This window comes from Ictidomys tridecemlineatus, chromosome 14 (assembly GCF_052094955.1).
Source record: "Ictidomys tridecemlineatus isolate mIctTri1 chromosome 14, mIctTri1.hap1, whole genome shotgun sequence".
Taxonomy (NCBI): Eukaryota; Metazoa; Chordata; class Mammalia; order Rodentia; family Sciuridae; genus Ictidomys; species Ictidomys tridecemlineatus.
In genome coordinates, this window is record NC_135490.1 from 62223568 (window position 1) to 62295372 (window position 71805).

General features: G+C 44.6%; 1 protein-coding gene, 2 long non-coding RNA genes and 1 other non-coding gene across 6 annotated transcripts; 3 read left to right on the plus strand and 1 right to left on the minus strand.

Moving 5' to 3' along the window:
• The first annotated feature begins 16152 nt into the window (after positions 1–16152).
• Positions 16153–16258, plus strand: LOC120884372 (U6 spliceosomal RNA). Its single transcript, XR_005726791.1, has one exon. It is a non-coding gene; the product is annotated as a U6 spliceosomal RNA (small nuclear RNA).
• Positions 16259–20284: 4026 nt separating this feature from the next.
• On the plus strand, positions 20285–25302 carry LOC144370449 (uncharacterized). 3 transcript variants are annotated; one of them, XR_013430422.1, is made up of 3 exons: positions 20285–20499; positions 23747–23827; positions 24317–25302. It is a non-coding gene; the product is annotated as an uncharacterized LOC144370449 (long non-coding RNA). The 3 variants fall into 3 exon arrangements; XR_013430424.1 differs by lacking the exon at positions 23747–23827 and having other exon boundaries at positions 24317–24407; positions 25093–25302; XR_013430423.1 differs by lacking the exon at positions 23747–23827.
• A 5159-nt stretch (positions 25303–30461) lies between these two features.
• LOC120884106 (uncharacterized) lies at positions 30462–38977 on the minus strand. Its single transcript, XR_005726349.2, has 3 exons — positions 37627–38977; positions 35038–35134; positions 30462–34264 (listed from the first exon to the last, which is right to left on the minus strand). It is a non-coding gene; the product is annotated as an uncharacterized LOC120884106 (long non-coding RNA).
• On the plus strand, positions 38923–43225 carry Znf703 (zinc finger protein 703). The gene is made up of 2 exons (XM_005338405.4): positions 38923–39408; positions 40357–43225. Exons 1-2 carry the CDS (start codon positions 39166–39168, stop codon positions 41884–41886), a joined length of 1773 nt encoding a protein of 590 aa, XP_005338462.3. The 5' UTR covers positions 38923–39165; the 3' UTR covers positions 41887–43225.
• Positions 43226–71805: the final 28580 nt, after the last annotated feature.

Consider the following 71805-nt stretch of genomic DNA (forward strand, 5'->3'; position numbering starts at 1 on the left):
TTGACAAGGCATGTGTCCTGCTGTAGTCATTTTTTCCCCCTATCTGGGAAGAGGGAGAGGAGTTGGGTTTCTTCTCACCACAAGCACAGCCCTTCAAAGTCCTGTGTATGCCTCCCTGGCTCTTCCACCCACCTCCCAGCCCCACCAAAGGGCAGTAAATCACAGAGGCTAAGCACCGGTCTCCTGTCAGCCCCTGTTGGTTCCCTGGAGGCAGGCACCATTAAGAGCTAAGACCAGCTGTACTCCAGGGCCCCCGCACACAGAAGGATGGACCCTCCGCCTTCACCACATGGATACATCCTCTCCCAAGCCTCCTAGAGAAGCTAAAACCCTGACCTCTGGAAAGAAGCCAGAGGACTACAAATAGAAAGACCAGCAGAGGACTGAGGGCAGGCTGCGGGGAGAAACGAAGAATCCAGCACATAATGTCGTGTTTTAAACCACATGCCTTTTCCCAGACTGGGTTATTAAATTAATTCAGAACTTATGCTCACACTTAAAAGATTTCTGTCATATTTTATGAACACGATGATCTCAGAGTAATTTGCACTGGAAATGTGTCATATTAAATCAGGGGCACTAATAAACTTTATTACTTAAACTCCACATGGATCAGACATGGCAGATAAACCGTCTTACTTTTGCACTTATATTCATGCCATTGAAATACAGCTCCTCCTATGGGAAAATATAAATAAACTTGATAACATTCCCTCTGCCCCACCGTAAATGTACCCATCTGGGCTAGAGGCATCACCAGCCTGTCCGGCTCTCCCACGTAGAAGCTTGATGAGAGGGTGGCGGGCATTGACCCAGGCAGAGATAATTCTTTGGGACTTTAAAATGCTCTGACCTCCATGGCTTTATTTTTTTTTTTTTTTAAAGAGTGAGAGGAGAGAGAGAGAGAGAATTTTTAATCTTTATTTTTTAGTTCTCAGCGGACACAACATCTTTGTTGGTATGTGGTGCTGAGGATCGAACCCGGGCCGCACGCATGCCAGGCGAGCGCGCTACCGCTTGAGCCACATCCCCAGCCCCCTCCATGGCTTTATCACTTGCCAGTCACCCTAGCAAGGCCTTTCAGCTGGGACGGTGTGTAACGGCTAAGAACTGTTTTACAGGTACCAGTGTGGTATACAAAGCACTGGATGGTGAGTTACGAGACCCACGTTCTCCTGGTTCTGCTACCAGCTGGCTCTGTGATCTGAGCACAAATCAGACAAGACTGCGCCGTAACAGGAAAAGCATAGGCATTGGGATCAGAAAGCTTCATTTCCATCGAACAGATGTTTTTTTGAAAGCCTAGCATGATCCAGGCCCTTGGCAAGGCGCTAGAGATGCAAGAATGAATAAGAATTCAATTAGAATCCCAACAAGGTTATTTGGGAAACTAAGTTAAATTATTATAAAATATGTATAGATACATACCATTTTGCAGAGCGGAAATACTTCTGTGATATATTTTTTTTAAAAAAATTCATATTAAATTTTTCTGAGAATAGCCAAGAAAAATTAAGAAGAGTGTGGAAGGATTTGCCTCATCAGATATTAAGCACAAATCCTATGGCATTGGCAAGCTTATGGGCTCATAGGCAAACTTTCAGCCAGCAACCCTGTGGATGTGGGAACTGGGGTGGGAACAAAAGGGAAAGGATTGGAAATCTGCGTCTGGAGGCTGTGGACTTCCCCAGAGCTCTCACCAAAGTAAGTAGCCACTTATCTTCCTATTCCTGGACACTGGATGTCTCTACTTAGAAAAAAAAATTAGACCAAAAAGGTTATGTATTCAAGAAAATGGGTTCATCAGAGAACAGGAATGAGGCAAAGGATAAAGGTCAGGAATTGAGTGAAATCCCACACTTTCCTGAGTGGAAAGACTCCAGGTGCTTTTCAGCTATATTTTCAGAACAGAGCCGCTGATGACACCTTCATACCCATCACCAAAATTTTGAAGCAGGAGGTGGTAGACACATCTCAGGTCAGAAGAAAAGACTCCCATGTCCTGACCCTAGACAACTGCAATGACAACCTGATGTCCCCCAGTGAAGCCCCTTCCCCTCCCCCACACTCTCCATTTAAGCCGAGAACCCAGGCTCAGCAGAACCTTGAGGAAATCCTTCTCACAGAAGATACAATCCAAAAACAAACTCAAGGAAAAGGACCTGGAAGAAAAAAATAGACCAGGCAACCTATCCTCAGAGAGAAAAGACGATTTCTCACCCCTAAAGCCAAAGTTACATGTCATTAAAAAGACACAACTTGAAAATAAGAGACAGCACTTAGAAGTTAAAATTGATAGCCAAAATAATGTAATTAAAAGGAAATAAAATGGAAAGTTAGGGAAATCTTCCATAAATTAGAAATAAATGACAATGAAACAGAAAATAGATGTAGAAAATATCTAAACAAGAATTTCATAGGGATACAATAGAAGCAGTAAGAAGGAAATTGTTGATGGAAAAAATAAATAAAACTTCCCAGAATTAGCCAGGCGCAACGGTACATATCTGTAATCCCAGTGGCTCAGGAAGCCGAGGCAGGAGGATCACAAGTTCAAAGCCAGTCACAGAAACTTAGCGAGGCCCTAAGCAACTCAGCCAGACCCTGTCTCTAAATAAAATATAAAAAGGGGGGGTCCCCACTGGGGATGTGGCTCAGTGGTGAAACACCCGTTGGTTCAATCCCCAGTACAAAAAAAAATTCCAGAATTAAAAGATATGAGGTTACTCCAAGTGACTAGCATAGTATAAAGAAAGGTCCCTGCCTGCCATGGCAGCACACATCTATAATCCCCGCTATTCAGGAAGGAGGATCACAGATTCAAAGCCAGCATAAGAAATTTGGTAACACCCTCTCTCAAATTTTTACAAAGGGTTTAAGGGGTTGGGGGTATAGCTCGATAACAGAGCATTTGCCTAATATGTGCAAGACCCTGGGTTTAATCTCCAGTATCATCCCCCCAAAATTAAACATAGAATCACTATATGATCCAGCAATTCCAATTCTAGATACTTACCAAAAATAAGTGAAAGCAAAGAAACAAGTATCTATATTCTCATGCTCATAGCAACATTTTTCATTATAGGTGAAAGGTAGAAGCAGCCCAAGTGTCAAGTGATAGACAAAATGTGATATATCCATACAATGGAATACTATTTCACAATAAAAAGGTGCAAAGTATCATTGCATGTAACAATTGGATGAATCACAAAAAATTACACTAAATGAAAGAAGGCAGGAATAAAAGAGTAAACGCTATGTGATTCCATTTATATAATATTTCTAAAGAGGGCAAATCAATAGAGACAGAAAGCAGATCAGTGGTTGCCTGAGACTGGAGAGTGAGAATGGAGACTATTAATGTGCACTGGAAGCCTTTTGGGGTGATGGAAATGTTCGAAAACAATTGTAATGATCATTGCACAACTGTATACATTTACTAAATTCATCAAACTGCGCATTTAATGTGGGCGAATTTTATAGTACATAAACTATACCTCAGTAAAGTTGTCTTTATCTTTTTTAAGAAAAGAAGTTAAATTGATTGTTCTCTCCAATATTTACTGTATTATCCAAGAGCTTTGTTCTGAAATCCTGAAAGTGAACAGGAAGGCTTTGCAGACCAAATGAAAATTATCAGATTGTCCACTGAAGTGCTTTACGACACCAAGAAGAAAGGACCACATTCTTTGGGAGCTGATCAAGAAGAGGCAGAGCCAGCGTGGAAACAGGGTCCCTCCTCCTGCCATGGGAAAGTGATGCATCAACATTTGGCCCTGTGCATTTCACAGGTGCTGATTCTCAGCCTCTCCTTGGGATATCACAACACTAGTGCACAGTGGAGTCTGCCTGGGGAGAGGAACAGTGTTTCTCCTCATTGTCCCACTACCAATCTGCAACCTGCAGAAAGAAAGAAGGAGTCATTAGCATCAAGTAGCTAAGGGTGGGGGGGCGCGCGCGTGTGTGTGTGTGTGTGTGTGTGCGCGCGCACACACACACACACACACACACACACACACACAGTCAAATCATGTACAGGCCCAGGAGATACACAAAATATAAAGTCCCATCACAATTCTATTGCACATTTTTAATTATAGGGAAAAGATAAGAAAGCAATATACTCAGATGCTATTCTTGGTTGGTTGTTAGTTTTTAAACTAGGAAATGAATGTTACTTAGAAGACAAAAATCTTGCATGTTTTACATGGGTTAGCCCACATGCAAATTGGCAGACAGACTACGTACAAGTAAAGAGAAATGCTTAAGTCAAGCTTTTGTGTAATGCAATTGATTTTAATATAAGATTTTTAAAAGGATAAAGGCAATCTCAAATGATAGTCAAATTTTATAATTATTGAAAGAACCATTTGAAAACAGGGAAACAATTTTAAAACACTTTCATTGGGTTAAAAAAAAGAGGAAGAAGAAGAAGAAGTTTTGACTACCTTAGAAATCATTTGTGCTTGGACAACAACCAGAGAGGATGATGGTTCAGCATCACTGTTTAGGATGCAAGAAGATGAGGAAGCCTGGGACCAGGGAAGCAAACGCCTCTGGGCAAATGAAAATCCTAAATAACATAGGTCCCCGAAGATCATTCTTTTGTTCATATTTCCTGAGTGGCCAGTTCCATATCAGATTAGCCAAATGTTTACAAAATTTCCACTTTCCCATTATGCCTTACAGACAAAACAAAGAGTATAGTTAGTTTGTATGGAAAAAGTTCATTGAAGTAGAATGTAATGTGAAGTCAAATGCCATTTACAGGTTATTGATCTATGTGTGTGCCAGTTTATGTGTTTAAAACATGGAGAATTCCCACCTTGTAGGATTCTCTTGAGAATTAAATGGTAATAATTGCTGACAATATACTTGTCTTAAAGAGGACAACCAGTGAATGGTGTGTCTTTTCCCTTCCATTCTACATCTCACCTATTGTTCACCACCTTGCTCATTCTCTCTCTCTCTCTCTCTCTCTCTCTCTCACACACACACACACACACACACACACACACACACACACACGCATACACCACACTTCACAAATCTTACTTTGAGAAGTTGCACTGATATATCCCATGTAAAAATTAAAGGGGACAATTTTCAAAAAGATAAAGGCCCACTCCAGGCTCAGTGGCACACGTCTGTAATCTCATTGGCTCGGAAGGCTGAGACAGAAGGATCTCGGATTCTCAAAGCCAGCCTCAGCAATGAGGCACTGAGCAACTCAGTGAGACCCTGTCTCTAAATAAAATACAAAATAGGACTGAGGATGTGGCTCAGTGGTTAAGTGCCCCAGAGTTCAATACCTGGTACAAAAAAAAAAAAAAGATAAAGGCCCAATTTTGCTCAAGAAGACTATAAAGGGAGGGAGCCAGGCACAGTGGTGCATGCCTATAATCCCAGTGGCTTGGGAGGCTGAGGCCCGAGGATTGAGAGTTCTAAGCCAGCCTAAGCAAACAAAGGCAGTAAGAAATTCGGTGAGATCCTGTCTCTAAATAAAATATAAAATAGGGCTGGGGATGTGGCTCAGTTGTCAAATGGCCCTGAGCTCAATCCCCAGTACCAAAAAAAAAAAAAAAAAAAAAAAGACTATAAAAGCATTTCTACTCCCAGGAAGAAAGAGCTGGTTACAAAGCAGCAATAGGACACCTATTCCCCTGCTCCCCCCCCCCCCCCCCCGATGTTCTGGCAGGAATACAATCTGAGAAGGCCAGAGTGCTTAGATCTGGCTAGGAATCTCCTGAGTGAAAGGCAGAGCCTGGTGAACTTGGCCGATGATGAGGTCAAGGTTGCATATTCAAGCCCCATAAGGAGATTCATCCTGGCCACAACATTTCCCCTGGTGTTGGCCCATTCATGGATATTTCCCACTGGATGAGAGAACTTTTTTATAGTCTGGGGAGAGTAAAGACTAAATATAACCTGTCTTTATTATAAAAATAATACTAATAAAATTTAAAAGATTAGTCTTATTGAGAGTGGGACCAGATGTCCTTTTCAAATATCAATACTTGAGAGGGATTGCAAAGAAGTAGGACTCTGGAGTAACGAGGAAAACTACATGAGAGGAAAAACATTCAGTTGCTATAACAAAATTCAGAGTAATGGTGGCTTCAACATGAGAGTTTATTTCTCTCTCACATAAGACTTCCAGTATAAATAATCCAGAGCAATAGAGCAGCTCCACAATATCAAGAACCCAGGATCCAGACAGCCTGAGCATTGGTTTCCACACTGCAAGGTAGCTGCTGTATCTCCACCATTATATATACATTCCAGCAGAAGCAGGGAGGAGGGAGCCAAGGAAAGGCAGCACCCTTCCCTTCTGATCAAAGGCACAAGAAAGTTGCACACATACCACTATTAACATAGCCAAGATGTCAAATCAACACGGTGTCCATGAATGGATAAATTGACAAATTGTATGTAACATCAATATTACATATGATGGAATTTGTTCTGCCATTAAAAAAGAATGATATCCTGTCACTTGCAACAAAGTGGATGGAATTATAGAATATTATGTTAAGCGAAATAAGTCAGGCACAGAAAGACAAAATACTGCATGATCTCATATGTGAAAGCTAAAAAAGTTGATCTTATAGAAGCAAAGAGTAGAATAGTGACCACTAAGGGTGGGAAGTATGGGAGGGAGGATGAATACAAGGAAGCTGGATAATTCATACTAAAATGCAGTTAGGTAAGAAAAATAAGTTAGACGATATATAGCACCAAGGGATGACTATAAGTCAGAACAGTTTGTTGTATATTTTATGAAGAAAGGAGTATGGAGATTCCTAACACAAGGAAATAATAAACATTTGAGAGGGGAATGTTAATCACCCTTATTTGATCATTACATATTGTATATATGCAACAGATCATTACACTGTATCCCATAAATATGTACAAGTATGTGTCAATATTTTTAAGTATTATGTGAGAAGAGGAAGTTGCACACATTCCTTGGGCTCACACCCAGTGACTAGAACAAATAACAAGGAACTTTGACACATAGCTGCAAGGGAAGCTGGGAAATGTAGTCCTTACTTTGGGTGGCTTTGTGCCTAGCACAATTTAGATGATGTGTTGGTTTCCTCGGGCTGCCATGACAAAGTACCACAAACTGAGTAGCTTAAAACAACACAGGTTTATTCTCTCACAGTTCAAAATGCCAGAAGTCTGAAATTGGGTGTTGGCAGGGTCAGTCCCTTTTGAAGACTCTGAGGGAGAAACTCTTTCATGATGCTTTCCGAGTTTCTCGTGGCTGCTGGTAATCCTGGGCACTCCTTGGCTCATGGCTGCATAAATATCTGCCTCGGTTATCACCTGGCCTCTGTGTGTCCACATCCAAATCTTCTTTTCCTTTCTCTTTTAAAGGCAACAGCCATTGGATTTAGCCACCCCTTTCCAGCCCAGTACAGTATGATCTGCATACTCCAAATAGGGCCATATTCACAGGTACCAGGAGTTAGGACTTGACCCTATCTTGTGGGGAGACAATTCAACCCACCCAAAGGGGGTCATTTGCTAAAGAAAGAAGAGGAGGATGGATATTGAAGAACGCCCCACCACAGGACACCAAGAAACTGCATCTGAAAACATCTCATGCCAAAACTCACACCCCTGTTCCAGGTTCCTGTAAGTGAACTTGGCCCACACCCCTCCTCCTCAGAACCTTCATGACGAGTCCTCCAGATTCATCTCTTCTGCTCCTGTGGGTCCACATCTTGAAATGTCCTCCTATGATTGCCTCCTTAGCCAAGCCCTAATGGCTTCAGGGGATGGCTACTCCCAAGACTTCTCTCTCTGCTCCAGCCCACAGCCACTAACAGCTCCCACCTTGAGGAGCAGAGCCATATTCTGACTTTTTTGAAACTGAGGCACTTGCCTCCATGGGCCCTTTTCTCTAAACAAAAAAAAAAAAAGAAACAAACAAACAATTACAATTATTTAAAATCTTAGTTAAAAGCTTAATATTAAAAAGTACATTTTGTCATTTTGTACTTAAAACTCATACAAAATATTTTTAAAAGTACTTTTTGTGACTGCATTTGTTCAAAGATAAATTCACTCATTTTTATACGAAAATATCTTCTTCTACCTAAATGATTTTTTTCTTCAGCATTAAAAAAAAAAAATTAAAAGGTTCTATGGGTCCTTTAAAATGTTGTGGACACTAGGTGTGGTCCTACCTGTTTCCCAGGTACATTGAGAGGATGCAGAAAGCAACCCACAGAAAGAGTACCAGGCCACTAACACCCCAGACTTCGGAAGAGAGAACAGGGAGTGCGAAGTGTCACCTCTCCCCTCCCCCACAGCAGGTGCTCTCTTTATGTGCTCTCACCATTCAAGAATGTGCAACAAGGCACCAAACTACCATGGTTAAGTTGAAAGTGACAGCCTCCTCTCAGAGCTGCAAAATTAACATCCCTCGCCCCAACTGTGTCTGCACCATTCTTGGGACCCACAACACAGCTCATGTGACATGGCGGATGCAAAGCCTTTATCCAAGGGTGACAGAAACGTCCCATTCTTCAACACATCGACTATTCAATCCTTTCTCACAAGTCTTACAACTCTCAAAATACATCTCATCCCAAACTAGCCATCTTTATTTTATAACCCATATGGATGTCAAGCCCATGATTTCCTGATGCATTTCACTTCAACTCATAAACAGATTTGTCAGGCTTGTTTGCTAGGACAACCAAGTCATCCCAATTGACCCAGAACTTTTCTAATTTGGGCCCTGAAATTCTTGCACTTGTCAAGTCTCAGGCAGACCAGGCCCATTGATCAACCTATAATGATACCTAAACTTCATCATCCTATAATGAATTTTATGTATTTAGACCAACAAGATGAAAAATCACTGAGGACATTTTTTTTTCCAATAACATATCCCTCACCAGAGGAAAAAATTTTAAAGTAGCAATTATAGCTCTGGGAAGTTCAACTAGGGTTTAATACTACAAGTCAGCAATATGAATATGGCACTAAAAGTGGCCATACCAAGTCCTCTGGCTCCTATAGCAACTCCAGTATGAAAAGGAACAGCTGTGAGTCATTTGGATACATGTCCCTCAAAGGTTCATGTGGTGAAGGCTTAGTCCCCAGTTGGCATTACTGGGAGGTGGTAGAAATTTTAAGAGGTGAGGCCTAGTGGAGGTCTGTAGGTCACTGGAGGAATACCCTTGAAGGGGACTGTACAACCCAGTCTCTTTCTTTCTCTCTTTACTTCATGGCAAAGAGAGTGGATCTGTTTTACCATGTACCTCCCCCATGACGGGTTGCCTCTCCACAGACCCCAAGCAACAGGGTCAATCAATCATGGACTGAAACCTCTGAAACCATGAACCAAAATAAACCTTTTCTCTTTATAAGTGATTATGTCAGGTATTTGTTATGGTGACAGAAAGCTGACTAACACAGTCCATTGTGTTCTGGACTCACTGGAATGGTCTCTTTCATAAATATTTCAGATGAGTTATGAAAGGAGAAAAAGGAATCACACAATGATTCTCTAACCACAGTGCACTTAAGAATAACCTGAGGGACTTGTTCAAAAGGAGATGCACTTCTGGGCCTCGGGAAGTTTGGCTTGGAGAAGTCCAAGAAGCATTCCTATTCACAGGAGCTCGGGGTGGATCTTGATGCATGTAAAACATACTTTTCAAAACTCTGGATGGGGGTGGGGGGCTGTGAACTTTGCTTCATCTCTCATAGTAAGTAAAGCAGAACCAGACCAGACCAGGAAGGAAGAAGAAACAGAGTACAGTAAAGAGGAAGACACTGAGTGTTAGGGCTTGTTATCTAAAAAAGCACTCTTGTAAGTCTTGACATTGCTGGACTATCGAAAACAAAGCCTATCTGGGTTAACCAAGGCAGCTGTGCTTTGTCTACACACACATACATGCTGTGTGGTATGTAGATCTACGCAACTATTATATATACAGAGATGATGGCAAAAATGAGATAACGGCCATCAAAGTGATTCGTGTGTAATAGGCACTCATAAGTGTTTATTCATATATATGCCATTGGAGTGTGTCTAATATATGTATATAAACAAATCAGTAGCCTCATTTTGGCTATTCTAAATCTGAGATGGCCAGAAGATAGCCAAATAGAGATGACACATGGGAAGTTGGATATAGGAGTCCATATTCTTGAAGTCAAGTTAGGACTAAAGATATAGATTTAGGGAACTATCTGCATATGGCCTCCAGAGGATCAATAGAACATAAGCCACAGGGGTGAGGGGCTAACGCCAAATCAAGGTCGTATGCCCCATGGCCTTGCCGGCAAACTAGCTTCCCTACCTGCAACCAGAAATTGGAGAGTTAGCCGATCTATAAATAAAAATTAGAATGACTTTGTTCATCAGCTCAGAATACAGCTTCAAGGTCATGTGTGGAATTCCCTCACCTCTCAAGGTAAAATCTCTAATTCAAGTTCACGCCATACAGAAATCCAGAGGCCACAAGTATAGCAAGCATCGGATTGTCCCCAGAGACAGGCTTTCAAAACCCAAAACATAAACAGGAAAACAAAAAAATTCCCACATACAGCATCCCCAAGGGAAGACATACTCAGGAGGCCCAGACCACAAAATATGAGGAAGTCCAAAAGCAGCCAGGCAATTTACAAACCCACCACCACCTCTCCCAGAAAAAAAAAAAAAAATAAAGAAATCACATGTCACATGTGTGGAGGTAGAGATAACAACACTCTGAATGGGACTTTGAGATCAGTGCAATTGGCAACAGAAAATCATTCAGTGATTTTGAAAAAAGGCAGAACATACTGAAATGGGTGTTTTAGGATGATTTGAGTGGCAAATGACACATATAAAAACAGGAGAAGGCTGAGAGTAGGGGCAGCAAGACCAGCCCAGAGGCTTCACACTCTCCATATGGGTGGTGTCCCCCAGCTTCTGAACCCTCATAAAATTTAACTGGCACATCTCCTATGCCCTTATGATCTCAACACTTTATTCCTTGTTTTATAGTTACTTTCACACATCTAAACCATATAAAGGAACTTGTAGAACTCAAGGTCCCTTGTAGGGGTTTTGTGTGCACGCCCACATGCATGCACATATGTGGATATACATATATATGCATATACTCACACATATATATTTTTTTTAACTTATATTATGTAAGCTTTCTGTATCCTCCATGGCACCTAACACAGTACAATGGGCACATGGAAGGTGTTCCATAAATCTCTAACAAATTAAGTAATCAACCAATGAATAAGAACCATGTCAAGATGCTGATTGATTGGAACCTTGCCCTGTAAAGCTCTACTTCCCCTGGAAACAAAACCTAGTTGATGGTACATCATTAGTTCATCTCCCCAGGACCTGAGAAGCTCCCTAAACTGGTTCTCTTCTTACTCTATGTGCACATCATCTGTCAGTGCTTTTAAAAGTCAACCAAATTCAGTGACAGCTTCAAGCCCTATAGCACTAATGGAAATCCTCTGCTACATATGGATTTCCCTGGTGCATACTGCTGTATTACCTGTCTTCCTCTGCACATTGATTGTCAGTCTATGGGTGTTTGACTATATGTAACAGTAAGCCTTGCCCTAATCTGACCACCATACTTCTAATTAGGGAGAATCTTTTCCCCCTCCCTCTTTGAGGATAAGGCCCTAAACTAAGGCATTAGCCTTGGAAGACAGAAATACCTTAATAACTTGCATAGAAACAAAAATGTGCCATACTGAATAGCAGAACAGCAAAAATTCAGGCCCTCTTGAGAGACCCAAAGCCATATTTATCTCCAGAGTTCTCCTACATGATGATGTTAACAATTGCAATATTGGTGGCAATGAAACAAAAGTGTCTTTTATTGAATATCTAATATTACCAGGCTTCATCCAAGGCAGCTTTAGTACAATTTGGCATATAATCTTTTCAAGAATCCAGTAAGTAAGGTTCTAGCATGACCATTTTGCAGATGAGAAAACTGAAGATGAAAGATATTAAATAAGTTATCCACTGTAAACCTTTTAAATATCAAGGTCACAACTCAGACCCAGGTCAATTTGAATACTTTCTACCTCCCCATACCATTTCCATTGCGGATACCCATGCTCCAACAAAACAGCCAGTAGCACTCAGCCACTTTGAATAATTGTCTCAAGGATTTCAGATGATGTACATGAGTTTTGGAGCTGGAATTTTTTCCCAAGAGATCATAAGCACACACAGGCACCCGCTTCCTGTGTTTTGATTCCAATCTCATCTGTGGCTTCAAGGGAAAGACTAAATAAATCCAGTCTTATCATGTTGCTTCCATCTCACTCTACAAGGAATGAGCCAATCCTGCCCAGCTCCTGATTTTTGTGTCCTGAATGTAGAGTCAGCTACTTGCCCACATAGTCAAAGCAACTGCAAATAAATGGCACTGAAATATTAATGGGCTTCCTTGGGAATACAGAGTTAGATCATAATAGAGAAATAGTATTCATAGCACATTCTAGAACCAGTTGAAATGGTTCATCACCAGTGAGGTCAAACACATTGTACTAGCTTGCTTTGTGAGCTCAAAATAACTACAGAATTAATTATTTGAAATGCTTTCAAGAAGCTTAAGATGAATGGCTTTTTTAAAAAATGATTCTAACAAACAGAATGACCTAAACAAGACAATGAGAGATATATTGTGGTCTGTTCCCACTTTGGAATATTATAAAGTAGTAAAAATAGATAGATTATGACTACTTGTAACAATGTGAGCGAAGCTTGGAAACATAATGTTGGGTGAAAAAGCAAATCCCAGAAATCTACCAACTATATGTAGCTAATTCTAAAACATGCTCAAAAATTCGTGGAAACCCAACCCTTCCAAAGGTGGAGACTAATTTCCCTCTTCTTGAATAAGAGCCAGATTTAGTGATTCATTTCCAATGACTTTTGACAAAAAAATTTGGTATGTCAATTCAAGAATAAGTGGGAAAAAAAAAGAACAGAGCCACTTTTGCCTTATCCTTGTGACCTTTATTTTGGAAAGCCAATCACCATCTTAAGGACATTCAAGAGCCTATGGAGAGGCCCATGTGGAGAGGAACTTAACTTTCCTGCCCATATCCAGCAAGAACTTGCCAGCCATGTGCATGAGCCACCTTTGAAGAAGATCTTCAGTCCCCAGTCAATCCCTCAGATGACCTACTGATATCCCGACTTCAACCTCACAAAAGATCCCAAGCCAAAACCATACAGTTAAACCATTTGCAGATTCACGACTCACCAAAACTTGAGACATCATAAATATTTATTGTCTTAAGACATCAAGTTTGGTAATTTGTTGTACAGTTATACAAAAGTAATACAACAATATGATACCATTTTTTATAAATCTCAAAAGCAAAAAGTTGTTTATACAAACTTATACAGATGTACACTCTCAAGGGAAAGAGAGGGTCCTCTCAGAAAGGAGAGGGACACACATCCCTCATATTTTACAGTTCTATTGAGAGTTCCAGGGAAGTTTCCAGAGTCCTGCCCAAGTCCACCTTCTGACTTTCGACTGACAGAATAGGAACTACATGAACTGCCTCCAAGAGAGAATGGTATAAAACTAGTTTTTTTGTTTTTGTTTTTGTTCTTGTTGTTGTTGTTGTTGTTGTTGCTTTTATGGTAGTAGAGGTCAAATCCAGAGCCTGGTACACCCCCAGACAATAAAACTGCTTTTTAAGTAAAGGAATATCAGGCAAACTGTTAATATTGACACAGAGACATACTGATACCAAATACAAGGCTTAGATTAAATGCATAAAACAACTGTGTAAAAGTATCTGAAAGAAACCACATTTGGCAGGAATAGTGGGACCAAGAGCACATAGGAAAGGGAAGTGAGATGAGATAAGCCATACCTTTGGCTCTGGTTTTTCCTTTAAATCATGGTCATGACATGATGTGGGGCAATGGAGTCTGAAGGCAAGGCAGCAGAGGAATCTGTAGAGGTCTCATTAGATCGGGGAGTCAGAGATTGAAGTTCAAGTCCAAGTTCAAGTTCAAGGGATCTATTAAATACTCTGGAATTTCAGTTGAGATCCCAAAAGGGCTAAACCTATAAGAAGTGACTTATGCATTACAATTAGGAGGAATATATACCCTAGGAATCTGGCAATAGGGAGAATTTGGAATAGACCAACCATGACAAAGCCCTTAGACCAATCCTCAATGGCATCAGGAGGATTTATCCATACTCTATCACCCTCCCATAAGAAAATTAAATAATTTTTTGTAGGGCTGGAGATTCAAAAAAATCCTCTACACTAGACTATGCCCCTAGTCTCTAAATAATCTTTAAAGGAACATATATATAACATTACCCAGAGACTGTAATTTTTCATATATGATTTCTGGGTTTTACTTGAAAAATACCAAGCATGTCAATAAATAGGATCAAATGGCTAAACACTAAGAGAGGAAAAAAGAAAAACAGTGGGAAAAAGATAGGAAAAACAGTAATATACACATTAAAGTTTCAAACATGGACTTCAAGGAGATTATTATTATTAAGTTCAAGAACATAAAAGAAAGGATAGGTAATTTTACCATAGAATAGGAATCCGTTTTAAAATTGATAATCCAATGGAAATCCTAGAACTAAAACAATAAAATTATTAAAATTAAGAATTAAGGTTGGGCACTGTGGTGCACACCTGTAATTCCAGTGGCACAGGAGGATTTCAAGTTCAAAACCAGCCTCATCAACTTAGTGAGGCTCTGAGCAACTCAGCAAGACCCTGTCTCTAAATGAAATATAAAAAAGGGCTTGGGATGTGATTCAGTGATTAACTGCCTCTAGGTTGGATCCCCAGTACAGAATAAAAAATAAATAAAAAGAATCAAATAGATGGATCCAAAAGCAGATTAGACATGTCAAAAAGAGACAAAAAAAAAAGTTAAAAATGGAGTTGGGCCCAGTGGAATGCACCTGTAGTTCCAGCTACTCAGGAGACTAAGGCAGGAGGATCACTTGAGTCCAAGAGTTTAGGGCCAACCTGAGTAACATAGTAAGATCCCATCTCAAAAAAAAAAAAAAAAGAAGAAGAAGAAGAAGAAAAATGAAAGGGGGGGCAAGCATAGGAGACATAGGGACATGGTTAAAAACACCTAACATACTTGTAATTGGGTTCCAGCTGGAAAAGAAAGAGAAAATTACATAGAAGCAATTTTTAAGGAAATGCAAGCTGAGAATTTTCTAAATATGATGAAAGACATAAAGCCACGGAGCAAAGAATTTCTACAAATCCCATGCAAGATAAATATAAAAAAAAAGACCACACCTGGATATTTCACAGGAAAAATTGGTAAAAATAAAAAACCATGAGAAAAGTCTTAAAAGCAGACAAAAGAGGGAGGGAAGGGGGGAAACCACATTGTTTTTAAAAGAGCAATAATAAAACTGAGAGCAGAGCAATAGGAAAAATGGAAGCCAGAAGATAGTCAAAGGCAATTGTTAAAAAATGCTGAAAGAAAATAATTGTCAACTTAAAATTCTACACAAACACAACCTTCAAAAACAAAGGTACAGCAAAGACATTTTCAGGCAAAAAAAAAAAATGAATTTGTCACCAACATATATGCATTAAAAGAAACACTAGAAGAATTTTTTTCAGGCAAAAGATGATCCCATATGAAAACACAGTAATGCAAGAAGAAATAAACAGCACCAAAAATGTAAAATGTACAGATAAATCTAAGATAATACATACTGCATGTTAGCTAGGTGTGGTAATCCCTTGCGCCTGTAATCCCAGCGACTAGGCAGGCTGAGGCAGGAAGATCACAAGTTCAAGACCAGCCTCAGCAATTTAACAAGGCCCTAAGCAACTTAGCAAGACCCTGTCTCAAAAAAATAAAAAGAAAAAAAGGGGGGGTAGGGATATGGCTCAGTGGTAAAGCCCTCCCTGGGTTCAATCCTCAGTATAATAATAATAATAATAATGTTAATGTCTATGAGAATCAAAATATAAACAGAATAAATTTATGTTAACACATCACAAATAAACAGGAGGAGGGTGAACAGGGTTAAAGCATTGTACAGTTCTTGTATTATTCGGTGTGATATTAGTACTAATTTAAAGCAGGTTATAATAATCTCTAGAGTAATCATTATGCTTATTTTGGCAGCAAATATGCCAAAATTGGAACAATACAGAAAAGATCATCATGGCCCTGAGCAAGCATGACATGCAGATTCTAAAGAATAATAAAAAATGTACAAAGAGCAAGCAAGAAGAATAGGAAAATGGAGTAATGCATGATGAATCCAAAAGAAGGAAGACAGGAGAGCAAAATTAACAAAATCATATGGAACTTATAGAAAGGAAATTGTAAGATTGTAGATTTAAATCATAATATCTGTAATTACTTTAAAAATACATGAACCAGCTGGGCATGGTGGCACAATCCTGTAATCCCAGCAATTTAGGAGGCTGAGGGAGGAGGATCACAAATTTGAGGTCAGGTTCAGCAAATTAGTGAGACCCTGTCTCACTATTAAAAATAAAAAAGGGCTGGGTATGTAGCTCAGTGGTAAAGCACCCTGGGTTCAATTCCCAGTATTTTATAAAAAAAAAAAATGTGAATCAGCCAAGCACCATAGTGCAGGCAAGGGGATTGCAAGTTCAAGGCCATCCTGGGCAATTTAGCAAGACCCTGTCTCAAAATAAAATAAAGGATGGGAATGTAGCCTAACATGCACAAGGCTTTGGGTTTAATACCTGGTACTGAAAAAAATAAAGATTGTGAAGCTAGACTAAAAATAAATAGCAACATACCTTAAACATAAGGATATAGAAAGAAAGCTGTGTGACAGTTTTAAAACATAGCCATACTATAGCTTGAATACTCTCTCATTAAGAGGTTGGGTTTCTCTACTCCACAGTTTGGGCAGGCTTGTGGTTCCTTCAACCAATAGGATGTGACAGAAATAACTCTGTAGATTTTGACGCCAGGTCATAAAAGGCTGTGCAGTGTTTGGTGAAACAGTCAATCTTAAAGTCACTGTATAAAAAGTCTAACTACCAGAATCTGCCATGCTATAAGGAAGCCCAAGCTACAGGGAAAGGCCAAGTGTTGGCAAAGATATAGAGCAACTGTAACTCTCATACATCTCTGGTAGATATGTAAATTGGCCCAACTGCTCCAGAAAACTGCTGTGTATCTATTAACATGTACATACATATAACATAACAGTTATTACACTCAATAGAAATGAGTACATTATGCATAGATAGAAAAGTTCATAGTAGGTTCATTTATAATGGCTAGAAAAAGGACACAAACACAAACATCCATTAACAACAGAATGAATGAATAAATCATGAAGCTTATTCATAAAATGGAAAACCTGCCCAAGTATGATAAAGAATGTACTGATACATGATAAAGAACGATACTACTGATGATATATAATAACATGGATTAATCTTGCAAAGAGAATGCAAACTAAGTCAAGAATACATACTTACCAATTCCAGAGCTAATCTATGTTGACATAAATCAGAACAGCAATTATGCTGGGAAAAGGGGAAGGACCGATTGGGAAGAAGTGTGAGGGTGTTTCTGGAGTATCCAAAATACCCCATGCCTTAATCCAGGTATAGTTACATATATGTGTACTTTGTAATTAATCAAACTGCACATTTAAGATTTGTGCATTTGTTATTATATATGAATACTTCAATTTTTTTAAAAAAAGTTTTCTTTACAAGCAAAAGAATAACAAACACAAAATTCAGGTTAGTGGAAAAGAGACCAGGAAATGGGAGAGAAAAGGAACATACAAAGGCTTTAAATTTACATAGAAAATGCTTACCTCTGTCATATGTATCAAATATTACATTAAATGCTAATGAAAACATTATTTTAGTAAAAACAAAAATATTCAAATATTTACAACCCATGTACTGAACTCAGGATGAATTTTTAAAGTAAAGTTAATATAAACAACTCTCACCTATATATTTAAACACAGGAAGACAATTGCATGCATTTACTAAGTACCCTCCTTAGCATCACACTGATTGTTCCTTCATGAGACCACTTTTGTATGAGGTAGAGCAATAATCTTGACAGGCATTATTGAGTACATACTATCTGTTGGGCACTGTTGTGAATGCTTTACATGCATTTAATTGTCATATAACCCTATGAGGCCAGGACTGTTATCACCCCAATTTAACAGATGGGGAAACACACACAGGGAGTTCAAGTGATTTGCCCGTGGCCTCACAGCAGGCAAGCAGCAGAGCCAACATTCGAAGCCTGGTTTTGAATTGCAGTCTGGTTTCAGAGCCTACTCACTCTGCCTCCTGTAAGGAGTGCACTTTCCATTACCAGTTCTCAACTATACCCCACACCTCTGACAGTTCCAGAGTGCTACGGACACCTGCCTCATAGAGAGGGGTATAATGATGCAACCATAATTATGACAATGAATAACGTTGGCATTACTGCCAATAATAAAAGACATTAAGCTCACAGGATATTATATTTAAGAGAATATTAAAAAGTTGTCACGATTGAACAGTCACCATGTTATTTAATTCCAGACCTTTAGAAGAAGGAATCTAGATAAATTATCCTCTCTCTCCCATCTTTTCCAGGTACATGGCACCTACCACTCTATACAATACATTAGGGTCATTTAAGACCTGTGACTTTTCTCTCCTCTAGAATAGGATTTGTTTCTGATTCTTCTTTGCCTCCTTGTGTGTACATTACTTAGACAACGTACATGTTGTGTAAATATCTGTATAATGAGTGCCTACATGACAAATAAACAAAAATAAGAGAAATATCCAACATCTTTATAAAAGCTCCCACATATCCCTTGACCTCACTCATCGTATTCACTGCTGTATCCCAACAACTCAGAAAAGGGCCTGCAAGTTGTAAGTGCTCACTAGATACCAAATTTTGGTTGAATGAACCAAAGCAGGAGTGACAGACAATTCTTGCCCATTGTGAAGTATCTAGATACTTCACCTCTGTGAAGGGTCTTGCTGACCCTGAGATGGGTCAATATGTCTCTCAACTCAGACAGATACAGAAAATGCGGCTGCACTGCTGGGGCTTGACGACAGGATGAAGGAGTTTACAATGGAGTGAAAGGCAGCTGGCTTGAGAGAGACCCCTGAGAGAGAGTCTGTGCACGTGGTTGTGGTGGTGATGGCCTGTGGTATGGTTTAGATCTTAAATGTTCCCCAAAGGCCCAGATGCTAAAGCTTAGTCCCCAGCCTATGGTGCTGTTGGGAGGTGGTGGAACCTTTAGGGAGGTAGGGTCTGCAGTAAGGAAGTTAGGTCCCAGGGGGCATGCTCTGGAAGGAACCCCAGCCCATCTCTCTGCTTCCCACCCTCCACGATGCCAGCAGCTTTGTTCCACCACACTCTCCCCACCATGGTGCTCTACCTCACCACAGGCCCAAAAACCATGGAGCCAAGCAATATGGACTAAAGCATCTGAAACCGTGAGTCAGAATAAATCTTTCCTCCTTAGAAATTATCTAAGACATTTTATCAGAGCAATGGAAAGCTGACTAACAGCCTGTCTGAAGGATGTGCAGCGAGCAGCTCTTACCATGCATGGGAGAGGATGGGGATGAGTGTAAATGTCTCCAGGATCTTTGAGAATGTTCTCTTTTTGGCTAATAAGAGCTCACTAGTCTGTGAAGCTGAACAAGCTCCCTGGTGGGGTGAGCAGAAGAGGTTCCCTTCCTCAGTTTCTCATGTGCCACTCCCAGCTCTTGTTTGCTTTTGAGACTTATTCCTCTCGCCACGGGGAAGGCATGTGATGGCCATTTTAAAATATGGAATATCCCAAGTCAGAGTAAGCTGTGTCTTGAGGCACCTCTGGAACAGCCTTTAGGAAAAGACTGGGTTTTTTCCTTTCCCTTCTTAAGCATGCCTTGACCTCTTCCCTCAGCCTCCTCTTCCAAACCTCACCTCCAACCCCAGCCCCTCCTTCAGGCCTAAGCTTCAAACTATCTCCCCTCCTTTTCTCCCTACTCCCACGTTTCTTCCCAGTCCACAGTGGGGCAAGCCAAAAGCTTGATCTCAGGGGAAGAAAGAACCTACACACCAACCCCCAGAGCCTAGGAGAACTGCCCTGGGACACAGTGTTTCTTAGGGACTTGCTCAGCAGACAGAACCTGACACTCTGGTCTGGTGTGTCTATTCATCTCCTCTGAGGGCAGAAAATCCAGTTCTGGCTATCACCGCTTTGGATGCCTGGTGTAGGCACCGCTTAGCAAACCCCTGAGTCTGCCTCCTCCCTGCCACCATTGCCTTGGCTGTGTGGCACTTGGGGGACTTCCAGGAGGTGGGAGGAGAACTGAGGTAGCATCAGCCTGACCTTGATCACTCAGTGACTCTGAGACTCAGAACCTCGCGTCTCATCATTTCATCCAGAGACCTCCTCGTCCTCTAGAACCATTCATCCACTCATAATAATCCCAGTGAGTTTTTTATGGCACCTGCCTCAACACTTCTGTTCTCTTCCAAGTATTTCTATTCTGATCTCTCTCTCTCTCTCTCTCTCTCTCTCTCTCTCTCTCTCTCTCTCTCTCCTCCCTCCCTCCCTCCCTCCCTCCTCTCTCTCTCTCCTCCCTCCCTCCCTCCCTCTCTCCCTCCTCTCTCTCTCTCTCTCTCCCTCCCTCCTCTCTCTCTCTCTCTCTCTCTCTCTCTCTCTCTCTCTCTCTCTCTCTCTCTCCTCTCTCTCTCCCTCTCTCTCTCCACTTCTTTTCTCTCTGTCCTCATCTCCTGTCTATCTCAATGCCTCTCTTCCCGTGACCCTCCCGGTCTCCCAGCGGCTCCTGGGTCTCCGTCTCTCGGCCTCCTCCTCCTGCCTCCCTCCGGGGCACTCTGGGAAATGCCTGAGTGCGCCCGTAAGTTGCACCACGGCTTTCATCCCGATCCAGGTGGCTCCAATCCAGTACAGGATTTACGCTGCCCTGACCCTGAGCCGTCAAGAAGGAACAGCCAGATTAATGGGGTGGGCGGGCTGGGGTAATAATCGTTTGTTTGATGTGACAAGCCTGATAGGCGTTGATTTACTTACAGACTGATGGGCTTTTAATTGAGCACCTCCATCCCAGTCACTTCAAAGGCAGGGGAAGTTGACGAGGGGCCCCTTTCACGGAGGGTTCCCGGTGACTGACAGGCCCCCTCTGCAAACGCTCGCGCTCGGCCGAGGATTGGCCCGGGCAGCCCTTCCCCGGCCCTCTGGCAAAGTAACACGTTTTCTCTGTAACTCAGAAATGGCCTTTTGTCTGCTGCCAAGGAAGGCAGGCCCTGCTTGCAAGGCCCAGCGTCTCGCAGAAGGGCCAGCGATGAAGAGGAGTGGGCGATGCCGCAACTGGTCCGGGGAAAGGACTAGAAGAGATGGGGCAGATCCAAGGGCCTCCATGTGCAAATGGCTGCTTTGTTCTTCCCTCCTTGGCTGGTCCAACTCTCTTCCACTTCTTTCTACTTTTCCCCATTTCTTGCTCTTTTCAACCCCCTTCTTTTTGCTGTACCCTTCCCAAGGCTCAGGCCTCTTCTCCTCCTCTTCCCCTTCCTCCCACTTCCCTCCTCCCTGTCCTGGGAAGAAAGGCCAGACAAGGTGGAGTCAATTTCTGATGTCCCTGTTAACAGGAGTCCCCTCATCCTGGACATCTGCTTTTCCACTCTCAGGCTGCTGGCTGTGAGGCCTACAGACCAGTATACCCTTGGACTTGAAGTCCAGGACCTCCAAAGTGGAACCTCCCCTCCTGTAGGCAATACTGCAGTGGTCCCCTGATCTTCTATTTCATTTTTCTTTCCGTGGTGTCAATTACCTGTGGTCAAAGGTATAAAAACATTAAATGGTAAATTCTAAAAATAATTCACAAATTTTAAATCAGGTTTACAGTATATTGTTATAATTGTTCTATTTTATTATAGTTTTTGTTGTTCATCTTTTACCATGCCTAGTTTATAAATGAAACTTTTTGTAGATAGGTCGTATAGGAAAAAAACAGTACATATAGGAATCCACTGGGCATCTTGGAACTTGTCCCCTTTCATAAAGGAGCATCACTATACAATGAAGAGGGTCACACTGTCTTGCTTAAAGCCAGGGACTCAGGTCTGGTGGACTTGCTATACTATTCTCATTTGGTCAAAAAAAAATGCTTTAATAAATTAGGGTTTATTCTGTTTAAAATTTTAGAGATAGTTTTACTGGGGAAGTTCCATCAGAATGAATTTGCTTTGCTTCGTTTGCCTTGTGAAGCCCTGATTTATTGACTGCTAAACTTTCCTTATTCATCGCAAAAGATATGTGCTAACATCTCCTGCAATGTCAGCTTAAATTGAGTCCGGGACCTCACCCTTACAGCAGAGTCCCTGCAGTCTAGAGGTGGAATCCTCCAGAGCAGTCCTCAAACTTCCTCACTGGGTCAGAGGGGGAGGCCAGTGAGCCCCCCAGGAGGAGCGGTGAATTCTAAGTAAAGCTCCTTGAGTCACTGCCTAAGACTGTGGAGCAGTCCCTTCCCAGCGTTCTTCTCTGTTCCCCTGTTGGAACTTTTCCAAGCACACAAAGCCAACACGAGGCTAGAAAGATGATAACAAGTCCCATTTGCATAGCATTATTTCATTTGGGAAGTGCTTTCACATCTATTATCTTAATTGATCTAAGTAGGTAAGTTCCATGTTATGATGCCTATTAGCTAAATGATCAAAATTGAGACTCCAAAGGATAATGTGCTCATAAGAAGCAAAATCGAGTCTCAAACCCAAGTATTGTCCCTCTAAGTTCAAGTTGGCTCCTTCTTTTAATACCCTTTGTGGGCTCCAAAGACTATTATTTCATTCTTTTGGGGTGGGGGGCAGTACTGGGGATTGAACTCAGGGGCACTCCACCACTGAGCTACATCCCTAGCCCTTTTTCATATTTACTTAGAGTTTATTACAGAGTCTCATTGAGTTGCCTATTAGTGCCTCACTTTTGCTGAGTCTGGCTTTGAACTCACAATCCTCCTGTCTCAGCCTCCATAGCTGCTGGGACTACAGGCATGCACCACCACACGGCTTATTATCTCATTGTGTGTGTGTGTGTGTGTGTGTGTGTGTGTGTGTGTGTGCGCGTGCGCGCGCGCACGCATGCTGGGGATTGAACCCAGGCTTATGCATGCTCAGCACATGCTCTGCCACTGACCTATACACCCTATCTGTCTTGTTCCTTTTGGAGCTACATTTTCTTTTGTTAATTTCCCTTCCTCTTCTTTCCCTTTGCAGGTTTTTCCCTCCTGTCTTGAGTGTCCAGAACAGAGCCTCCAACCCTAATATGTGGAGGCAAACCTCTCCTTTAGTCTCTGCCTCAAAGGTCACTTCCAAACGATACCCAGGAGTACCAGCCTGATGCTTTCCTCTACCACCCATAAGACTATAGGAGAAACACCTATGCTCCGATTCTCTCTGCTATTGAGAACATGTCCACTAAGGGCATTCACTGGCTGCCACTTGAAGATCCACTTGCCAGACTCACCTCAGAGCCAAGAAAACATGTATCTCTCCTGACCTGCTAGAAGGGCATTTACTACTACAGAGCTAAGCCCCAGAGCTAAAGCTTGGGAGAAATTAATCACCTCTCCCTTTTCTGCCCCTGTGACTTGAATATATCTCCACTGATGCACTTAATGCCCTGAGATGTTACAACTTGTTTACATGTTGGTCCCCTCACAGGAAAGTCGGAGCCTTTGGAGCAAGTACTTATCTTTTCATCTAATGTCCCCAGTGCCCAGCAGTAAAAATTTTTGCTGAAAGGTTGGTTGCTGAAATATTTTTTGAAGGACAGTATGGTGTCATTGTGTGGCCAAAGAGCATATGATCACAGTCTTAGCTCCACTGCCTGTCAGCTACAACCTTTGGACAAGTCATTTAAGTTTTCTATGCCTCAATATCAGCTGTAAAATGGAACAAAATATATTACCTACATTATAAAGTTATTATGAGGCTCAAATGGGTTAATAACATATTTCATCTAATTCATATTGCACCATTATTTTAGGTTCAACAAAGAGAGAAAAAATGGTGCTAAATAATCAGTGACACAATGCTTTTTTTAAATCCATGTCAGAGATGTTAAAAATGTGAAAAAATGCATCTTAGAATTGATTAAAGATGTCTATGTAAAATACTTAGAACTGTAGCTGGCACACAGTGCCTGCCATGAAAGCGAGAGTGAGTGTCGCTACTGTTGGACCGAGTTCTCACAAGAACCCTGTGATGAGCAAGTTAATCCTTGTTTTACAGATGAGGAAACAGAAATTCAGAGGGATGAAGTGGCTTGACCAAGCTCACACAGCCAGCCAGTCCGCAGCAGGCATTTAAATCTGCCTTTGAGGTACAATAATCTATAGTTATTACAATAGCTGGCAGCCGCCCACCAAGCTACCCTGGAGTTCTGAGCTGGGTTTTGTTCTCAATTGCATTAGCTTTCTTTAATCTAAGTTTTTTCCCCTCTGGTATAATTACTCTCCTTCTTCCTCCCCCCTCCTCCTTTGTACTTGGCTCTGATCTTTTTACTTTTCTGTTAATGGCTTCAGGTTTTACTGTATCTGCGTTTTGAATTGCAAGCAACCTCAACTCTTTTATGGAGGTAGGAGGGATATAAATAAATATAAAGATTAAAATTGGCTTTTAAAAATGACATGCAGCACAGGGGAAAAAATGAAAGACTGCACCCACATCTTGCATGGCAATATGTAGGTTCCACAAGGACACCCCTGAGGAACTGCCCAGCAAGTGACCACAGTGACATCCTAATCTCTGAATCCTCCAACCACCCCTGAGAGCCCCGTTATGAGATGTTGTAATAAAATGCAGGACGTCTACTTGCCCCTCAAGTCTGCCCCTATAGACTCTCTTTTCCCAAGGCCCAGAGAGACAGTACAGAACAGAGGGAAATTGGGGGTGAGGGGTAGACTGTTAACTCTTCTAGGACCTTCTCTGGCTCATCTTGGTGCCCCCCCACCCCTAGAAGGAAACATATACTTGAAGAAGTGTATGTTTCTTGCTCCCAATTGCAGTGAATCTGAGGCCAAGGAGGGAATCTCATAGCTGCAAATGGAAAAGGTCTATTGCTGCTTTTTAACATCAAAAAGGAAGTCCCCAAAATACATCATATTTGGGATTTTTACAACCTTTGTGGCCACCCAGGACCCATTTCCCCCAGCTGAAGAACTTCCTCTTGTGCCAAGCTGGTCATGATTACATTAAAAGATAATGAATAAACTCAACATCGTATTTGTACTGGTTTCTTTCTTCCCAAGCAAGCTAGAGGGGTATATTCGTGAACTTGCTTGGGTTTGTCAGAATGGGATCCGGGATGATCCAACACTTCCCTCAGCCCTCCCACATGTGCTGAGACCTGTTGAAGGGTAGAGATGAAGGTAGGTGGGGGAAGGGATGTAAAAAGGACAGTTGCACCAGGGAGCTTTGCCATGACAAGGGAAAGCATGCCATCCAGCCATCCATTGCTCAGCACCCAGGGATGGAGCCCTACTGCTCCTCCAGGAGTGAATGAAGTGTACTCTAGGCTCAGATCCACCAGACAAAGCAAGTCACATCCGCAAAGGAAGGAAAGGTGAAAAGGCTCTTCATTCACAAACATGTAGTTCATTTCTGAGGCTCCACAGGAAAGCGGCCACGCACCAAATCCCTTCTGACGCTGTCTGTATCCGAGCCTCTTCTGAGATAATCCTCTTAATGGAATATTTAAGGAATCAGATGTAAATCACAAACCTTTTATCTCACCTGGTTCATATACCATAGGACTTATTGTGTAAGCATCTACCTACATGTAGATGGTTAAAGGTGCTTTTCTGAGTGGGTGTTCCTATGTTTTTCAATATCTAACTCTTTTTGTTTTCGGGGAGAAAGGGGTGCAAAAATATCAATTTTAGAGATTGGAGAAAATAGATATACCTAGAGACATTTCAAAATTAAAACACATCCTTCTGAAACCCTTTTTTTGTCATTTGCAACCAATAAAAATGCCTATTGTTATTACGTGCTCATAAATAACTTGATTTTGGCATCTGCTTTCATACCAAACAAAAAATGAATAAATTACATTTGATTTACAACCTTTTTCATTTTTATTAGCACTACTCTGAAGAGTTTATGTAAGGGACGTGCCAGAGCAGTTATGCCAAATGTTTTAAGGCGTTGGTATTGATATTATATAAATTAAGGTGTTTTAATTTGCATTCTTTAATTAACTAAACACTGGCAGAAAAATAAAACACAAGGGCAGCCCTGACTTATTGCCTCTATTAAATTGCTGACATCTCCAAAAAGATGCGTTAAGTAATCCAATTCATGTGGGGGAGAGGGAGGGGGAATATTAACATGCTTCTATTTGGCACAACATATTGGGGTTTAAGACACCAATATCCTGCTTAGCTTGCAGAGTGGTAAGGGGTAGTTGTGTTCTAAGAAAGTCTGAATTTGTGTCCCCAAGGAAGAAATAGACCAAATGCTTGACTTATCCATCCTGCCCAGGTCTAAGCATAGCTCCTGGGTACAGGACATGGCTCCTGCCTTTACACCCCACAGCAGAATCATGGCTCACCTGGGAAGAGTGGAGCTGGTAGAATTAGTCAAGTGTATCGCAGATCAACATGATCACATCAGAAACCAAGGAGAGGCACAAAGACCCTTTGCCTGAGTTGCCATTTTCAGTTCCTCCTCTCCATGGCACCTGGGCCACCAACATACCACCAAAAAAAAAATGGGTTTGGGTTGTTTTTCTTTTGTTTTGTGTGATGCTTAGGATGAAACCCTGGGGCATTCAACCACTAAGCTACATCCTTGTTCGTATGTATTTATGTATGTATGTATTTTTGAGACACACTAGTAATTTGCCTAGTCTGGTCTTGAATTTGCAATCCTCAGCCTTCTGAATTGCTGGGATTACAGGTGAGCACCACCAGGCCCAGAAAATAAAGACTTCTAAATAGAAGAGGCAGGAGTACTCAAATTGCTTTGTAGGATCCTGTCACCCACTTCCAGAGATTTCTTTCTTTTTTTTTCTATCTTCCTTTCTTTCTTTCTTTCTTTCTTTTTTTCATTCATTCTTTCTTTATCTTAATTCAGAATCACAGTGAAGAGCAACTTCTTTCAAATCTAAGGACATTTCTTTTTTTCTTTTCCCTACTTTCCTCATTTGTTGAGAAAATTTTTCCTCAGTTTTCCTCATTTGTTGAGAAAATTTTTCCTCAGTTTTCTTCATTTGTGCCTTAATTTTTTGCTCTCTGTTTCCCCTCTCCTACATGGTTAAACTCAGCTAATGCCTCATCTTCTGTAATGTCTCCTTTCCCCAGACTTTTAGGAAGGAGCAGCTCTAAGGACAAGATGACCATTTCCACCTGTTGGCCATAAGAGAGGGATTTCTCCTTAAACACAGGCTGAGAAAACCATATTTCTCTTCCCTAAGCCTACCGGGTCCTCAATGAGCTATTTGTTCCCTGTTCTTCGTCTGAGGACATGTCTTGCATTCTTGGCCGAGTCTGGGAAGAATTGTGTTGAAGGCAGAGATCTGGGGACTTCGTTGATCCCATTAAGCTGGCTGGTGCGATCATACAGAGATGTGGGGCTGGGGTTCACCTCTCTCCTGTCCCCCATACTACCCCTTCCCTCTCACCCAGCATTCTCCAGGGAGCTCAGTGAGAAGTAGTTCAAGGGAACTGGAAGCCCAATTGCCAGGGGTCTCTGAGTACTCACTTTCTAGCCTTCTCCCTGAGTACTACCCTAGCCTTCTCCCTGTATGAGTTCCTTTATTTGCTCAAGGAATAAAGAATGAATTCCAACTTGTAATAAGGAAAACACTGCTCTCCTTTGCCAGCTCCCCATCCCCCTCCCCCCCTGGAAAAAAAATCGCACTTTCTTGTCGTTTCCCATCTTGCAACTCTGTCAGTTGTTTTAAAACAACTGTTTTAAAACATGTCTCCTGTCATAAATAAAACCATCATTATGCGTTTTGACTGCAATAGTGAAAAATTCACCCAGCTTAGAGAGGGGACAGAGACCTGTGAGAGTCTCCTCCATCCTGATATAGAATGGGAGGAAGGAAACACGAGGAAAAGGACACATTCCACTCATGGTTTTTAACTAATGTGGCTTTTCTGGTTTGGGCTGTTACTATGATTTGGATATGAGTTAAGTGTGTCCCCAAAGGCTCAGATGTTCTAACTTTGGACCCAGTGTTAAGAAATGGTGGTCCTTTCAGAAGAGAGATCTACTGGGAGGTCTTTAGGTCATTGAGGCCATGCCTTTAGAAAGGATTAAAGTAGTACTAGTTTTTTTTTTTCTCTCTCTCTCTAGACTCTCTCTAGTTTCCTGTCTTGCCATGCTCATTCTCTCTCTCTCTCTCTCTCTCTCTCTCTCTCTCTCTCTCTCTCTCTCTCTCTCTCTCTCTCTCATCTCCATCATAATGCAATCTGCCATGATGTCATGCAGCAGGGGAGCCCTCGCCAGAATCAGTACCATGCTGATTAGACTTTTGGTCTCAAAAATGTGAGCTAAATTAAACCATTTTTCTTTATAATCTACCAACCTCAGGTATTGCACTAAATAGACAGAAAACAGACTAATATGGCTAGGCAGAGTGGCATATGCCTGTAATTCCAGCAACTTGAGAGGCTGAGGCAGGAAGATCACCAATTCAAGGCCAACATCAGCAATTTAGAGATACCCTGGCTCAAAACAAAAAAATAAAAAGTCATGGAGTTATAGCTCATTGGCAGAGAATTCAATCCCCAGTACTAAAAAAGAGGAAAGAAAGAAAATAGACTACTAGTATGTCTGTTGGCTGTGGGTGCTTTGTTTTTAATCACTTGTATACTGCTTTACTTAAGAAAATTAATGAGGGAAATAAAAAAAAAACAGCTTGACAGAGAGCGTTTGCATTGAACTTTTCAACGTCAGGCCTTTAGAGATGTAGAAGGGATCCATCAGGATGCCAGAAAAAAAAGCTCTCCAACACATGAAGCAGGAGAGTGAGAGAGATATACTAAGAAGGAATTGAAATTCTTGTTTTGAATTTTGAATTTGTTGACACCCCAGAATTTAAATCTGTCTTGATTCTACAAGCCCATCAAGACCCTGACTAGTCCAAAGCCTTTTTCCCAGCATCACAGGGTCAAGGTCGATAACAAAGTATAACCCAAGGAGGCCAAGCTCAGGGCCAAAGGTGAGGAGACAAAAGTTGGGCACAAGCTGTGAGTCTTTGCAGTGAGAAGCTGCATGAATTAAAATCCCTAGGAAATGGGACACTCTGCTTCACTCTTTTTCTCCTTTGGCAAATGGTTGATAAAGCAGAAAACTTTCATCATCTCAACCCTTGCTCAGAAATTGTAGAGATGTGCCCCTTTGGAATTCTGTAAGTTATACCTATTCAAAAAATAAATAAATAGAAGAGCAAAATAAAGATGACTTTTCTGCTTTGGTGGCTGCTCTACTAACAATAATTATTTATTTCACAACTTGACGTCATCCAGTGCTACAGGGTCTTCATTCTGGAAATTCATTATGATCAGAGCTGGGGATGAACCTCGAGTGACATGACCAAAATCACTTTACATTTTGTCTTGCCTTTTCCATCAGTTCTAAATAATGCAAAGTCCCCATTAGGGTTCACTTGTGTGAATTTTGCCTATATTATGTTTGTCAATATCCAGGATGCTTTTAGGGCAGACTGGATTATACTTCTACTTCTCTTGCTAAATGAGGGACAGGAAGGGGTAGAGGGGGAACATCAGAAACATGCATGTTTTCTTAATCCCAAAGATGGAAATGGAACCCCTTTTTATATTAATTCTCTGAATGGATGTGCCAGAATGTTCCAGAGGTCTTTCCTATGTATGCCTGCCTGAGTCTCCCAGCTGAACTTTAGACACGCTCCAAAGCTATCTTACTAAATTTCTTAAAGGGGACTTATTTTCAATACATATAGCTTCTGTTTTTTTTCTCAAGAGGCAGGGTATCACCGGGCACAGTAGCACATACCTGTAATCCCAGCTACTCATGAGGCTGAGATAGGAAGATTGCAAGTTTGAGGATGATCTGGGTAATTTAGGGATACTGTGTCTCAAAACAAAAAATAAAAACAGCTAGAATATACCTCAGTGGTAGAGCACCCCTGAGTTCAATCCCTAGTACTGCAATAATAATAATAAAAAAAAATCCCCAGTACTACAAAAAAAAAAAGGAAGAAAGAAAGAAAAAGAGGAGGGTATGAATCTTACTAAGTTGCCCAGGCTGGCCCTAAACAATCCTCTTGCCTCAGTCTCCTGAGTAGCTGAGACTATAGGCACATGCCATCATGCCCAATTATATACGACTTTTGACTCAGCAATTCTACTGCTAGGAATTTACAGTCATGCTAACACACATGGAAAATGAATGACAGATAAATATTTAATTTCATTACGAAAGCAAAACATTAGAGAGCATGTAAATGTCCATTAGTAGGGGACTGAGGCACATCATGAACAATGCTGTGAAACTAGAAAAAAAGTGAATAAATAAATAAGGCACAAAAGCCCATTATGCAATCTCTAAAATATATTATTTTTTAAAAGCAAATACAGCAGAGTTTGTATAGTATGTCCCATTTGTACATAAAAGAGGGAAATAATATATATGTATTTGCTAATATATAAACAAAATGTCTCTGGAAGGATAGACAATAAACTCATTGCCTTAGTGTACTGGGAAGGGAGACTAGATGGCTGGAAGGAGTTTCTTTCACTTTATATTTCTCATAGCTTTGGAATTTGGTGCCATGGGAATCTGCTTCATCATAAATAAATAAATGCATTTTGCAACTAGATAAAAAGCCATTTCAATCACTTTTAAAGGGAGTGTATTATGTAAATTCCCACTCTGAATGGCCCTTCTACTTCTGGCCATTGTCTGGTCTGGACCCTGCTCCTCGGGTACTACTCCATGTAGAGACTGGCAGAGGCCACCAGAATAAACACTTCTTGAATGTCTCTGACATCTTGGAATTTGCTTTTGTAAAATACAACTTGAAATAATCAAGCCACTACCAGAACAGCTCTCCCATTTTTTGGAATGTTGAAATGAGTTTGGAAGCCGCACAGCCGCGCACGCCATTAAACTCAGGGACTTCAGAGGCTGAGGCAGGAAGATTGCAAGTAGTTTGAGGCCAGCCGCAGCAACTTAGAAAGGTCCCAAGCAACTTAATAAGACTCTGTCTCAAAATAAAAAATAATAAAGGGGGCTGGGGCTGCAGCTCAGTGGTAGAGCGCCTGCCTAGCACGTGTGAGGCACTGGGTTCGATCCTCAGCACCACATAAAAATAAATGAAATAGGGGTATTGTGTCCAACTACAATTTAAAAAATTAATAAATACTATTTTAAAAAAATAATAAATAATAAAAATAAAAAGGGGCTGGAGATGTGACTCAGTGGAAAAGTGACACCACCCCCCCCCCCCCGTTCAACCCCCAGTAAAAAGAGAAAGGAAGGAGTTACTTTGGAGCTGTGCATCCCAGCTAGTTGGGAACCCAGCATAGGAAAGAGTACACTTTGGGCAAGTTTTGAGGCTTATCTGCCAGAAAAAGGGATCATACAAACCTCTTCACCTTCATAGCTGAAATTCATGGGAAGGTTCAGAAGCAGGTGTGACACTAGCCCTGTGCAACTGAGGTACCAAGGACCTCCACCCACCGAGATCTTCCCAGAGCCTGGGAAGCCATTGGTTCCAGCTGGTTGTAGCTCAGCACATGGGGGCGCAGTGGGGGACACAATTCCATAGGGGAGGCATGGTCTCTTCTCACTTCAGGGGTCTTTCGCTCTACCTCTGTATTTCCCTCATATCCAAATGAGAGGAGGTACGTAATCATACCTAGTGTGGGGCCTGCCCCAGAAGGGGCAGTAAATGTTAGTGATAATCTGAATTTAACTTCAAGAAATGTCCTTAAGAACAATCATTTTTACTTATGGATACTAAACAGGAGTTAAGGTAGGGCATCCTAATTTTTTAATTATTATTATTAATCTGCAAGAACACACAGATGCCAGAGGAAAGAACTGCCCTGACTTTTGGGAGACCCTGAACGTGCATAAGAGAGATGGGAGGCCTGAGATGGCTAGCTTGCTGTCTCTACCCACCAATCGTGGGGTCCCATCAGGTCTACACCTACCAAGTGACTGACTACCAAGTCAATAAACGGTAATTGAATAGATGATTAATTGAATTAATCAACCCAATCTAATTTAATTAATTCAATGAATGAATATTCCCCACTATGCTTTCTCTGCCTCAGTTTCCTTTCTACCATCTCTTCAGACAAAAAGGAAGATCCTGATGGAGACAACCAGTCCGCAGGGAAATGATTAATATGTCTCTGATGTCTCCCCACCTTAAAATCCCACAAGGTCCCAGGTTTTCAATTAATTATTTTAATGAAATCAATTAATTATTTCCAAGTTACCGTAAGCATTATATTTGTTGCTCAACTTAGGTTGTCAGAGGTATTCCACATCTGGGGGCAATGGGACAAAATGGGCTTAAGCTTCTCTCTCCTTCAGGTCTGTACTCTGTAGAGTAGTTCAGGAGCTAACTACCTGGGTTGGAATCCAAGCTCTACCATTTTTTTAGCTGTGTAATTTGGCAAGTTGTTCAAACTCTCTGGGCCTGAATGCCTCATCTATGAAATAGGCACATCAGTGGTACCCACTTGGTTGGTTTGCTGTGAGAACTCCATGAGTTATAACAGGCCCTGTGCTTACAAGGTGTCTAGCATACAGTAAGTGCTCAATAAGTATCATCATTATCATGGGTGGAACACTCACTGTTAACTACCACTGAAGTGTGGGCTGGCAACAAGGTTGAGATGCCCCCCAGCAATATTTGCAACTTATAAAAGGAATCTCTGGGAAACTTGAAGGCCCAAGAGAACAAGTAATCAAGGGTGAATGCCCAGGGCTAGGACTGTATCAGGGCAGGGCAGGCAAATCGAGGAGAACTTCAAAAGCCCACCTACTGCATTCCCCTCACCCAGGCCTGCCTGTCTCCCCAGGAACTGATAGGAGATAAATGAAACCACTCTTCAAAGCACACTGCTCAAGGACCCAAATCAAAAGGACAGGCTTGAAGATAAGCTTCAGTCTACTTTCCTTTTGTCCTTCCTTCCCACCACATCTTTAAAGGAAATTCTAGGGGGATGAAAAAGAGTGAATTCCCCCTCCTTCTACTTCCCCATCCACGTGGCATTGGGCAGTGACAGAAGTTAATAGAGCCACAACCAGGAAGGGAGTTCAGAAGCCCTGGTCCTTTCTTCACTTAGCTGGCTGTTTGTCCTGTGACAGTCCCCTAAGCTCTTAGTGCCTGTTTCTTCATCTGTCAAGCAGGAATAATAAAACCTGCCCAAAGTAACTCCAAACACTGTGAGATGAGGGACACAAAGTACATTTGGGAAAAGATACTTTTGTGTAGTTATACAGGCAACATTTTTAAAAGCAGTCACCCACCTTGCATTTTTTGGAATGAGACAAAATGAGATATAAGTAAATAGCCCTTTTGGGTAAATGTAATATTCATTCATTAACAAACATTCCTTGGACACTTATTGCACTGAAGCTGCCTGAATTCACACCCCAGCCCCATCTCGAAGCAAAACAGCTTGAACCTAGAGCAAGTTGCAAAACCCTTCTGTGCTTCTATTTCCACCTCCCTAAAATGGGGTGATGGTTAGACCTACCTCTTGGGGTTTCTGTAGGGATGGAATGAGAGAATGCCTACAAAGTGTTTAGAAGGGTGCTGTGGCTCCGTGCTGGCTTCTGCAGTGATGGTTAAACACTCGGGCAATAAGAACTCAGAGAGGATGAGGAAACAAGGAAGCATCCAGCAGGAGATCAGACAAGTAAACAAATACAGGCAGTTGCCCTGGGATAAGTGTAATAGCAGAACATGACAGGAGCCCTGAGAACGCAGAAGAGGGAGCCCCTTGAGTCATTTGCGGAGCAGGCTTCCTGCAAGGCTGGCTGGCCTGGCTTTCTTCTGTTTGCTCCCACAGGTCCTTGGTGAACCTCTCATGCCCCAGGCTGTATCTGAAGCCCAGGAACCAGGCAGCCTGAGGAAGTACCTCTGGGTGCTCTGAGTGGGGAATGCTAAATCAGGGCTCCTGGCCAAGGCGGTAATTGCTGGTCTGCTGAAAGATATTAAGCCTAGGGAGGAAAACCAAGTTCTCTGTGAGACAGACTTTTCAGAGTTCTTATAGTGTTTTTTTTTTAAAAAAAAAAAAAAAAAGTAAATAGTTACCCAGTGAGATATTATTTTGTGATGTTACCATTAGGGTCTGAGTGTTATGCAGAGAGGTGATCATTCAGGTAATTTCACCTCAGCCAGGAGTGAAAACTAAACATTAACCCCACACAACAAATCTATCACCTCTCCTCCCAACCTGACTCAGGCCTTTTTCTCCTGGGCGGTGAATTTTATGTAAATTGAAGTCATGAAAACAAATCTATAAATATTCCACAATTTCCTAAAAGATTTTCCTAATGGCTGCAGGGGTGGGAGGGCATTTTTATTTTTTTAAAGAAACATGGAACTGGAGGCTGAGAGGGAGGGGTTATTCTCACTTCCTTAGAATTCCCAGACAACCTGGGCTCTTCCAGTTGGTTCCCCAGGACTTAGTTTTTCTGGATTGGGCTGAAGACATGTCTGCTCCCCAGAGCAATTGTCCCATAGATGCAGATGATGCAACACATCACAGCCATTACCTGGGACTTTTTGTCCTTAGCACTCACTCAGCAGGTGATATGTATTGTCCGCTTGCGGCCTCTTAATGATGGGTTGGCCATTCCCACATGTTACAGTAGGAAACCGAAGCTTAGGAATTTTGTTTTTTTGAGAAGGTTAACCTGCCCAGGGTCATCACTGCAGTGTGGTTCAGAAGTCTGGCTCCCAGAGACCCAACTCCAGGTAACCACTCTACCTCTTAGTATCCTGTGACTTTAGGTGACTCTCCTTTCTATTCCTCATTTCTTCAGCTTGCTTGAGGATGAGAAGAGAACTTGCTGTTTATTAAGCACCTGAAATACAGAATTGTAATTCTTTTCAACAATGTCATGGGGACATTTTCAAGCAGCCCTTATTCCTGTCCTGTTTTAATAGTGGCTACTCATTACCAGGGCAATCTGGGAAAGGTTCGCATATAGGAAGTCCCCTTAATCATACATCTGCCACTTTTTTGCAAGGGAAGGACCTCTGCCATATGCCATGTACAGCAAGGACTTACATAAGCTTTTCAACAACACCCTAGCACAACGCTGTGCCCACAGCTGGCCATCAATAAACATGGCCCAACTGAATACTGAGTCATATTCTCTCCCAGGTGACAATCCTTTGAAAAGTGAACTTCCTTTCAGGCCACTAGGGCCCCATTTAGAGCTCTGTATAGGTTAGTGATCCAGCTAAGTGAATGTCAAATAGTGATTGTAATAATCATTCAGTAGTGTTTTAATTAGGCCTCTGGCCTGGCTAAATATGGTTTTTTATTTTTTCTCTCTTAAGGTGATGGGATGCATCTAGCCAGAGAGACTATGCTGCCCTCACCAGCACCCCCAAAGTATTTCTGTACTCCTGTGTGTTCCCAGAGTGTGTCCCACTCACTTTACAGGAGAGAGAAATAGGCCTGGCCTATACTGCATGCTGTTTGGCACCACTGTCCCTAATAGTGACTATTGCTGTGAGCTTAGGGAGTGAGATTTTTCTAAAAGGACAATGAATTGCCAGGTGCAGTGGCACACACCTATAATCCCAGAAGTAAGGAGGCTGAGACAGGACTGCAAGGTGCTGAGGCCAATCTCAGCAACTTAGAGACAACCTGTCTCAAAATTAAAAATTAAAATAAAATAAAAAGGATTGGGATATAGTTTAGTGGTAAAGCACCCTGGGCTCAATCTCTAGTACCAAAAGACAAAAATGATGAATTATTACCTACACAGATTCCCCATCCCTACCCCCCAGCCTGGCCAACCTCTGTTCACTTCTTTTCTTCTTTTCATTCACCACTTCTTTTTCCCTTCTCTTTTCCTCTCCAAATAAAAAAAAGCAAATATTTATTGTCCTCCTTTCTTATCTCCTTTTTTATCCCCCACCCCAGGGTAGGAATTGACCCCAGGGTCTTCCCACATGCTAGGCCCCACCTTCAGTCACTGAGCTACATCCCTACATCCCCAGCCCTTTTTTATATGTTTTTTGGTTGGTTGGTTGGTTAGTTGTTGTTGTTTTGTTGTTAAACCCAGGAGTGCATAACCACTGAGTCATATCCCCAGCCCTTTTTAAAATTTTTTCTTCTGAGACAGGTTCTCACTAAGTTCCTTAGAGCCTCACTAAATTGCTAAAGTTGGTCTCCAACTTGCAGTCCTCCTACCTCAGCCTCTGGAGTCATCGAAATCATAGGCATGCACCACTGCACCCAGCTTTTTTATACTTTATTTTTAGGTCTCACTAAATTGCCTGGGTGACTTCAAATTTGTGATCCTCCTGCCTCAGCCTCCTGAGTGGCTGGGATTACAGGTATGAATACAAACCCCAGCTTCTCCTCTTTTCTACTGCCTCCTGCCCCCATCCAGATTCCTAAATGCCTTTACTCTCTTCCCTCCCCTTTTCTTCCAATTTATATTCCATTAATCATTTCTAATACACATCTGCTAAGGTCCTAGAAGGATTTCTTGGCTTGTTCTCAGCTGGGCTGGCTACAACAATCAAGTAGTCTTTTATGACCTCCTAAGTCTTCCCTCTTTCCAGTTCTTTCTCCTTTCCAAGGTGTCTCTACAAAGGCCAGCCCGTCTACATTGGCTTTCTTCTGCTGTTTCTCTCTTTATCAGTGTCCCAATGGCCTTGGAGGTGAAAGCAGTCCTGCAGTGGAGCTTTAAAGGTAGTGTTGAGAGGTTGCTGTGAGCAGAGCTAAGGGTAAAAGAGGGATAGTCCACAGCAATAAGGGAATCACCTCCCTTCCCTTCCATGCCTGTCCCTCTTGCTGCAATATGGGAGATACCTCCTATCAGGGCATCCCTTGTGGTTTGTTTTAACTTGATATTACCAGGATTAAAATTGAGGAAGGAAAAGCTGTACAATTTTTTATTTTTTTTGCACCAGTACTGGGGATGGAAAAGCAGAGGGGTCTACCATTGAACTACATTCTGTATCACCAAGCTACATTCCCAGCCCTTTTTAACTTATTTTTTATTTTATTTATTTATTATTTATTTATTTATTTATTTATTTATTTTTTGCGACAAGGTCTCACTAAATTGCCCAGGCTGGCCTGGAAGTTACCATCCTCCTGCCTCAATCTCTAGATTAGCTGGGATTAAAGGTATGTGACACCGAACCCAGCTAAATTTGTGCAATTTCTAAAAGAAAAAAAAAGCAGTATTAAAATACGTTTAATATAGTAAATGATATGGCCTAGGAGCGGTGCCTGCTATCTCTTGTACTGAACAGGATAAAGGTCATGGTTTTTATTTCTATGATAGTTATTTCTTTCGGTTTGAAGAACCCTTTTGAAATCTCCTACCCCGTCTCGGGTTCTCCTGTTGTCCCAAGGCGTTGGTCAGCACGCAGAGTCAGGAATGGGTAATCCCAGAGCAATATGCCTGGAGTGACAGGCCTGACAATAGAGTGATGGACTGGAACTTGGGAAAGTGGTATCCAAATGAGATGGTGACACCAGCGCGCCTCCACTGGCCGCTTAGAGCACGGAGAAGTGGTCACTCCGGAAGACCAACTTCACCTTCTGATGAGCGGCAGACACGGAACTTTAACGTCAGGACGATGACTACGTAAAATCTCTACCAAGAGAAAAGCTGGCAATGCATATTTTATCCAAAAGGCGCGGGAAATCGAGGAGGGTATTGTTATTTTTAATAAAAAGTTTTTAAATTTTCCTGGGGAAAGCTAGTGCATTTTCCCCTGCTTGGGGGAAAAATAAGAGGTGTATCTCTGGAGTCAGTGTCGTTCTGCCATGCTTAGAGAAATCCTCACCTGCTCTGGGATACTGGCCTCTCCCATGACCCCAGGTTTCCCCCCAAACAACAGTAGGGTGCGGTACATTGAGGAAACTTTACACCTTCAAACAGGACTGAACAAGAAACCCGAAACACACCCAAACACCGAACCTATAAATCAGCGAAGACACTGCGCTCCCAGCGCGTCCGAGAGGTGCGCACAGCCCGGCGTACCGCACCTCACCAAGACTATCTCACCCCGGAAGGGAGTCCTCAAACTTGCAGTCTTTGAGCGACCCACATCGCGCCCCGAGAATAGTGGATGCCTCCGAAGCTCCAAGTGAACACACCCGGGAAAGGCCAAATCGAATTGGGAAGGAGAGCGGCCAGAGCTGCGCCTGAGAAGGACCCAGGGTCCGGAGGCTTGGCCAGCCCCCAGGCGACCTTTGGGAGAGACTCGGACTCCACTGTGCCGGAGCTGGCTCCAGGCGCTCCTGCCCTACCCCAATGCCGCCTTACGGGGTGACAGCCCCCAGCCAACACCACTCCCCAGCGGTGGAGAGGGAGAGAGGAGATGTAGACAGGAAAGCCCAAGGAGAGTGCGCACAGCCCAGGGTCCCGGAGAAGTCCGGTCCCCAGAGAGACCTCGAGGCGAGGACAGCGCAGTGGGGTCCGGGTGGGGGGAGAAGGGAGGAGTACCGAGAGCGGTGAAGGCCGAGGCGGCGGCCGCGCGCCGGCGAGGGCCCTTTAAGACTCTCCCCTCCCACTGCCGGCGCCGGCCTCCGCCCGCCGTTCTCCCCGCCCCAGGGTCCCGGCGAGAGCTGCGATTGGGTGGGCGCGGCGATCCCTTTGAAGTGTAGCTGCCGATCGCGGCTATTTGACGTGCGGCTCGCGGAAGACCAAGGTTTTTGTGTTGCTCGCCGGGGCTAGCGGCGGCGGCGGCGGCGGCGGCGGCTGCTGCGGCGTCGTGGAGGAGGGGAGGAGGCGAGGAGGCGCAGCGACTGCTGCACGGCGCTCGACGCTGCGGAGCGAGCCCACCCGCCCCCGGAGCTCGCCTCCCCGGTGCTCCCCCTCCCTCCCCGCCCCCCCAGTGGCGCTGCCTCCTCCAAATGAGCGATTCGCCCGCTGGATCTAACCCAAGGACACCCGAAAGCAGCGGCAGCGGCAGCGGCGGCGGCGGGAAGAGGCCGGCGGTGCCGGCGGCGGTGTCCCTCTTGCCCCCGGCGGACCCCCTGCGCCAGGCGAACCGGCTCCCTATCAGGGTCCTGAAGATGCTGAGCGCTCACACCGGTCACCTCCTACACCCGGAGTACCTACAGCCGCTGTCCTCCACTCCCGTCAGCCCCATTGAGGTCAGTCTCCCGGGCGCTGCCCGCCCCGCACCAGCCCGGTTCCGATCACCACTGCTGGGCTGGTAGCCTGCTCCCTGCCCCCCCCCCCGGGCTCGGTGTGACACCCAGGTCTGGCCACGCTGGCGGGCCGAGTGAAGAGGGACGGAACAACGAGGGCCACCAGGTTTCCCTGTAAAAGGTTCTCCTTCCCCACTTGTCCTTTGGAGATTCGCGTTTTCTCTTGGATTGAATTTGCTCTGGAGTTCCCACTGAGTCCTTTACTTTTTCTCTGGCATTCAGTTTGCTGCCCAGAGGTGATCCCTGCTGGACCCACCCACCCTCACCCTCACCCTTACCCTTACCCCACCCCCGCTCTGGCGTGTTCTTTTTGAAGCACTGGCCACCCGGATCTCATTCCGCTTCTTTCCCATCCGGTTGGGGCACACTACAACCAGGCCCTCTCGATCCCAGGTCTTTCTTCTTGCCACTTCCCTGGGTGCCCTCTCTGGAAAGGAGGGAGGGGCTACTAAGTATGCCAGCTGCAGCTCTGCCTTTAGAAATCACCTCTCTCAGTTCCTACCCCGCGGGCGCCATCGCCAGAAACCCGTCCCAAGCGAAGTTCCCTCAAACTAAAAGCATAAGTTTTTCCCTAGACCTAGAAGAGGGGGGAGATGACAGGAAAAAAGTCAAGTCACTCTCCCAATTCCAAAAAAGGCACCTTTTTTCCTCAGTACCCATTCCCCTGCCCCATTCCCCAGTCTGGGCCTGTGGCTCACTCCCGAACCAACCCGCAGTGTGAGCGCAGTTCCGCCCATCTGCCCCGCCCGAGCCCCAGCCTCGCGCCCAGACCCTCTTGCCTAGGCCCTTCTCACTCCGTCTTACCGCAGCCTGTGCACCAGGAGCCCCCCTAGCTTGGAGGTCCTCCTTGTCTCACCCCTTTCTCCCTCCCCTTGCCACTGTCTCCCACAGCTGGACGCCAAGAAGAGCCCATTGGCGCTTCTAGCCCAGACCTGCTCGCAAATCGGCAAGCCTGACCCTCCGCCCTCGTCCAAGCTCAACTCAGTAGCTGCGGCAGCCAACGGGCTGGGAGCAGAGAAGGACCCTGGCCGCTCCGCCCCAGGCGCCGCCTCCGCGTCCGCGGCCCTCAAGCAGCTGGGGGACTCCCCCACCGAGGACAAGTCCAGCTTCAAGCCCTACTCCAAGGGCTCTAGTGGCGGCGACTCCCGCAAAGACAGCGGCTCCTCCTCGGTGTCCTCCACTTCTTCCTCATCCTCCTCGTCCCCCGGAGACAAGGCAGGCTTCAGGGTCCCCAGCGCCGCCTGCCCACCCTTTCCCCCACATGGAGCGCCAGTCTCCGCCTCGTCGTCCTCATCCTCGCCTGGCGGTTCCCGCGGCGGCTCCCCGCACCACTCTGACTGCAAGAGCAGCGGCGGGGGTGGTGGTGGGGAGCTGGACAAGAAAGACCAGGAGCCTAAGCCCAGCCCAGAGCCAGCGGCCGTGAGCCGCGGCAGCGGTGGGGAACCCGGTGCACATGGCAGTAACGAAGCTGTGGCCTCTGGGCGCAAGTCAGAGCCTCCCTCCGCTCTTGTAGGAGCCGGCCACGTGGCGCCAGTGTCACCCTACAAACCAGGCCACTCCGTGTTCCCACTGCCGCCCTCCAGTATCGGCTACCATGGCTCCATCGTGGGCGCCTACGCCGGCTACCCATCTCAGTTTGTGCCTGGCCTGGATCCTAGCAAGTCTGGCCTCGTGGGAGGCCAGCTGTCTGGGGGCTTGGGCCTGCCACCCGGCAAGCCCCCCAGTTCAAGCCCACTCACTGGGGCCTCCCCGCCCTCCTTCCTGCAGGGATTATGCCGCGACCCCTACTGCCTGGGAGGTTACCACAGCGCCTCGCACCTCGGAGGCTCCAGCTGCTCCACTTGCAGCGCGCATGATCCTGCTGGGCCCAGCCTGAAGGCTGGGGGCTACCCACTGGTATACCCCGGGCACCCGCTGCAGCCTGCCGCGCTCTCGTCCAGCGCCGCTCAGGCAGCGCTTCCCGGCCACCCACTCTACACCTATGGCTTCATGCTACAGAACGAACCGCTGCCACACAGTTGCAACTGGGTGGCAGCCAGTGGGCCCTGCGACAAGCGCTTCGCCACCTCGGAGGAGCTGCTCAGCCACCTACGGACTCACACGGCCCTGCCTGGCGCCGAGAAACTTCTGGCCGCCTATCCTGGGGCCTCGGGCCTGGGCAGCGCCGCTGCTGCGGCTGCAGCCGCAGCCTCCTGCCATCTGCACCTCCCCCCGCCCGCCGCCCCTGGCAGTCCTGGATCGCTGTCATTGCGGAGTCCACACACTTTGGGGCTAAGCCGGTACCACCCCTATGGCAAGAGCCACTTGTCCACAGCTGGGGGCCTGGCCATGCCGTCCCTCCCTACAGCCGGACCCTACTACTCGCCATATGCGCTGTACGGACAGAGACTAGCCTCAGCCTCGGCTCTCGGATACCAGTAACTACAACTCTGACCCCTACCCAACCCTCCTCTCCTCCCCTCCTCCCTTGTCCCCCCACCGCCTCCGTCACCGCTGAAGCCTCCACTACTGCTTATCCCTGCCGGGATTCCCGCCCAGACCCTCCCCACTGGACTGTATTTATTTACTATAATGTTAGCTTACAAGCTGGGAATATAAGTGCATTAACGGCCCACACGAGTCAATGGTATGCAAAAAGTCTATGTTCCCCCAAATAATAATATTAACCACGCAGATAACTACATGACCCTGCCCCTTTTCCTTTTATTTTTTTCCTTAGATATAAGTTTTAAATTTTTAATCCTTTTTTTATTATTGGTTTGGTTTTAGGGAGAGGAGGGACAGTTGGGGTTCTTGGATTCTTCTATATGTTTCGTTTTCCCTTCCTGGAGAGTTTCTTGCATGAGTCTTAACCATTAAAACTACATATCCCTTCTCCTTTTCCCCTCTTTCTCCTTCATTCCCTCTTGTTTCTTCAATTCGAGGTTGGTTTTTTTCCCCCCTTTCTACAAGTAGCAAAGAGGAGTTGTTTTGTTTTTAGTAACAATTTTGGGGTGTGGAGGGGGCAAGCTTGGTGGCTGGAGGTCTTGAGCTCTATTGATCCCTCTGCAATATTCCTCCCTCTTCTTCGAGGGCCCTTGGTCTGGGCCCCAGCCCCCAAAATACAGCCTGGCCCCCTAACCTTGCTCTGAGCCCGGTGTGCCCCAACCCCACCAGCAGGCTTCCCCCATCCGTGAGCCCAATGGTCTGGACAGAGCCTGCCTGCTCTAGGCCCTAACACCCCGTATTCACACTGCCGGCTGGTGAGACACCTGTAGGGCTCATCCTATTCAATTAAAAGTCCTAGAAAGCCCTGCTGGTGTGAAACTTTGCTCTTTATATTTTGCGAAGTGCTTTATCGTCATTGTTTTTTCTCTCCCTAATTGGGGCTGTACCCCTCCACTGACGGCAGGGGCGGGGTCGGTGATCCTCTATGGATCCCTCCAAAGCAGACCAGTCGCGAAGTCAGCGGATGGTGCAACCTCACTAGGTCCATGGGGGGTTGGGGGGGAGTTGGGGACTCAGGGAGCACTCGGATGGTAGCAGCCCCCCCGAACTCTCCCAGGCCCGACCCAGCAATCCCCAAAGTTGGCTGTGGGTTTCCGTGGGTTCCGCAGTGACTGGGATGGAAGACTCTGGCCCCTGTGTCTTCTCCCCCCATTCTTTCCTCCCTCCGGGTCTCATGCAGCAGTGCCGGGGCTGCGGGGCCTGTTTGGGGTGAATAGAGCTCTCCCTTGGTAAGACTTATTTTGTTAATAAATGGAATACTTGGCTATATTCACACCGTGGTGTGTTTCTCTCTTGCCTCACCCACCGTCCCACTTCCAGACACCTAAGCAGATGCCCGTCTTTTATTTCTGTTTAAAATGCCTTAGGGTTTCCTTCTGAGATTGCTGTACAGGGAAGAGTTTAACGCCCTTCCTTAAATGAGAGAGTAGGGGCCTGCCAACACATTGCAAATTACAAACCCACCTTTATTCTTTTCTCACTTGGTTATTTAGCTCTCAGCCTCACTTGAAAGGCCTTGGCATTTTCTGGGGTCGGGGTGGAGGGCATGTATTAAAATGGATCTTCCTCTGGGCCCAAATTCGAGGTGCAAGGGGCTATAAGGGAACCATGATCCAGGGCCCAAACAGCAGCTGCAGCACTGTCCCAAGCCCGGCAGGAGCGCAGGTAGAGACGACGTGCCTCTGGCGCCACCTGGTGGTAGAAAGATGAGCGACAGGCGGAGAGAAACTGACTCCCGCCCCGACCACACACCTTCTGCGCTCCGAATTCCCTAAATTTGGAGGACTTCTGCTTGCCATTTTTGTTAGGGGTTTCCTCCCTTACCTGAGCAAAGGGTAAATACACATTCTGAGAGGTTGTTTCTCTAGGCTTGGAAGCTCTCCTCGGCCAGCGCTGGTTTATGGACCTGGGTCATCTGCGAGTGTGAAAACTCTGGAACTGGGTTTGGGTTTTGCTGAGAAGGCGCGGTGATTATTTGGGACTTTGAAGTCATTCTTGTCCCGAGTACCAGAATGGCAGCCTGGTTCCTCTTTCTTGAGCTCGATGACAGATGTTAGCTTCTACAACCTCTGGCAGTCGAGGGTGGAAGTTCTATTTGCTGGGGTATTGACCAGTGCACTTGCCCATTTCATGGGATAAAGGGCCCTCAGTGAGTGTCGAGCCCTGGCGCTGAGCCTGATCGTGCCTAGTACTGACTTGCTCCGCTCCCGCCCCAGGGGCGAAAGTGGAATGCTCCGGCAGAAACCTCTGGGCTCGGACCCCAGTTGCCTGTCACCCGAAGCCGGCTCCAGCAGACCGCGGGCGCTCGCCCTCGGTACGGAGGCCTCTTACCAGACCCGTTGCTCCCGCGCCCCCTCCTGGCTGAGCTTCTCTACACCCGCACCGCGCGGCTTGGGGATCTTTTGGTGATGTTGTGCTTTGCTTTTTCTGTGAGGGGTATGACTTATTAAGTAGTTTGTGCTAGGCAGACTGCGTAGTTCTGAAAACGTCTGTAACCAGAGGTCAAGTTCGGAAGGTGGCACTGCTCTTAGCCTTGCTGTTGCTGTTGCAGTTGCACACAAACTTCGACCACAGAATTCTAGGGTGGGTCTTGGCTGCACTAGCTTCGCTGGGGGCCGCGCCACTTCAGGCTGCTGGATACCACCTCGGGATTCCACAGGGCCTCAGCATAAGTCGTGTGTGTGTGTGTGTGTGTGTGTGTGTGTGTGTGTGTGTGTGTGTGTGTGTCCCAAATCTTCATATGTGCGCAAAATTCCTCCGTCATTCAAGAGAACATCAGGATTCCGTTGCAATGTCAGTGCTGGCATATCCTAGAGAAAGGAAGCTGGACTGCGGTGTCACCCGGCACCGGGAGGACCCCAGACCCAGAGAGGCTGAATGCGCTGAGAAAGTCATCCTGACCTCAATCCGGGACATTCTTGGGGAATCAGCATTGTCTCATTTCTCAGGGTCCAAGCTGGCCTGAATTTTTAAAAGACCAGGAATGTAGAGATTCCTTGCCCTATTTATTTTTTTTTCATTTTCACTTTTTTTGTTGTTGTTTATTTTTTATTTCCATCTTCCATTCAAATCCCCCCTTTTCCCCAATCACACTTTTTGTTTCATTTTCAATGCCTTCTAAAATTGGTGGAAATTGCTCCCCCTGCAGGATCTAAACTTTTGTCTTTCTTACACTTCATGGTCTTCAGACCTTTCTCCCAAAGAACAGAAAGGTCTTCTTGGCAAGGGAAGTAGGAAGACATAATATCGCCACAGTTAGAAAATTCTCCCTGTACCCAAAGAAACTTTTCTAATAACTGCTTGGTTTACACTTCAGGAGTGAAAATGCAGGTTAGAAAACTTAACTATTGAATTTCCCCTACAAAATGTATTGACAGCCTGGACAGGGAACAGTGCTGCTGAATCAATCTGATTGAGTTAAACTGTGCCCCCTGCCCAACTACTATAGTGTCACCAAAAGAACAGGTAATGTAGTCGGGAGTGTCCACCTCCTTACCCTGACACAACAGCGCCCCCCACTGGTAAATGGGTAACATTCCTAAGAAACATGGCTGTGGCCATTTTAATTAGCTGGTGGGAAGTTTGCTACTTACAATGGCTTATTCCCATTAACCAAAGTTGCCATTTTAAAAGAAAGGGTACTCCCCTACCAATTGCTTATTTGCATAATTAATTCACCCAGCAACCCTTTCTCTGAAATTCACCTCCACCTTCTGTCTCTTTGCCTCCTTCTCTTTGCAGCTTTCCTCCCACCCACCCCCCTCCTCCTAATCTCTCCCAGGTGCCAGAAACCAGTCCTGTGTTACCAAGGCACCAGGGTGGAAGCCACAAAGCTGGAACTTGAGATACTGGACGTTCCTGGCTCCAGGTCCTATTTTCACACCTCTAGCTGGATTATTTTTGTGGCCTTGTGGGTAGCAGAGAGAGAGAAGTAGAAAAGGAGGGGAAAGACTCCACCTCGGATATAGATTTGACTCAAAACAGAATTGTATGGCAGTGTTTTACCTTCCCAACCATCCACCCCCAAGCCCATCTCCTGAGAAATCTGCAGCCCAAGCACAGCACCATCTCTATACAGCCGTAATTGCCTTGCCCTACCCAGAATACTGTGATTGTGTCTCTCAATTGTATGAACAAACTCCCTCCTGGTGTACGTCTGGGTTACAGTGGAATTCGTCTTACAATAATCCTGTGGCTCTGAGCTTTATTAATCATTCTGTAGGGGAAGCTGCACTCCAGTTTTCTGTTTGATTTGATTTCATTCATCCTGTCTTTTTGCAAAATAGATGGTTGAGTGCATCCGATAATGTATGGTTTAATTTGGAGCACTATGGGTTTGAATTACCATTTTCATAATGTGCTGTGCATTAATGTGTTACATCATTTATAAAGAAGAATGTGCTGGGTTTCAAACTTTCTCCTGAAAGACAAAGTCACCTAAAGGAAACAAAGCCAAATCACACCAACCCATCTTCTTATCTCCCTGCCAGAGAAACTCCTACCTCCCCAACTCAGGTTAAATCTGCCAAAGTTCATAAAACGCGACCTAAGGTTTTTGTAGTCACATAATGCAGGTGGGTGTGGAGGTTTGGGGGGAACTTGCACAAGGCTGCCCGGGAGCCATCATTGGCAGTACAAAGCTCCCCCTCATTATTGCCTAACAACAGCTTTGCAGCCAACTGCGTTTGCGTTTGCAGAGACCTCCAGTGGATGGCTCTCGGTCGACCCTAATCCCAGCACTCCCTCCCCAATGGCTGTAATAACACCAGCTGTCTGTTACTCAAACTCTGACTGAGGAGGAAAAAGCACTGATTATCCAAATACAGTCATTAAAGGGGAAATGTGTTTTTAGGACTGTCAGAGTGATTAATGAGGGCTAGCCGTCTTTGCAAATGCACTTGTTTAGTCTAACTGGCAGCTTCTATTTTCCTATTGATTTATTGCAGCCGTTGCCGGGCCTTGGTGTGTGCGAAGTCAGGGCACTTCACAACTGTGCCCTGTTTAAACAGGAAAAGCATGCACCATTTTGTCCGGGAGGGAGGGAGCAGCCTAAAGTCTCTCCCTTCAGTTCAGTCTCCAGGGGCCCAGACCAACAAAGAAGACATTAAAAACCTGCAGCCCAGAGAGAGAAGGAAACTGCCTCCCCTCCTCAGTCTTCCCCAGTCACTCAGATCCACGGCTGGTGGAGTCTGGTCTACCATGGCCCTTGGACAAAGTCTGCCCTATTGTAACCCACGATTCTTTCCTCCAGTACCTCCAAACCAGCTGTCATCCCTGGGTCCAAGTACAGGAAAGCCCTCCCCCATTCTCAGCGGAGGGAGAGGCAGGGTAGGAAAAGAATGGAAAAAACAGAAGCCAAGCAGTCCCTGTAGGGGTTGGTGTTCGTGATACATTGATAGATACCAACGGTTGGTTTCAACTTTTAAAAAGAGGTTGGGGAGTGGGGGCACGTAAAAGTGATATATCTACTTCTGTCCATTTGTGTCTTTCATGTTTTGATAAATGAGGTATCTAATGACCAAAACAGAGAAATGGCAGCCTGAAAAGAGTATTTGGGGATTATACTTCCAGGTGGTCGATCGTCAAAGCAAACAGAGTTCACAGAATTCCTGTTAGTGCCCAGCACAATGCTGAATGCCACAAGATACAGAATAAACCCAGACAAACTTCTTGCCCAATTTAGTTGGAGGAGAGAAGATATGCCCATAAGACGAGGAGCAAGCTGGGCCCAGAGGTACACGCCTATAATCAATCCCAAGATGAGGCAGGAAGATTGCAAGTTCAAAACCAGCCTCAGCAATTTAACAAGGCTCTAAGTACCTGTCTCAAAAAAAAAAAAAATTAAAAGGCCAGGGAAGTAGCTCCATGGTTAAGTGCCCCCAGGTTCAATCTCCTGTGCCCAAAAAAAAAAAAAAAAAAAAAAAGACAGGGAGCAAGATAGCATCATACATAACTGCATTCATGTGGGTCCAATAAAGTGCTAAATCATACTGTGCAGACAGCGAAGAGCAGGACAGGATATAATAAGGTGCTAATTGTGCAGATCAGATGGTGGAGCCACAGGAGCTGGAGGAAGGAGAGCCATGGGGCCTGGTGGAGGGAACCTGAGCCTCCCTTTCTTGCTAGGCCTATGCTCTTTTGAGAGCTGCAAGATGGATGAGGACTTCATTCTATAGTGAAGAGAGGGCTGAATGGGAGGCCCTGAGCCAATAATTTCCGTTTCTAGAACAGATCAAAGAACAGGCTTCACCAATATTATAAACAACACATATAAATTTTCATCCATTGGATCTACCCCTCATCAGCTCACACCTTCCACACAACATCCCAAGCATGGAAATGGTTTGCATGCCTTCCCTAAATGAAGTACCTTTCCAAGCTTTCCGGGGTGGTGGCCTCTCTCATCAGCATTATTAACACTTCCTCTAAGAGGAAAAGCTATCAGTGGATTCTTGATCACAGATAAAATGGGAGACTTTTTCTTAAGAGAAAAGAAGCTTTTATAAACTTTTATAAACTTCAGAATGGAGACAAATGGTATTTATCCTGGAAAGTCCAGAATGTCTGGTTATTAGGCAATAGTAGAGCATTGAAATGGAAGTCAGAGAACCTAGATTTTGTTTGAGTTCTAAAATCTAATTGCTGTGTGATCCCGATCAAGTCATTTACTCTCTCTGAGCCTGTTTTCCCATTTCTGAAATGAAGTTGTTGGGCCCTATAGCCTTTCAGCCCTTTGCAACTGTAGTATTCTATTATTTTGATTTTTTTAAAAATATTTATTTTTTAGTTTTAGGTGGACACAATATCTTTATTTTACTTTTATGTGGTGCTGAGGATCGAACCCAATGCCCCATGCATGCCAGGCAAGCATGCTACCACTTGAGCCACATCCCCAGCCCTTTGATTTTGATTTTTAAGAGGCAAGATATCTATGTTGCCCAGCCTTAAACTCCTGGGCTCAAGCAATCCTCCTGCCTCAGACTCCTAAGTAATTGGGACTAAAGGTGTATGCCACTTTGCCCAGCTTCTATGAATTGATAAAATATTTTTAAAGTGAAGCATCACAATGGTTGGCCCTCATCAAGTACAATTCTGAAGTTCCTGTCAGAGCTGGGGGTAGAGTGTGTGGTGAGCATGCACAAGACTCTAGATTCCATCCCCAGCACCAAATAAATAAAAAGTTCCTATCAGAACAGCAGATGGGATAATCCGGTAAAAGAAGTACTATGACCTCACCTGAATATCAAGGAGTAGGAAGGGGGTACATAAGAAAAATATTATAGTGTAGAATTTTTTCACCCAAAAAGCTGACTCCAACAGAGTAAATTACTAACATACTTTTTTAATTTGGTGAAATGCTGAGCATAGATTGATGCAGGTATTTCAGAGACTGCATGGGGTGCTTAAGTGGGTTAGAAATTATTTTAAATAATTTTGAGAATCCTGCAAGGTTAAAGCAAGGTCTACAAACAGAATCCAATTTTTTATAGCCTACAGCCAATTGCTTTTGGAAAATGCGACTGGCAGGAAAAGAAATGAAAAGCAGATAAAAATCAAACCACATTGGGGGGACCTATGCTCTGAGTGGGCAGTGGGTATCTCCACAGCTCTTTAAACATAAAATCAAATGGTTCTTCTAGAGCTTAAATCAGAGCCAGACTTTAGAATGGAAACAGTAATTTGAAAAATGCCATGGCTCATCCCCCCACATCCTGTTTGCTCCCTGGGTATGTGGACATGTGAGTGTATGCATGTACATGGTGTGAGTTACACATGGGTTTATGCTCAGCCCATAAAGGAAATCGTTTGTGCTCTTCCTTCTGACTTTTGACAACTTCAAATATGGGCACCACCAAACATACCGAAATGACACATCAGGCATCATTTTGTGTGCACCATGATGGTTAAATAAAAAAGTATATAGCAGGCACTTAACACTTATAATAATCCTCCAATTCTCTCTCAGGATGAAATTCATAAAAGGTTTAAATTACTCACCATCTCACAATTAATCATCTATGGATCCAAAATTCTAACATGCTTCTTACTACAAATCTTTGCACAGTGGTACACATCTGTCAGCCCAATGGCTCAGGAGGCTGAGGCAGGAGGACTGCAAGTTAAAAGCCAATCTCAATAACTTAGCAAGGCCCTAACCAACTTAGTGAGACTCTGTCTCAAAATAAAACATAAAAAGGGCTGAGGATGTGGCTCAACAACCCTGAATTCAATCCCTGGGGTGAAAAAAAAAATCTTTACACTTAGCCAAGTAGCTTCAGACTTGTATCTTGAGGGGTGTAGAGGTTACAGATAGAACAAGGGACCTGTCCATCAAAGAGTATTAACTGTTGAGTGTGTTGGGACTATACTAGACTACACACAATTCAAGTGAAGTGGGTCCTGCCCTTCACATCCAAGAGCTAAGATGCTGGTCAGTTCATGAGTTTAACACATTCAGTGAATATTTTGAGTGCCCACTAAATAATAAGTACAATTGTCCCTCTGTGTCCTTCCTTGGGTTCCACATCCATGGATTCAACTAACCAGGACAAAAAAAAAATCCTCTTGAAAAAATTGCATATAGGACAGGGGATATAGCTCAGTGGTAGAGTGCTTGCATATCATGCACAAAGCCCTGGGTTTGATACCCAACACAACATACACAAAACAAAACCAATTGCATCTAAACTGAACACATTTTTTTTCTTCTCATTATTCCTTTAACAATACAGTATAACAAGTATTCACATAATGTTTACATTGTATTGAGAATTATAAGTGACCTAGGGATCATTTAAAGTTTAAGCAAAGATGCATCTGAGTTATATGCAAATACTAGACTGTTTTATATAAGAAACGTTGAATATCTGTGGATTTTGATATCAGAGGGAACATCGTGAAATTCACCTCGGATAACCAAGGGATGACTGCACTATAATCTGCTCTGGGAATTCAAAAGATGTGAGAGGTGCTGGCCTTGCCTCTAGTCAGCTGAGTGGGAGACAGATGCATAACTGATGCATAATGTGCTAAGGGCTCTATAAATGCTATTGCAGTTGTCAGTTTAGGCTAGATTGTGCAGTGACGACAAATTAACCCCCAATTCTCAGTGGCTTGACATAACACAGGTCTTTTTCTTTCTTACTTACACTACATATATACTGCAGATTGGCAAGGATTGCCATCAGTTATGGTTCAACCAGACAAGCAGAAACAGTGACGTGGTAAGGAATTTCTTAAATATTGGTTTATGCAATTCTGGTGGCTTATTAAGCAAATCAGAAGTCTGTAAGGCTGGCAGGCAGGAAGTGAAGTTCACAAATAGGTTACAACTCTCTTGGCAGGAGCCTTATGAAGTCTCTGAGTTAAGGGAAGGCCTAAACCCTCCCTTCGACCAGGCCCACCCCAAATCATCTTCCTTTTGACCAACTTCAACTCCACTGATTAGGGATTTGGATCACATCTGCAAAATCATTTCACTGAAGCACCTAGATTCGTGTGGGGACTGTAGTCCAGCCTTAACAATCTGACACATCAGAAAGCATCACACAGTGCTATCTAATTAATCAGCCCACCGACTGACAGAGGGGCGACCAAGGGACACCTGCATGAACTATTACATGTTTCAGGCCCAAAATGGCATTTGTCACTCCACTCATGACCTTCTGGCAAGCCCTGGTTCAGCCCTCCTCACTGCAAGGATGGGACGTTGACCCTCCCGGGTACCCAGAGGGAAGAACTGGAGGTGAATCCACCCGGGTGTTGTCTGAGACTTCCTGCTCCCCTTCACACACACACCCCATTTTACACCGGGGAAACTGCGTAAACCACAGGGTGAGATGAAGAACACCAGTGACCACCAAGGGCCCCAACAGGAAGCTCACTTTCTCCCTCCACACCCAGCTCACCCTCACCTGCTTCCTCAATCCTCCCAATAGAAGCTCCTCAAAAGTTTACATTTAAAATCCTGGGGAGCACAGGAACCCCCAGGGAGGGACCACTTCTCTGGCTTCACTGAGGTTAGGACGGAAGGCTCAGGACTATGAGGCCCTTGAAGTCCAATGAGATCTGTGACCTGCATACTTCATAGAGCTGAGCCCTCCACCTGGTGGCTTGCAAAGAACCACAGATTTGAGCATGGAGGTGACATATTGATGAGCCCTTCTAACAAGGAGGACAGGGACCTTTGATGTTTTGGACTCTAACGCTGCTGGCATATGTGAAACACAAAAGGCTAAGGATTGATACACAGTGATAATGATCAATGGTCACTGACAAACAAGAGCTGTCAATAGAATGTGCCCTAAGTTCAAATGAAAGTGCCTGGGCCATAGGACACAAACGTAAGCGTTTTCCTTTTCAAACATTTCTTGAGCACCTGCTATGTACCAGGCACCATGCTAAGCACTTTTAATTCATTTAATCCCAATAGCAATTCTCTGCCATGTTATGTGTCATGGAACACATTTTGCCTAAGGTCACAAAGCCAGTAAATGGTAGAGGCACGACCCCTACCAAATCTCTCTAACTACAAAGCCTATGTTCTTGCTACCAGAGCCACCACATACCATTCTGCAAGTGGTGCAGCGCATGAGCTCATCTAGCTATGGGAGCAAGTCCTCAGTGCCCAGGAGACCTAGCCTGGGGATGTTTCAGCCTTTTATTCTTTTTTCTTTTTAGCTGGGAATTGAACTTTTACCGTTAAGCTACAGTCCCAGCCTTTTTTTTTTTTTTTTTTCCCTCAAGACAGGATCTCACTAAGTAGCTTAGGGCCTCACTGAGTTGCTGAAGCTGGCCTCGAACCTGCAGCCTCCCAAGGCTCTTTGATTACAGGCGTGCACCACCATTCTCAACCTGCCTCAACCTATTTCTTAACCTCCAAAGGCTCCACGTGGGTGCTCACCTCCGGCCCTCTCCTCCTAACACCATGAATCAGACAGGAAAATTCTATCCGCTGATCCCCTGATCACAGGCTCACCTCCTGATAGTCACAGCTGAGCCTTAAGGTAAGCAGAGATTGTGGAATGCTAACCATGAATCAGAAATTTTTCTGGAGAAACTTCTATGTATGCTAAATGCTTTTGGAGCATAGAAGATGCATAGGACACAGCCGCTCACATCAAACTGCTTACAATCTAGTAGGGAAAAATAGTACAGGAACATACTAATAATGTAAAGTATGATAACAACAAATAAAGAGGACCCTGGGAGCTGGAAGGATTCATTCAGTCTCTCAGCTCCAAGAGGAGGAAGGAGAGAGCTTTGAGATTTGGTGGGGTGGGCAGCCTAAACAGGGCCCAAAGTAGAATTGTACAAGTTCACACCAACCAGCTTCCATTAACACAAGCAGAAAGGCAGGCACCTGAAGTCAGTGCGGCCACCCAGCAGCCAGCCAAAGAGGAAGCTACAGGTTCTGAGCAGGGAAGTCGTATTGAAGGGCGACAGCAGGAGGGAATGAAGGTGCTTGGCAAAACATAACTGTAGCTCAGGGCTTGGAATTGAACAGTGTACCATGCCTGCTGCCTGACTCTACCAGGCACAGCTGCCCACCCTGGGCGGGCCTCCTTGCAGAGCCTTCCTGGCTCTGATACAGTGTTGGGGCCTGAGCACAGTGAGGGAGGCTGAGGAGCTTCTTGAGGGTCTCACTGACAGGTGAAGATGTCATTCCCATCCCCCCTCCTTTTTGTTTGTTTGTATTTGGGAACTGGGGATTGAACCCAGAGTTGCTTTGCCACTGAGCTACACCCCCAGCCTTTTCAAATATATTCTTTTTTTAAATTTTGAGACAGAGTCTCATTCTGAGGCCATCCTCAAACTTGTGATTCGCCTGCCTCAGCCTTTCAAGTATCAAAGATCATAAGCGTTGGCCACCATGCCTGGCTCCATCTCCTTCTTGGTGATACTCACCTGTCCGCCCTCTTCTTTGGGAGTGTTGGAGAAGAGTTGTCAGAGACCTGGCTCCTTTGCACCTTGCTCCTAACCATAACCTCCCCCTTCTGTCCCTCCCCCAATGCCATCCCTCCCCCCAAAACACACTACACACACACACACATACACACACACACACACACACACACACACACACACACACGCTCCCTCTCACCCTCACCTCCCTTCTTCCCTCCCCCACCCCTTCCCCTCCATTTGTTTCAATGAACAGCCCCTTTTATCTATTCTGTAGGTACAAATGAAGCTGTCAAATTTGATCAGGCGCTTGATATGACAGGCTGTGGGAGTCAGGACCCCTTGAACAGAGTGGGCCTTGTCTGTCACAGCCTGCCTGACACTTCCCATAATGCCCAGACTGATGAGATTCTGAGTAGGGCCCAGCACATTTTCAACTCTATTTTGGGTGAAAACCCTTCTTGAAAGATCTTGAAAGGAGCTGGCAGTTCAGCCGCCCGGATGATTAATGAGGGTTGGCTCCGCTGGATGGATTTCTCCTGGTGCCAACAGCCGTCCTCCCAACAGGCTACAGCGGATTGCCTTTGACTTCCCCCAGCACTTCCCCCTCGCGGCGACACCCCCAAAAAACTTTTCCCACCAACCCTCGGATGTTCCCCCAAGCCCCTCACTCCACTGTAAGCCGCCCATCTCTCCCCTTCCCCTTCCGTTTTCTGTTGCCCCTGCAGATGGAAAAAGTTAAGTGTCCTAGCGGGAAGGCCTGACTTGAGCGAGCAGGGCCCCTGGGCCGCTCTGCAGAGGGAGGGCTGAGCAGAGACTGCAGAGGACAGAGACTTGTGCTCTCCCTGAGTGTATGTCACATGCCCCCGTGGTCAGGGATGGGTCTCTTTGCTTTTTCTCCATGGATTTAGGAGCTCTGGGGACAGAAAACATCAGGTGTCTAAAGCCTCGGAGGATAAAGCATCAAATGTGTTGGGTTGTTTTGTTGTTGCTATTATTGTTGTTGTTGTTTTCTTATTTCAGAGTGTTTCAGAAGAGGCCTCATTAACATTTGGGGCAGGACAACTCTTTAGGAGACAGGATCCTCCTGTAGAAGATGGAAAATTTAAAATCCTTAGTCCAGAGACACTGATGGCTTATAACACCCCCCACCAAGTAATACCTAAAACCATCCCCTACAACCCCAAATGCCCCTGGGGGTGGCACTAGCCATGGCTGAGAACCACTGTGAAGATGAAGACGCTCCTTACCCCATGTACCTTGGGAGCGATGTCTACCTCTTGGTCTCCCTGAGCTCTTACTTACACCCCTCGCACTTGCTGGGAAGAGCATTGAGAAAGAGGGGAAGAAGGTGTCCAGGGAGAGCTTCTGTCCACCCTCAACGCTGACTTTTCTCCTTTGCTGATGCCTCACACCAGCCCTGCTCCAGGCTCTACCGTGTTTCTGTTTTCCCCAGAAGATTTTAGGTCATGTTGCCTAGGAGAAAAAATGGGCCCCAAAATGTCTTTGGGGATTTCAACGTCAGAACCCTTCAGGGACAGGCAGGAACAGTCAGGGTCAGGAACTCACTGTTTCTTTTTTAAACATCCATAGCTTTATTTTTCAAACCAGGCTTAGGTATGTGGACTCTGTCGGAGAAGCTAGATCCCTGTAACCAGGGTGGTCACCCAGGACCTCTTGTGTGGAACAGGATAAACACATTCTTGGGGCCTGTTCTCCTCAATAACTATTTTCTTTTCTCCTTTTCCTTTTTAAAAGAGAGAAGGAAACTACAGAATTCACCCACCCCAGGCCATTTGATCAATGTCTAACCAACTCTGAGATCATCCATGGACCCAAGACCATATTTCATTCATTCAGTACCGTTTCCCGAGCATCTGCTATATGCTAAGCACTGGGCTAGACTCTGGGGAGATAATAATGAGCCAAAAACAGGCTGCTCTGGCAGACAAATAAGGAGACAAAAACTAAACAAATCAATATATAATCATAAATTGTGAGTAAAGATGAAGGAAAAGTAGAGTTTGTATAGTATGCACAGAGAGGGTTGTGTGTTAGCTTTCCACCACTGTGACAGAATACTTGAGAAAATCAACTTTAAAAAGAAAGATTTATTTTGTTCCATAGTTTTAGAGATTTCATTCCATGGTCCACTGGCTCCATTGCTATGGGCCTGTGATGAGACAGAACATCATGGTGGAGAGGGTGAGTTGGCTGCTCACTTCAAGGTAGCCAAGAAGTAGGGGAGATTGGGGTAGAGAAAATATATGCCCTTCATTGGACATGCCCTCAGTGGCCCATTTCTTCCAACTAGGAGTTTCTACCACCTCCCAATAGTGCCACCAGCTGGGAACCAAGCCTTTAACATGAGACTGAGGGACATTCCAGATCCAGACCACAAAAGATAATATGACAAGGAATCTCCATCTCAGAACTAAGCTCTGGAAAAACCTCTTTGGGAACATGATATTGAAGCTGAGATCTGAAAATTGAGCAAGATCAACCAGGTGAAGAAGGAAGAGTGTTTCAAGCCAGGGAAAGACACACCTGAACATCAGCCAAACTCCCCTGTCATAGTGCTGTCCCTATTAACAATATCTTCACAAAAGGACAAAAACTCAGTAACTCAGCCAAACCCGGGAGGAACCAGAAGAGCAAAGAGTTGGGAGGAGAAAGGGAAATCAAGGGGTGCAGAGTGAAACTGAGAACCCACTGCTTGTCCGTAGGCACCCAAGAACAGCCTTGGGCAAGGTATGACCTCCACATACCAAGTCAAGCAAGAGGGAGGCCTGAGCTGAGCTTGTGCAGGAAAAAGGTCTCTCCTGTGCATTGCAGGGAAACTCTGGGGAAGAGCCTTGGGAACTTCTCATTCCTGGAGCTATTAATGGACAGCCACTGATGGAAAGAAAAATTCAATGAAAAATCACACAAGTCAATATATAATTACAAGGTTCTTATGGGAATATGAGGCTCAAGGGAAGTTAGCCTTCCCTCTTCCAGAAAGCTAATTTTTAAATAAAATATGAAAGACTATGTTTCTTACTTTTGGAAACTTGTAGGCTGTGTGAGTCTGCTTTCCATTACTATAAAAAATACCTCAAATAACCAACTTTAAAAGAGGAAAGGGGGCTGGGGTTGTGGCTCCGTGGTAGAGGGCTTGCCTACCACATGTGAGGCACTGGGTTCGATCCTCAGCACCACATACAAAAAATAAGTAAATAAAATAAAGGTATTGTGTCCAACTACAGCTAAAAAAATATTTAAGCAAAAAAAAAAAAAGAGAGAGGAAAGATTTGTTTTGGCTCACAGTTTTGAAGGCTTCTGACTATGGTCAGCTGGCCCCATTGCTTTGGGGCCTACAGTGAGGCAGCACAACATGGCGGGGAGTATGTGAAGGAGTGAAGCCACTCAATTTATGGCTGGCAGGCAGAAAGTGAAGGGACCCACAATCTCCTTCAAGGTCACACTCCTCGTAACCTAAGACCTTCCACTGGACCCTACCTCTTAAAGTTTCCACTACTTCCCAACAACATCAAGCTGGGGACCAACTTTCCAACACATGGGCCATTAGGCGACATTCCAGAACCAAGCTAGAGCATAGGCTTTCATTGGATCCTCGTTGTCTAATGAGAGCAAACCTTTACCTTAGCTTCAAGTCCTCCCCAAGTGACCCCAACGTGCACTTCCACTGTCCCTACCAGAACTCTTCACAGGTACCCAAAGGAACATCCCACTGTTTCCTCGACATTAAGATCTTACAGCGAGTTGTTCCTTCCTCCGAAAAGAACTATGACCCTCTCACAAATGTGCTGCTCTCATTTTTTACCCCAAGCCGTTAGTTTCCCTTTGCTTTAAATATTTTCAACTCCTTATTTTTATCTCCATAGTCCTTCTCCATATGAGTGACTCCCGCCTCCTCCCACGGAAGCATACAGTCCCTAAAGGCAAGAAGAGTATTTTATTTATCGTCATGTCCCCCATGCCTAGGACAGTGTCAAGCACATGATGCACCATCGATAAGTGCTTGTTATGTTCCATTAATTGACCTCAACAGAGCCAAACATTTGTCAATGCCTTGCAACCAAAGTCATTAGTTGAATGAGAGAAGAGCCCTAGGGATGAAACTGAAAGGAAGGACAAAAGAAAGAGCAACCAGGAAGAAGAAAGAATGTACCTGTTGTTCCAGAAAGACTCCTTTCTCTAGTCTGTCGCTCTACGTCTGGATGAGGCTGGATGGTCCTAAGGAAACCGGTGCTCGTTCTGAGGACCCTTGACTATAGCAGCCACCTGTACCGTAGAAGCAGGCAGAGAAGACCCACTGGATGGGACAATCAGCAGCTTCCTTCCCCTACCAATATGCCATGATGGCTGGAATGGCAAGTCATTCCTTGGAGTTAAGGAATGAAATCCTAGGAAAACACCATAAGAATGTGCCCATAAAACCCAAAATCATAGCTCTGTACTAGGGCACTTTCTTAGCACACACAAGACTCTGGGTTCAATGCCCAGTAAAGGAAAAAAAAAAGTTCAAAAGAAAGTTGGAAGGGAAAAAAAAACAGCTCTGTTAATACATCAGTGTCCACCAAACATGTTAGAAATAGCATCTAAGTGCCAGATTTAGCAGTGCACACCTATAATCCCAGAGACTCAGAAACTCGGAAGGGTGAGGCAGGAAGATTGCAAGTTTGAGGCCAGCCTCAGCAACCTAGCAATGCCATAACCAACTCTCTCAAAATAAGGCCAAGACCCTCTCTCAAAATAATAAAATAAATAAAATAAAAATGGCTGAGGGTGTAACTTAGCGGTTAAGCACCCCTGGGTCAATCCCATTACCAAAAAAGAAAGAAAGAACACCTAAGTAAACAAGAGATAGAGTCTGAAGGGAATGAGACATGAGGCCACTAAGGGTGAGAAGAAGTCAGGTCAGGAAATCTCCACATCAGGAACACTTTCCCAAGAAAGGCAGCTCCAGGTTAGCATGCTGGTAGGACCTGGCAGTTGGTCAACACACACTCCAAGAATCTAGGGCAAGAGCACTTCCCCACTCCAGCGTAAGATTCTCTAAGAGATACTTACCTACTCCACTAAAAACAGCCCCGTGATGGCAGTGTGCTCCCTGCTGTAACCACAGTGTCCAGTCTGTGCCTGGCATGTAACAGGTGCTCTCTGGATATTTCTTGGATATAATGGATAAATGAATGAGTGCAGAAGGAGGCTGAGAATGTACCCCAACCAGAAACTAGCCCTGGTGAAGTCGAGACTGGAGTTCCTGTAAGCAATACCTGGAACCAGTTCAGGGTCCCTTCTGGAAGACACAGGTCCACACCTGAGCAGCTTGGGAAGGACACACACAAACGCGTCCCAGCATTTGGGATTTGGAACAGAAGCAAGCTCCCTCCCTGTCTTTCAGGATTTCTTCAGGGAGAAAAAGAATTTTCCTGCCATCGGGCCAGAATATAAAAACAAGGCTACATAAAACAGGCCTAGGAGGGAAAGAGTAGGCCAAAAACAATATGCTCCCTCTCTCCTGTTTTTTTAGGACCTCGACTTCTTTTCCCAGTGAGGGGGAGAAGAAGAGGGGAGCAAAGTTTAATGACCCTCTGCCCCCTGGCCAGGACAGAGGCCCTCTCAGGCAGGGAGTCAAAGAAAACTTTTCCGAGACTGATTACCAAGAGGGTAACTAGGTACACAGAGCACATGTGAACAGGCTCCTCGTTTCCAATTCAGGACTGTCAGATGGTGATTAATGACTAACAGCCACAGAGCAGCCTTGATTGCCAAGTGCCGTATTGTTAATCCTGACATTTAATGAGGCCGGACACAACTCTAGCACAATTCCACACCATCATCTGCAAATAGCGCTCGACGGACTTAATTGGTTAAGTATTTGTGTGTGTGTGTGTGTGTGTGTGTGTGAGAGAGAGAGAGAGAGAGAGAGAGAGAGAGAGAGAGAGAGAGAGAGAGAGAGAGAGAGAGAGAGAGAGAAGGAGAGGTTTAAGGGCAGAAGAAAGGGGCAAGACATTCAAGTGTGAATTTGCCCTGTATGGATGTCTCTGTTTTAACATGTCCATCCAGGTTATCACGTGCGTCAGTTGATACAAAGGTCCACAGGACTGAATCTGTCCACCTGCACTATGACCCCAACAGAAAAGTCTCTGAAGTGATGCAACCTCCTCCCACCGTGACCCTGCCCATCTGACCCCTGCTGTGGGCTCCTTCCCCACCACCCTCACCACCCCTGCCTCTGAAGGGCAGCTGGGAGCTGGCATGTTTGTGAAGTTAAAACACATGAAAGGTGGGCTGGGGATGTGGCTCAAGCGGTAGCGCGCTCGCCTGGCATGCGTGCGGCCCAGGTTCGATCCTCAGCACCACATACCAACAAAGATGTTGTGTCCGCCGGAAACTAAAAAATAAATATTAAAAACTCTCTGTCTCTCTCTCTTATATAAAATTTTTTAAAAAAATCAAAAATTAAAAAAAAAAAACACATGAAAGGAATTTGAAAGAAGAAGTTGTCCAGAAGTGGGCCAGGATCCAGGGCTCCTGAGAAGCCACTTTTTCACTGGACTCAGATCAATGGTGCTTTGGCCTGACTGACTGGGTGGTTCCTCCTTTGCCAAGAGAGAACTATGTCACCCCCATTCCGGAACTCAACCCTCTCTTAGGAAGTAACAGAATCCATCTTATTGTTCTAGAAACAGCATCCCAGGCAATAGGGACAGAGAAACTGGCCCAGCAAGAACTATCCGGGCCAACTCAGCAAGGTGACAAAGGGCCTAGGAGAGGAGGTGTTGGCTCCAGAAGGGCACATCAATCAAAGGAGCCGGTATTCATGGCACACTGGCTATCCTCAGTGCTGTGGCTGGGCCTTACAAGGACAGAAGGAAGCGAGTGGCACACAGGTAGCTGGCCATCTAGCTGGAAGGCAGCCAATGGGCATGTGAGAGCAGCCTAGATTTTGAATGCTAAGGGACACGTGAGCACCACAGATGGTGCCACAGGTGTCTAGAGAGGCCAGCAGAAGCTGAAAATGTCCAGAAAAGGCAGGGAGCATTCACAGTATTCTGAAACACAGGAAACACTCAGGTACTGAGAAGGCCATTACCCAACAAGGATTCAGGAAAAAATGATCCCCACTAATTACCCCTTAAAGGCTTGAACCACAAAGTATGGCCCTAAAACCAGCAGCAAGGACATTACCTGGGAGCCGGTTCAAATGCAGACTCTCAGGCCCCACCCCAGACCCATGACTCTAAATCTGCAAGTTAACCAGAGACCTTAAGTCACATTGTGCAGGTTACAGTTAAGAGGTGCTGCTCTAAATGCCCTAACCAAAAAGCCACACAGAAAAGCAAGGCTGGCCTAAGGAACCGATGCCTGGCAACCCCCCAGCAGGTGCCCACTGTATTACTACACCAAAAGATGCTGCCTGGACAGCCTGGGTTCTAGGCCTGACTACGGAGAGAAGGCTCTGGGTGGCTTTGCAAGGCTCCGCCACCCTGTTTGTTTAAGGGCTCAGGTCATAGGCAGGGGCAAGCGGGTGTCCCAGGCTCAGGCCTTTGTTCCAGTCTAGTGGTTGGAACCTAAAGGCCCCATGCTGAGGAGTTCAGTTCATTACTGAGGCCTGGTGTAATTACCGCCCTGCCAACCCTCATTCCGTTCAGCATTCCTAACCTCCCTGATTGCCCTGCTCCAGCCTTTCTAACTGTGGGAGGGTCAGCCTCAGAAAATAATAATTAAAAGCTAACATGTCCTCTTCTGACTCTGGGTTTAGGGGTCCCCTGCTGTGACCCAATCCACCCAATCCTCACCATGAACCAAATTCTCCCCATCTAGACCTCTCCTTTTGGAAACCACAAATCGTTAGGGGTTCTTCTCACTGAGCAGCAGTGTTTTCTCCCCCTGCCAAATTCTGCTTTACCCCCACTTTCATCAAATGCTCCTGTGACTTCAATCCCATAACCTCACCCCACTTTGAAAGTATAGGAAAGAATGTGGGCTGAAAGCAAGAGACCTGGGTTCCAGTTCTAGCTGCTTTGCCTCCACAGTGACGCAGGGCAATGCACTTCCCTATTCATGCCCAGGTTTCCTCCTTGTAGAATGGGGGGATTAGAGAACATGGTTGATCTCTAAGGTTCTTCTCAGCTGTGACACTGTGATTTTATTTCAGAGAATATTGTGAGAATTAACTGAATTGATATAAGGATATTATAATACATTGAGGAGCTTAAAAATGTATGCAAACATCTAGAAACAAAGAGATACCTATCCTTAGGTCACTCATATCTCTCTCTCTCTCTCTCTCTCTCTCTCTCTCTCTCTCTCTCTCTCTCTCTCTCTCTCTCTTTCTCTTTCAAAGTGTCCTCCTGTTTTCCTGGTTCTTTTTCCCTTGCCAGATAGGGAGCAACATGAGGGCAAAGATTGAAGTTTCTATTTCTTTTGTATCCTCCATCAGTGACTAACACCCACAGAAGCTGCTCAATAATATTGTTTACTGGGTGACAGACTGATTGCCCTTCTGGCTGCTCATTCATTTAAATAGACTTGTAAGAAGCTTAACAGAAAAGTGGTCACCTTTGCTTCTTTGGAAAGAAAGGTAAAGAACCTCTTTTAAATATGCCTGCCTCACTTCTCTTAAGGAAAAAGGACTAGCTTGTCTCCTGAAAATTAACTGGATTTGGACAATCAAATGGAATTTTTAATACTGCCTTACACATGAGCACATACCAACATGCCCAGGGCTTAATTTCATTCCCCAAGCTCTTTCTGAGCATGCAATGTCCCAAACCCTGGCTCAGGTAGAGGGAGACACAGAAGAAATACTACAAAACAATAACATTTAAACAGAATTTAGAAATCAAAATAAATACGATCCCATTCAAAATGGTCACTTTCAAAGCTATGTATTTTGCTATGTTGTCTTGTTCAAAACTCTTTGAATATTTTTTTAATCAGTGCATGCTAGGCAAGTGCCCCACCACTGAGCTACATCCTCAGACCTGTCCTTGGAATTTTTTGAAAACCATCTTCAAAACCTATCACTGGGGCTGGGGCTGGGGCTGTAGTTCAGTGGTAGAGCGCTTGCCTCGCATGTGAGACACTGGGTTCAATCCTCAACACCACATAAAAATAAATAAGTCAATAAAATAAAGTGTCCATCTATAACTAATAATAATTTTTAAAAACCCATCATAACATTTTCTATTGAAGCTGACATTTTTTTTCTTCTTCTTCTTTTTTCTTTTTTCTTTTTCTTTTTGCAGTGTTAGGGATGGAGCCAGCACTGCACATGCTAGGCAGATGCTCTACCACTGAACTACACCCCCAGACCACAACATCAAGTCTTTTTGTAAAAGGGGGTTAGAATATCTTTTGAAGCCAACCCTGGTAAACAAACTGAATGACCAGGCTCATTCCATCAGGTCAAAAATCTAAATAATGTATATAAGGAAGTTTTTTAATGAGTATATGAGAAGGAGCAGCCTTCCAATGTGAGCACTTTGAAGATCCTTTTGAGGATCAGTTGCCTCTGTGAGAGCCCTCCTTGCTTCTACTCTGGTCCTACTCTCCACTTCTCAGGCCGCATGATCTGTTCTCAGCATATCAACCTCAGAGACCTTCTAGAATCATAAGTCAAAATTATATCACTCATTTGGAAACCCCACAAGGGTTCCTGTCTCATTCAGAGTAGAGGCCAAATTCCCCAGGGTGACTTCTGAGATCCAGCATGATCCAGCTCCCTACTCCTTCTCTGACTCCTCTCCTACCACTGTCTCCTTCAGTTGCTTGGCTCCAGTCACATGCTGTTCCTCAAATATTACAGGTATACTCTGACTTAGGGCCTTTGCTCTAGCTGTGCCCTGCCTGGAAAATTTCTCTTCCAAGTATTCACTCCCTCATTTCCTTCATATCTTTGATCAGTTCTTGCCTTCTCAATGAGACTTATTCTGACCTATTTAATATTTATGTTAATAATGTCTCCTAGCAGAGAACAGTGGCACATGCCTGTAATTGGGTATCTGAGGCAAGAGGATCACAAATTCAAGGCCAGCCTTGAACTTAGCAGTACACTGCCTCAAAATAAAAGGTAAAAAGAGCTGGAGATGTGGTAGATGTGGTTCCATTTGAATACCACCAAACAATAAAATTTTTTAAATGCCTTATACTTAGTACATTCCATTTAATAACTCTATACACCTACACACATACTCCTTATCTCATTGCCCATTCTTTTCCCCATGATACTTATCACTTTCACCATACTATATAATTTATCTATGCATTATTTATTGTGCTAACTATTGCCTATATTCCACTATGAGAGTCTCAACTCAAAAGGGCCAGAATCTTTGTCCATTGAGTTGAATCCCAAAACCTAGAATTGGCACATAACTGGCACTCAACAAATATATGTTGGGTTAGGGTGGATTGGACTGGATTGGGTTGGGTTGGGTTAAGTTGGATTGGATTGGGTTTATTGGGTTGAATTGGATTGGATTCATTTGCATTACCTTGTCTTTCATTGAAAGATGATCCCAACTCAGAAGCATATAGTCTCTTTCTTCCAGAGACTAGAGACATACACATAAAAGCATCTGAACAGTGCACAACAGCACTGACCAAATGGAATTCCGTGATGCTGTAGAAATCCTGGAGGGATCTGTATAAGATGGAGGAGAAGAAAGGGCTTGGGCTGACTCTTCCATCTAATCAAGCACATCTTCTAGTGCCGAGTTCATGTCCTTCTTATTCCAGCCTCCACTCACTTGCTCATGCTGTCCTTCTGCCCTCTTTCCTAAACCCTACCCACCCATCAAATCTCAGCCCACCTTTTCTTCCATACAACTTTCTTGAATTACCGATTGATTCCTCTCCCCTCCGAGCTCCTGTAACACCTGTGTTTGTTTTGTTTTGTTTTTACAGTACTTGAGATTGAACCCAAGGGTGCTCTATCACTGAAGAAGAAAAACTTGGGGAATGAAATTAAGCCTTGGGCATGTTGGCATGTGCTCATTTGCAAGACAGTATCCTTAGTCCTTTTATATTTATATTTTTTTTTTGATATAGGGCCTCATTAAGTTGCCCAGGCTGACCTCAAACTTGTGATCATCCTGTCTCAGCCTCCCAAATTGCTGGAATGACACACATGTGCCACAGCACCAGACCAGCACCTCTATTCTGTATCAGACCATTTAGCCTTTAAATAAAAACTTTATGTATGTGCATGATGTCCCCAGCTAAGAACCACATCATTTGCATTTTCTCACATTTGAATAGGCCCAAGCACTATGCAGGTAGTGGCACTTCATACAAGTGGCACTAACTGATTGATTAATAAGCAGAGGAACAAAGGAAACAAAGATACTATGGTGTGATGTAATATGCCTCATTTAAAAATACTACACATGGGATGGGTGTGTGACTCAGTGATAGAATGCTTGCCTACACTGGGTTCAATCCCCAGCATCACCAAATAAATAAATAAATAAATGACACCAGTAGTTCTTAGTCTGAGTTAAATGTTGCAACACCTGAAGAGCTTTTAAAAATATCTTTAAGCTGAGCATGGTGACACATACCTGTAATCCCAGAGGCTCAGGAGGCTGAAACAGGAGGATCACAAGTTCTAGGCTACTTAGCAAGGCCCTAAGCAACTGAATGAGACCCTTTCTCAAAATCAAAAATAAGAAGGGCTGGGATTTGGCTCAGTGGTAAAGTGCACCACCTGGGTTCAATCCCTAGTGTGTATGTCTCTCTGTGTGTGTGTGTGTGTGTGTGTGTGTGTGTGTGTGTGTGTGTGTTTAAATATATATATCTTCAAGGCTGGGGTAAACATGAGGGCGGGCTCAGTGGTAGGGCACTGCCTAGTATGTTTAAGGCCCTGGGTTCAATCCCTAAGTACCAATAAAAAAATAAATAAATAATAGAAAGAAAGGGAGGGAGGGAGGGAGGGAGGGAGGAAGGGAAAGAAAGAAAAAATCTTCATGTAAGAGCTCTATTCCAGACCAATTTTATCAGAATATCCGGAAATGTGCTCCAGGTATCACTATATTCCAAAAGTTCCCCAAGTAATTGGAATGTATAGCTAGAACTAAGAAGAACCCTAGTGTGAGGAAAAAACATAAGGGGCAAGGTAAAAGGTGGGTGTTCAAGAAATCGGAAAATAGGCCTAAAATGCTATAATTGGCCCTATCCTTCTTTTCCATTTTGTTCCTATTAATTTGTCATGGGGATTCATCTTTGTCAGAGAAGGCTGAATGGATCAACTGTGGACAGATTCTTCTGTCCTCTGCCTAATGCTATAATGAGTAGCAAAAGGTCAGAGAAGCCATGGAGAGAACAGACAGCAACAACAAACTCGGCCAAAGCCAGGATCAATCTAGGCCCAGAGGATACAGAAAAGGGTGGGGAAAGCAGAGGACTATTTGAGATCACTTGGCAAGTTGTGATTCAATTTCTCCCCTTCCCGGGGTATCAGCATTCAGCTTCCTCTCTTATGCCTGCCCATCAAAAGAGCCCAAAAAGTATGTTAAGTATCATAGAGGCTACTGCTTCAGAAACTCCTGGCAAATTCCTCACACCCCTCCTCGCTCTATTTCCTATGAAACTGAGCAGAAGTTGAATCTCCTCTCTCTAAATAGTAACCTGGCTAAGAGTACTGAAGAGCCTGCAGGAAACTTGAAGCACTGTGAGTCTCCTCGTGGGATGGTCCCTAGACATTCTGTAGCTCATTGTCTTTCCCCCTCTGGTCCCTCATTCCTCTGTGTACAAAACTCAGAGAGACAGACCAAGCAGACAAATGACACTTCCCATGAGTTGCTTTCAGGGGGCACCTGTGCTAACCAAGCCTCTCCACCTACTCCATCCCTGACTGCACCTGTCACCCACCAAATATCACTATTCACCAAATACCACTACTGGGGATGTCTGAAAACACAGGTACCTCTGGGGAAGGTAATCCGACTTCATGCAGGGCTGGATGTATAGGATCAAGGTGTAAACGTTTCCTGAGAGCAAGATCTGCTTATTTGGGAATGGAGGGTAGGGGTAGGAAGGGTAGCGGAAAGGAACACAAAGGGAAATATGTTGGCACTCAGTGGTTGAAGGAGGGAGAGAAGGATGTGCCAGGGAATGAGGAGGAGGGTGCGGAAAGACGGCTGGAGCGTGACGACAAACTTCCCCAGTTCTACATGCTTGCCAAGGCCCCGCCCTCGATCCCAGAGGGATCAAGGCCCAGGTCCCCCATCTAGAAGCCACCTCCTTTCACTTTCTCACTGCTCCTCCATCCCTGTGCACAGAACCACCAGCTGCCTGGTTTGGCCAACCCTGCTGCCTCTTAAGTCTGAAAAGCTCAGGGAGAAGGAACCAGAGCACAGCAGCGAACCACATATATACCAAGAGCGAGAGGTAACTGTAAACTCCGGCTCTGGGCCAGGGGAGGAGGGGAAGGGTAGAGAGGGGGGGGATGAGGTTTTTCCACTTCCATTCGCAACTGTCAAGCGGGTGATTAATGACCAACAGGTTTGGAATCGCCTTTATTGCCAGATCAGTATTGTTGCCCGTGACAGCTAATGAGGTTGGACAGGCTTCTCCACACTGAGCTTTATGGGGCCGGCTCCCTCCCCTGCAGAGCTCATGAGCCCTGCCAGCTTTTGTGCGCAGGAATGTTCAAGTCCCACCTACCCCCCTCATTCCTCCAACACCACCTCCCCCCAACTCCCTGAACCACTGTCTCACCCAGAACCTTGCCCATCCACAAAGCAAGCTGGGAAGTAAGTCTCTAGAACCACAGCCCACTCAGAGATACCCATCTTGACACCTATCCCCCCAAGCGCCCCCTTCCCACCCTGCTTGAGTTTGAGCAGTAGGACTAGAAAAAAAAGGAACAAAAGCAAACATTGCAGCCCTTGGGGTTAAGACATGGGAGGAAGCTCCCAAGCAGTCTGGCCAACAACCTTAACAAGCCATTCCATGGTCAGCTGTAAAATTCAAGACATATTTTACACACTCACCACTTGGATCTGCAAATGCGTTAAGGCCGTGAGGGGGGAGGACTGAAGGAATTTAGGATGGAGGTTCAATAACAGTTAATAAAGATTTTTGAGGCTGGGGATACAGCTTAGTAGTAGCGTGTGTGCTTAGCATGCATGAGGCCCTGGGTTCAGTCCACAGCACCACATACAAAAAAAAAAAAAAAAAAGGGAGGAAGAAAAATGATCTTTTTAACCAACCCTAAACCTAGATACACAAATACACAAAGCCAAGTTTCAGTGCAGAAATCAAACTGGTCCTAGGTCTAAGGGTAAGGAAATACAGACTTTGTTTTCTGCTCTCTTACAAATAATATTTACCTTTGTTCTAGTTCACATCTTGATACGGTTAAGCATATGTTTGCCTGTGGTTTAATATTTGAAGGAGTTGGAGCAATGTAATAAGCAAACAGCTTAAAAGGACCAGAAAGACCCCCTCAGCCTAAAAATCTATTACTTTTCAATGTGATATAAATGTATTTTGCTTCTGCTCAGAGCAATTTCCTAGTTTACTCTTATTAAACCAGGAGACGGCTTAGCAGAGTTCTTGATTTATGAAACACATACTAGATTCATTAAAACCTTAAAAGATTTAATACATTTTATCAGGACATTAAATCTGTGCAGGCTTTTTAAATCAAATACCTGCCATATTTCATCCCCCACACCCTGCACACTTACTTAAGAACACTAAAATGTAGACTGACAAACATTATGGGTGTTTCAGGCCTGATTTCTAAATGCATTAAAGTCCTCCCCTCTAGGATTTATAGCCGGGCCGCTCCCCATGTTTGATCTTCCGAGGAACAAGTGATTCCTCTCTTTGGAATTCAGCTCAGTAGGATAAGCTGAGATCTATGTTTCATGCATACATACAGATATTCCACCTCTCCCATCCCATAGCCAGCGGTTTCTGTTCTCGTGGTTTCTAGAGGAGCCCCCACCCACTGCCCACCTTCCATCTTCCTCCATAACGCCTCCTGGCCTCCAGACTTTAGTTTAGATCTGAAGCATTCCCCAAAGATCCACATGTTGAAGGCTTGGTTGCCAGCCATTAGTGCTACTGTGGGTGGGGTGGAACCTAGGGGTGGGTTCTAGGAGGTAGGGTCTAGTAGAAGGAAGTTAGGTCACTGGGGTCATGCTCTTAAAGGGGATATTGGGACCCTGGCCCTTTTCTCTCCCCTCCCCCCCTCCACCTCTCTCTCTCTCTCTCTCTCTCTCTCTCTCTCTCTCTCTCTCTCTCTCTCTCTCCTCTTGCCATGAGGTGAGCAGCCTCCTCTGTCATATGCTCCCACCATGATATACTGCCCTGCCATATAAGCCTGTCTTTCTTTAAGTTGTTTATGTCAGCAATGGAAAGCTGACTAACACACTCTTTTTCCATGTAAGGTCCTTGCTTAGCATCTGGACAGTTATCTTAAGTGACAGCTGCCATTTTAAGAAAAATTCTGCTTTCCCACCCAAGAGTATTTCTGAGAAAGGCTCACCACTCCCTCCTACCAACCTCACCCTTAACCACTCGCATTAGGACCTGCCTGGCTCTAATCCCTGAGCCTGCCCCATAAGAGTCCCAAACCCCAAGCCTGTTTTGCCTCTCTCCATCTATGGAGGGATGGCCTTTATTCGTCAGCTCTAACAAATAAACTCTCATGTGTATCTCTGCCTGGTCTCCGTCTTTCATTTCTTGCTCACCCGTTTCTGGGTTCCTCACTTTCCTTTCACTCCACATGTCCACATGCATAACATCTCCTTCTATTGTGGTTTATATGTGGTGTCCCTCAAAAGCAATCACGTGTGAGACAGTGCAAGAAGGTTCGGAGGAGATATGATTGGGTTATAGCCTTAACCTGTGAATTAATCCCTGATGTGATTAACTGAGTGGTAACTGGAGGCTGGTGGGGTATGGCTGGAGGAAGTGGTTAATTGGGAGCTTGGCTTTGGGGTATATAATTATATCTGGGGCATGGCCTCTCTCTGCTTCCTGATCACAAAGTGACCTGCTTCCCTTTGCCACACTCTTCTGCCATGATGCTCTGCCTCATCTTGAGCCCTGAGGAGTGGAGCTAGCCTTAGTCTCTGGACTAAGACCTCTGAAACTGAGTTCTCAAATAAACTTTTCCTCCTCTACAATTGTTCTGGTTGTGTCCTTTAGTCACACCAGCAAAAAAAAAACTGATTCAAACACCCTCCATTCTCAACTCCTCTGGTGCTCTCAGCACATGCAGAACCACATGGGCACAGCATCCGACTTACTTTGGGAGGTCTGGAAAGTTTGCCTTCTGGGCTGGGGATGTGGCTCAAGCGATAGCGCTCGCCTGACACGTGTGCAGCCCAGGTTCAATCCTCAGCACCACATACAAACAAAGATGTTGTGTCCGCCGAGAACTAAAAAATAAAATATTAAAATTCTCTCTCTCTCTCTCTCTCTCTTAAAAAAAAGAAAGAAAGCTTGCCTTCTTGTTCTTAATACCCCTTCAAGTCTGTCTACACAACCTTAGTTCTCAGCTGGGGGCACTTTTGTCACATGCCACACCTGATGATGGAGACATATTTGAGACATATTTGATCGGCACAACTGGGCAGGAAGGGGCTTGCTACTAGCCTACAGAAATAGAGGCCAAAGATATGCCCTCTCCAATGCACAGGCCAGCCCCTCCAAGCACCACTGCAAAAGAAAGGAAGGGACAGATGGAGACTGGGAGAGAGAAGAGAGGAAAGGGTTAGGGTTAGGAAGGAAAGGAAAGGAGGCCAGGTGTGGTGTCACACATCTGTAATTACAGTTATTCAAGAGGCTGAGGCAGAAGGATTGCAAGTTCAAGGCCAGCCTCAGAAACTTGGCAATACCCTGTCTCCAAATAAAATAAAAATGGGCTGGAGATATAAATCAATGATAAGCATCCTTGGGTTTAATCACCCGTTGAGGTGAGAGGTCATGTGATATCTATTATTGTATTCAATCAGCACTCATCAATTGCCTATTTTGTGCTAGGATTTATGTTATGCTCTAGGGGTAGGGGATAGGAAGAATACAAAGATAAACAAGACAAAGCCCCTGCCCTCAAGGAGATTACAATCTTGTGAGAAGTTCCTGGCCTGTAGCAGGAATATTTCAGTATATTATAATGGGTTCTAGGGAGCAGAAAGCAGAGGATGCTGTGGAAACACAGAAGAAAATTTTGTAAGGGGTCTAGTAAGACAAGTAAGCATTACTATGGCAAAACACAACATACAGTAAAATATCAAAGATAGAGGCATACATAGACAATCACAATGTAAAAAGATCTTATATGCCAAGCTAAGAGATTCGAATTTTTATTTTTTTCTGTAAAGATCCTATTATTTCATTTTTTAAGTGGAAAAAATATGCAGCCAAAAATTACATGGTGGTGGAGGTGTAGCTCACTGGTCGTGTGCTTACCTAACAAGTACAGGCCCTGGGTTCCATCCCAGCACCACACACACACACACACACAAAACACACACACAAAATTGAGAACACCAAACACAAAAGAAAAGCTAGAAAAAGAATAGTAGATCAAGCATAGAGTTCTAAAAATAGTGTTTAGCTTTTGATGGAGGTTAAAGGTACATTTAGACTAATTTAAGCATTAGTGGGTCAATCAATCATCACTAGGTACATCAGAGAAAGGGATTGGCAGACTGCAAACAAGGGTGGTGCTCACCTGTAATCCAAGCTACTTGGGAGGCTGAAACAGAAGGATCTCAAGTTAGAGGTCAACCTGGGCAACTAGGTGAGCCCCTGGCTCATAATTCTTTTAAAAAGCTGAGGGTGTAGCTCAAATGTTTGATCTCACATAAAGAGAGATCAAAGATAGAGCACTTGCCTAGCATAATGTGAGGCCCTGAGTTCAATCCTCAGTTCTGGGGCGGGGGGGAACAATAATAAAGCTAGGGAATT

Excerpts from the sequence above, each read along its gene's own strand:
- Znf703 (XM_005338405.4), top strand. The coding sequence starts at position 39,166 with ATGAGCGATTCGCCCGCTGGATCTAACCCAAGGACACCCGAAAGCAGC. Across the intron at positions 39,409-40,356 it reads CTCCCGTCAGCCCCATTGAG|CTGGACGCCAAGAAGAGCCC; the intron begins GTCAGTCTCCCG and ends TGTCTCCCACAG.